Source organism: Loxodonta africana, chromosome 17, assembly GCF_030014295.1.
Source record: "Loxodonta africana isolate mLoxAfr1 chromosome 17, mLoxAfr1.hap2, whole genome shotgun sequence".
Taxonomy (NCBI): Eukaryota; Metazoa; Chordata; class Mammalia; order Proboscidea; family Elephantidae; genus Loxodonta; species Loxodonta africana.
In genome coordinates, this window is record NC_087358.1 from 781,696 (window position 1) to 853,784 (window position 72,089).

Genomic DNA, 72,089 nt, shown 5'->3' on the forward strand with positions numbered 1-72,089 from the left:
TCCTGGTGCAGGACACGAGGGAGCGTCCTGGTGCAGGACACGAGGGAGCGTCCTGGTGCAGGACACGAGGGAGCGTCCTGGTGCAGGACACGAGGGAGCGTCCTGGTGCAGGACACGAGGGAGCGTCCTGGTGCAGGACACGAGGGAGCGTCCTGGTGCAGGACACGAGGGAGCGTCCTGGTGCAGGACACGAGGGAGCGTCCTGGTGCAGGACACGAGCGAGCGTCCTGGTGCAGGACACGAGCGAGCGTCCTGGTGCAGGACACGAGCGAGCGTCCTGGTGCAGGACACGAGGGAGTGTATTGGTATAGAAAAGATCGAGCTGCAGTGGAGATTCAACAGCAGTCTGCACCTAAGAGGATTCAGGTGGCTGAGAGTCACATGTTGCTAGTGGAGATTAAAAATCTTTGTATATTGAAAGGAAACGCATTAGAAGGGGCACTGAGTTCTCTAGAAATTCCAAGTTTCAAATCTAATTTGAAAATGTTACACAAACTTCATAGAATGTAGGGTATTTCAGTGAAGTGAAAGGAAGTATGTGCCGTTGAGTTGATTCCAACCCATAGCAGCCCCACGTGACAGAGTAGAATTGCCGTATAAAATTTTCTCGGCTGTAGTTTTTACAGAAGCAGACTGCCAGTCCTTTTTTCATAGTACTGCCAGGTGGGTGTGAACCGCCAGCCTTTGGGTCAGCATCCGAGTGCTTTAACATTTGTGCCACCAGGGCTCCTTAGAAGGAAATAAGGCTGACGGGCTGTGCGGCCTATGCAGAGAAGTCTGAATTTTTATCCTGTTTAGAGTAGGGTGGGCATGTGGTGGGATTGGCTGTCTGTGACTGGAGCACCCCTGTCAACCTCCCAGGCCTCCCCAGGTTCCACAGCAGCAGGTCCTTGCAAACACTGACCCTGTTTTTGGTGAGTATGTGTTTGGAAGAATAAGGGGCTGGGGAGCGGTCACTCCAAGTTCAGAGTCAAGGAGTCATAAGCACCCAATGCCTGGTGTTCAGTGAGAGCTTGGTTTGAACAAGTCAGCTTCTCTGTGAATATTAAAAAAAAATAATTCACAGAAAAACTTAAAGCTTAGAAAGCAGATGGGATCAAATTGCCACCAAAACAAAAGTAGACCACCACAGCTTAAAAGAAATACCCCCCCAACACAAAACAATCAAAACTCACTGCCGTCACGTTGATTCTGACTCATAACAACCATATAGGACAGAATCGAGTCAAATAGGGTTTCCAGGGCTATAATCTTTACCAGGGCAAGCTGCCACATCTTTCTCCCACATGGCAGTTGGTAAGTTTGAACCTCCAACCTTGAGGTTAGCAGCTGGGGGCTTAACCGTTGCACCACCAGGGCTCCTTCTTAAATACAGGAAAATAAGTGCAGAGGTAGAACAATTCAACAATTCCAGGCTTGCTGTTAAGAGGTGCATGGATCATAGTGGGCCTGAAGGTGATCACCCAGGTAATGAGGAAACTGTCTGCAGAGCAGCTGGGCAGTGGGCTCACAGTCCCTTTCTCCAGGACTCTCTGGGCAGGAGCAGCAGGGCTTTGAATTTTAATCCCAGGGTAAAACCCAAGAACTGTTCTCTAAAGAAAACAAACTATGTGGAGCAAGGCTCCTGAGTAATTTCCAGACCTCTGTAGGAGCCCTGGGACCCTGGTTGTGCAGTGGTTAAGAGTTTGGCTCCTAACCAGAAGGTGGGCAATATTTGAATCCACCAGCCACTCCTTGGAAACCCTATGGGGAAGTTCTACTCTGTCCTATAGGGTCACTATGAGTCTGAATCGATTTGATGGCAACGGGTTTGCGTTTTTTTTTTTGAATAGGGTAGCTGGAGCTCTGGTGACTCAGTGGTTAAGAACTACAGCTGCAAACCAAAAGGTTTGCAGTTCAAACCCTCCAGCCACTCCTTAGAAACCTTATGGGACAGGTCAGCTCTGTCCCATAGGGTCACTATGAATTGGAATTGACTGGACGGCAATGGGTTTGGTTTGATTTTCTACAGTTGCTATGAGTTGGAATTGTTTCTACGGTAAGGAATTTGTTTTTTTCATTTATTGGGTGCTTCTAGGGAGGGGATTGAATTGGGGCAGAAAGATGGTAAAGAAAGACTAGCTTTTTTAAGAGAGAGGAAAATTAGAAGGTGTGCAGATACAAATGTAGAAGCTTTGCTTACTTTAAACACTTGCCTGGTTTCTTGCTGCTGGTTCTTTCCAGCAACCTTGGGAAACCAGGCTGAAGAGATCTTCCTACAGCACATTCTGCTCGGTAGAGTTGAGTCTTTGGCAAACTGCCTTATTACTCCTACAAGTATTTCCAATTCCTTCACCTACTTTTTTTTGGCTTGACTGCCTGGTCAACTCCCCAATCCATTTTCTCACGTGGACCTGTCTGTCATTGTTGGTTGCCATCTATGGCCTGGTATTTTCACTGTCTACTGGATGTTTCTATTAGTTCAAGCACCTCTGTTCTTTGGCATTTTCTGTAGGTTCTCTTTTGTTCGTTTTCCATAGAGAAGAAAATAGAATTTATTGGACCCCTGAGGCTTGAGGAGTTCCCAAGACTACTGCTCTGAGATACTCTTTAAACCTTGAAGTGAAGCTATCCCCTGAAGTTACCTTTTAACTAAATAGCAGGTTAGCTCAAAAAGTAAAGAATGTTACCCTTGAATACTGTGCTCTTTTAAAAAATAATCTACATGAGATAAAGTGGACAGCAGTTACTCTAAAGCACAGATGAGAAGGTTGGGGGCCTTTTATGGATTGAATTGTGTCCCCCCAAAATGTGTGTTAACTTGGCTAGGCCATGATTCCTGGTATTATGTGGTTGTCCTTCATTTTGTGATGTGATGTAGTTATCCTGTGTGTTGTAAATCCTAATCTGTATGATGTTAATGAGGCAGGGTTAGAGGCAGTTAATTTAATGAGGCAGGACTCAATCTGTAGAATTAGATCATATCTTGAGTCAATCTCTTTTGAGATATAAAAGAGAGAAGTGAGGAGAGGGGGACCTTATTACCACCAAGCAAGAAAAGCCAGGAGTGGAGTGCATTCTTTGGACCCGGGGTTCCTGCACTGAGAAGCTCCTAGACCAGGGGAAGACTGATGAAAAGAACCCTCCTACAGAGCTGAGAGAAAGCTAACCTACCCCTAGCACTGGCACCCTGCATTCAGACTTCTAGCCTCCTACTGTGAGACAATATATTTCTGTTTGTTAAAGCCATTCGCTTGTGGTATTTTATAGCAGTACTAGATAACAAAGATAAAGCGGTGAGACTTAGTTAATGGGAGTGAAACAAGTAACAGGAATGGTTAAGCTCCCAGCTGCTAACTGAAGGTCAGTGGTTTGAACCTGCCAGCCTCTCCATAGGAGAAAGCTGTGGTGATCTGTTCCCATAAAGATGACAGCCTAGGAAACCCTATGGGCAGTTCTACTCTATCACACGGGGTCACTATGAGTCGGAATCAACTCCATGGCAATGAGTTAAAACAGATGGATTCATTGTGAAGAATGCAGCCAATGTCACTGAACATTGTGTATAGAAATCGTTGAGTGGGAGCATGTTTGGTTGTGCACATTTTCACCAAAAAAAAAATAAAATGTTCTTTTTTTTTTTAATTTAAAGAGACTAAACCGCTAAGCTGTAGAGAAATAAATGGTAAAAAAGGAAATAATGTATACATCTCCTTATTGAATATGCTTGAAAATATCCCCGAATAGGAATAAAGAACCTTCTGGGCTTTAATACTAGAATCTGAATAGCATCTATACTTCATTCAGAAGACTCAATTGGCAGTGTTACTCAGGATTGAGGAACTTAGGTCTTTCTTTGGCTTCTGGAAGGAGCCCTGGTTGTATAATTGTTAAGTGCTCAGCTGCTAACCGCAAGGTCGGTGGTTTAAACTCACCAGCCACTCTGTGGGAGAAAGACCTGATGATTTTCGCTTGTAAAGATTACAGCCTAGAAAACCCTATGGAGCAGTTCTGCTCTGTCACATGGGTTGCCGTGAGTCAGAGTGGACTGGATGGCACCCAACAGCTACAGCTATTCTCTGGAGTATGTGCTTCACCAGAACGAGTTGGAATGGACTGGATGGCACCCAACACCTACAGCTATTCTCTGGAGTAGGTGCTTCACCAGAACGAGTTGGAATGGACTGGATGACACCCAACAGCTACAGCTATTCTCTGGAGTACGTGCTTCACCAGAATGAGTTGGAATGGACTGGATGGCACCCAACAGCTACAGCTATTCTCTGGAGTACGTGCTTCACCAGAACGAGTTGGAATGGACTGGATGGCACCCAACAGCTACAGCTATTCTCTGGAGTATGTGCTTCACCAGAACGAGTTGGAATGGACTGGATGACACCCAACAGCTACAGCTATTCTCTGGAGTATGTGCTTCACCAGAACGAGTTGGAATGGACTGGATGACACCCAACAGCTACAGCTATTCTCTGGAGTACGTGCTTCACCAGAACGAGTTAGAATGGACTGGATGGCACCCAACACCTACAGCTATCCTCTGGAGTATGTGCTTCACAAGAACGAGTTGGAATGGACTGGATGACACCCAACAGCTACAGCTATTCTCTGGAGTATGTGCTTCACCAGAACGAGTTGGAATGGACTGGATGGCACCCAACACCTACAGCTATTCTCTGGAGTATGTGCTTCACCAGAACGAGTTGGAATGGACTGGATGACACCCAACAGCTACAGCTATTCTCTGGAGTATGTGCTTCACCAGAACGAGTTGGAATGGACTGGATGACACCCAACAGCTACAGCTATTCTCTGTAGTATGTGCTGCACCAGAACGAGTTGGAATGGACTGGATGGCACCCAACACCTACAGCTATTCTCTGGAGTACGTGCTTCACCAAAATGAGTCGTAGAGTCACAGGTTTGGTTCTCTCAGCAGTGAGTGGATTTTCCCACAAGGTGGTCATTTGGGAAGCCAGGCCTTTAGAACCCTGTCTGCTCTTAATAGGACTAGAGACACTTGCAGGGAAACCACAGTAAAATGGCATGACCTTGGGACCCTTGGGTTCTGAGGCTGTGACGTGCATGGTTCCTGCTGCCGAGAAGCTCAGAATAGCAGTGTAGATGGTTGTTGTGCTGTTTGTAGCCTTTGATCCTTTTGTCCTTCTGTACACGAGATTTTCTCTCTGCCTGGTGTTACTTATGTGGTGGTTGTGTTTTTCTTCCTTCTCTTTCAGGTAAAAATAGACCTCTTATTAGTCGGAGATGTCACCATTGTGAACCTGGCTGACACTGTACAGAAATTATTTTCAAGTACAGCAGAAGTCACTGTCACCGTGAGTGATGTGAAGAAAGTGGCAGCGTTTCTGGATGAGTGCACATTCAACATGGTTTTTCTAAAGATGACATCTTTACCAATTACTGAGGAGCTGGAAGCTGTGAAGTTGATTAGGTAAACTTCAAGAGCTTTGACTCTACATCTTTAAAATAGATTTATTAATACCTAATTTTATAAAAACTCTTTAAAAGATAACACTATTTCTACTTTAATTTTTAAATGAGGAATATTTTTCATGGGCAGAATCAACATGTTTTTATCATCAGTTTGGCGTGTTACTGTAAGAATTACCATTTTAGCTTAAAAGTAATAGGGAGTACAGAAAGTAGTGTTTTTAGTGGTTTCCTGGGGTGGGGGTTTGGGGAGAGGGGAATTCACTGTCTAAATAGTAGGCATTTGTTATTTTTGGTGATGGGAAAGGTAACACTGAATGAGGGTGAAGTGTGCGCAGTATGACAAAGCTGAACGATGTCACTAAGAAGTAAACAAGCAAAAAGGATCTGTTGGTAATATATAATTTTGAAACAGTAGCGACAACAACTAAAAAATATATGCAGGTATATATGTATGTATGTAGGCACGTATGTGTGTAGGTATGTATATGTGAGTAAATATGTATACGTCTAGGTGTGTACATGCATATACATATATACATGTATGTGACTGCACATATATTCATATAGGTAATGAAGCACATAGGGGGCACAGTTATGAATACTTCTTAGGCATAACCAAACACCTTGTGGGATTTGTTTTCTGCGTTTAAAGGATTACGATCATAGTATCATGGGACATCTTGGTCAGTTGACATAATATAGTTCATTCAGTTTATGTTTTACATCCTAATTTGGTGAGTAGCATCTGGGGTCTTAAAAGCTTGTAAGGGGCCATCTAAGATACAACTATTGGTCTCTACTCATCCGGAGCAAGAGAGAAAGAAGGAAACAAAGACTCAGAGAAGAAACTACTTTACAGGACAGATAGTTTACATGTACCATGACCTCATCCCGAGACCAGAAGAACTAGATGGTGCCCGACTACCACTATCAACCATTCTAATCAGGGCCACAATAGATGGACCCAGATAGAATGGGAGAAAACTGTGGAACGGAACCTCAAATTTGAAAAAACAAATAAAAAAACAGACCCACTGGACTGGTTGAGACTGGAGGACTCCCTGAGACTATCACTCTGAGATACTCTTTAGGCCCTGAACCAAAACAACCTCCTGAGGTCACCATAAGAGATTAGCATATACAAAATAAAGGCTATTACCCGTGAGTATGGTGCTCCATTAAAAACCCATCTATATGAGACCAAAAGGTCACAATTACTCTAAGGCAAAGATGAGAAGATAAGGGGGCAGGGAAACTAGAGCACTAGAAATGGAACAATAAGAAAGCAATTAAAGAGAATGTTGACCCATTGTGAAAAATGTTAACTAATGTCACTGAATAATTTACGTAGAATTTGTCAAATGGGAAACTAATTTGCTGTGTAAACTCTTACTGAAAACACAATAAAATATTATTTTAAAAAAGAAGAACAAAATTTTATGTCTGTTGTCATTGTTAGGTACTGTTGAGTCGATTCTGACCCATAGCGACCCCATGTTACAGATTAGAACTGCCCCATAAGGCTTTTTATGCTGTAATCTTTTTTTTTTTTTTTGGTAGTATTTCTCTCTCTTTTTTTAATTGCGCTTTAAGTAGAAGTTTACAATTCAAGTCAGTTTTTCATGCAAAAACTTACACACACATTGTTACGTGACCCTAATTGTTCTCCCTACGATGTGACAGCACACACCTTTTCTCCACCCCATATTTCTCGTGTCCTTTCATCCAGCCCCTGTGCCCCTCTGCCTTCTCATCTCACCTCCGGACATGAGCTGCCCACATAGTCTCATGTGTCTACTTGCACTAAGAACCACACTCCTCACCGGTATCATTATATCTTATAGTGCAGTCTGATCTTTGTCTGAAGAATTGGCTTCGAGAATGGTTTTAGTTTTGGGCTAACAGAGAGTCTGGGGGCCATGACCCCAGAGGTCCCTCCAGTCTCAGTCCAGCCATTAAGTCTAGTCTTTTTTATTAGAATTTGAGGTCTTCATCCCACTTTTCTCCTGCTCCATCAGGGAGTCTCTGTTGTGTTCCCTGTCAGGGCAGTCATTGGTGGTAGTAGGGCACCATCTAGTTCTTCCGGTCTCGGGCTGCTGGAGTCTCTGGTTTACGTGGCCCTTTCTTTTCCTTGGGCTCATATTTTCCTTGTGTCTTTGGTGTTCTTCATTCTCCTTTGCTCTAGGTACATTGAGACCAATTGATGCATCTTAGATGGCCACTTGCTAACTTTTAAGACCCCAGATCTAGGTTATAATCTTTACGGGATCAGATCACCAAATCTTTTTCTCCATGGAATGGCTGGGTGGGTTTGAACCGTCAACCTTTTGGTTAGGAGCTGAGCACTTAGCCATTGTGCCACCAGTACACAGTTACTGAAACCTAGGAGGGTAAAGAGAAGGATTTCCAGTGTGATGCTCACTACTGGATCCTCCCCAGTGTGGCAGTCATTGCTCTGAATAGCCTAGCTTAAGATTTCCCAGCAGGAAAAAGAAGAGAGATGAAGATGCTAAGTGTTCAGATGTGGATGTGCTAGTTATTTTGTTGTAAAAGCATTTGTTTGAACAGAAAAAAGAAAAAAAAAAAACATGATTTGTGGAATACACCTGCATTTGTTTTTCTTGTCTCTTATGGGTGCTAGTCTCAGCGCCCAGTCCAGGCACATGGCAGGTATCCTCCACGTTGGCTGTAGGCATAAATGAGTACCCTGTGGATGAAGAATTAACACTGTGTGGATGGAGAATGAGTATCGTGTGGACGGAGAATGAGCACCACGGGAAGGAAGAATGAGTACCCTGTGGATCAAGAATGAGTACGGTGTGGATGAAGAATGAGTACCCTGTGGATGAAGAATTACCACCGCGGGGATGAAAAATGAACACCCTGTGGATGAAGAATGAACACCCTGTGGATGAAGAATGAACGCCGCGTGGATGGAGAATGAACGCCGCGTGGATGGAGAATGAACGCCGCGTGGATGGAGAATGAACGCCGCGTGGATGGAGAATGAACGCCGCGTGGATGGAGAATGAACGCCGCGTGGATGGAGAATGAACGCCGCGTGGATGGAGAATGAACGCCGCGTGGATGGAGAATGAACGCCGCGTGGATGGAGAATGAACGCCGCGTGGATGGAGAATGAACGCCGCGTGGATGGAGAATGAACGCCGCGTGGATGGAGAATGAACGCCGCGTGGATGGAGAATGAACGCCGCGTGGATGGAGAATGAACGCCGCGTGGATGGAGAATGAACGCCGCGTGGATGGAGAATGAACGCCGCGTGGATGGAGAATGAGTACTGTGTAGAAGAAAGAGCACTGTGTGGGTGAACAACGAACACCTTTCCTGACTTTAAACCAATCAGTACCCCCTTGTTCTGTAGGAACAACTGGCTCTTAATCTATGTAAAGGTTCCTCATGAGCGCAATTAAGTGTTCTGGAATTGCCATTCTTTGCAGTGTTATCCATAGTTTGTAATGATCCACACAGTCGAATGCTTTTGCATTGTCAATAAAACAGAGGTAAACATCCTTCTGGTGTTCTCTGCTTTCAGCCAGGATCCATCTGACATCAGCAATGATATCCCTGGTTCCACGTCCTCTTCTGAAACCGGCCTGAATTTCTGGCAGTTCCCTGTCGATATACTGCTGTAGCCATTTTTGAATGATCTTCAGCAAAATTTTGCTTGTGTGTGATATTAATGATATTGTTCTATAATTTCCATAGAAATGGAAATTAGGCATAAATATGGATCTCTTCAAGTCAGTTGGCCAGGAAGCTGTCTTCCATATTTCTTGGCATAGATGAGTGAGCACCTCCAGCGCTGCATCTGTTTGTTGAAACGTCTCAATTGATATTCCATGACTTCCTGGAGCCTTGTTTTTCTCCAATGCCTTCAGAGCAGCTTGGACTTCTTCCTTCAGTACCATAGGTTCCTGATCACATGCCACCTCTCGAAATGGTTGAATATCGACTAATTCTTTTTGGTATAATGATTCTGTGTGTTCCTTCCATCTTCTTTTAGTGCTTCCTGCATCATTTAATATTTTCCTCATGGAATCTTTCACTATTGCAACTCGAGGCTTGAATTTTTTCTTCAGTTCTTTCAGCTTGAGAAACGGCGAGTGTGTTCTTCCCTTTTGGTTTTCCATCTCCAGCTCTTTGCACACGTCATTATAATACTTTACTTTGTCTTCTCGAGAGGCCCTTTGAAATCTTCTGTTCAGTTCCTTTACTTCATCAATTCTTCCTTTTGCTTTAGCTGCTCGATGCTCAAGAGCAAGTTTCAGAGTCTCCTCTGACATCCACCTTGGTCTTTTCTTTCTTTCCTGTCTTTTCAGTGACCTCTTGCTTTCTTCATGGATGATGTCCTTGATATCATTCCACAACTCATCTGGTCTGCAGTCACTAGTGTTCAGTGCGTCAAATCTTTTCTTCAGATGGTCTCTAAATTCAGGTGGGATATACTCAAGGTCAAATTTAAGTCTCATGGACTTGCTCTGATTTTCTTCAGTTTCAGCTTGAACTTGCATATGAGCAATGGATGGTCCGTTTCAGAGTCAGCTCCTGGCCTTGTTCTGACTGATGATATTGAGCTTTTCCATCGTCTCTTTCCACAGATGTAGTTGATTTGATTCCTGTATGTTCCATCTGGTGAGGTCCATGTTGCTGTTTATGTTGGTGAAAGAAGGTATTTGCAATGAAGAAGTCGTTGGTCTTGCAAAATTCTATCATTCGATCTCCGAGATTGTTTCTGTCACCAAGGCCGTATTTTCCAACTACTGATCCTTCTTCTTTGTTTCCAACTTTTGCATTCCAATCGCCAGTAATTATCAATGCATCTTGATTGCATGTTCAATCAATTTCAGACTGCAGCAGCTGATAAAAATCTTCTATTCATCTTTGGCCCTAGTGGTTGGTGCATAAATTTGAATAATACTTGTATTAACTGGTTTTTCTTGTAGGCGTATGGATATTATCCTATCACTGACAGAATTGTACTTAAGGATAGATCATGAGTTTGTCATACATCAATTATTTAACCTGTTATGAAGGAAAGTTTTACTTTTCAACCTTTGTTTTCTCTTGGAGTTATAAGTCCTATAAAGACATTGCCCCATTTATAAGAAGTTTAAACCTTTATCTTTCCTAAAGCACTTTGTTTTTTGAATTTGACTAAAATTTAATGACTAAACCAAAATGAAGAGTCTCAGTTATCTTTTCTTCTGCGGTATCTGAGTTTTTTTCTCCTTAGAGGTCTTTGCTCCTGTTTTTGTAATATCTCAAAATCCAGATAGCTCTAGGAAAATATAAACTGTTTGCATTACCTATCTCTCTCTGGGCATTATATGGTCCCTCAGTGAATGAGGGGCTTACTGTCTTAGCCTGGGTTCTCTAGAGGAGCAAAACCAATGAAGCATGTATAAATATATACAGAGAAACTTACTTCAATGAAATGGGTCACGCAGTTGTGGGGACTGGCAAGTCCCAAATCCATGGGTCAGGCAGCAGGCAGGAGACCTGTGATGGCTCATGGGGTTGCAGGATCTGGTGAACCCAAAATCTTCAGGTCAGGAGGTAGGCTGGAGACTTCCGCAGGCTTATATCCCAGGAACCGAAGGTCAGGCGACTACAAGAGTGCGAGATCAAGAGAGAGAGAGCTCTGCCAGAATATCCATTTAAACACTAGAGGCAGGCCACACCCCCTTTTCAAGTGAGTGGATGATCATATTGTGGAAGGTGATTACATTATGTCATGGAGGAATAAGCAGTCCAGCATCTGCTAAACTACAGAGAATCACAGCCTAGCCAAGTTTACACATGACATTAACTATTACACTTTCTATAAACATGTCCATATTTTGTTCATTATTAGAGCACTTGATCACAAATCTATATATGTACATGCCACACAGATTTTTATCTGTGTAAGAATTAATGTACAAATCTGCTTCCATAAGATTTACAGCCCTGGAAACCCCATGAGGCAGTTCTAGTCTGTCCTATAGGGTCGTTATGAGCCAGAATCAACTCGGTGGCAATAGGTTTGTTTTTTTTAGCATTAGATGTAGTATTAGCCTTATTTTAGGATAAAATGAAAGCAGTCTCCTTAAAAAAAAAAATCCCTAAATTTATTCTTACAGAAGAACTATGCTGTAAGGTAGATGTTAATTGTTGAACAATTTTTATCATCTATGAAATTACTGGTATCTTAAAGACTGATATTCTCAAAGACTAACACGTCTCAATTATAGGCTAACATTCTTAATACCCACTGCCATCAAATTGATTCTGACTCACAGTGACCCAGCAGGTCAGAGTAGAACTGCCCCATGGGGTTTCTAAGGCAGTAACCTTTACAGCAGCAGACTGCCACAGCTTTCTGCTGAAGAGCGGCTTATGGGTTCAAACTGCTGACTTTCAGAAGACATGCAGTCAAGAAGGCAATGGGATGACATATATAAACCCTTGAAAGAAAAAAAACTGCCAACCATGAATAATATATCCTGTAAAACTTTTGTTCAGATATGATAGGAAAATTAGGACATTTCCAGATAAACAGAAATTAAGGGAATATGTAAAAACCAAACCTACAAGAATTATTAAAGGGAGTCCTTCAGGCTGAGAACAAATGACATCAGACCACAGCCTGAATCTAGGATGCAAGATTGTACCAGCCACATACCACCGTAGGAAATGAACTCTAAAGGACTATCTGAAACCAAAAGAATGGTGACAGGGAACCAGAGAGGTTAATCTGTAAATGAGAACAATGTCAGAACAATAAAATGGCAATAAACGATGCAGGTATAGATGTTTCTGATGGAGAGGAAGGCAAGGTGATACCAAGTAATAATAGACTGGTTCAAACCTAGGAAGATAAGCGTAAATTAGAAGCTAACCAAAAAGAAAGTTAACAAACCTACTGATCAAAATAAATAAGAAAAACATAAAGCCTCAATTAAAATAAAATCTACAGAAACAAAAGAAATCCACAAACAAAAGGAACTCAGCACAGGAAAGTAAGAGGAACAAAGGAAATGTTAGCGCCACAAAAAAAGCACTACAGATTGACATCAATAAACTCATAGCTAGCAATAATTATACTGAATATAAATGGCCTAAATGCACCCATAAAGAGACACAGAGTGACAGAATGGATTAAAAAAAATAGGATCCATCAATATGCTGTCTACAAGAGACACATCTTACAAACAAAGATGTGAACTTATTAAAAATCAAAGGATGGAAAAAAATATATAAAGCAAATAACTACCAAAGAAAAAAGCAAGTGGCAATACTAATCTCAGAATCGACTTTAAAACACAATCCACCATAAAAGGCAAAGAAGGGCACTATATAATAATTAAAGGGACAATCCATCATGAAGACTTAATCATAATAAACATCTGTGCACCCAATGAAGGGCTTCAAAATACATAAAACACATTCTACCAGCACTAAAAACGGAAATTGACAGTTCCACAATAGTAGTAGGGGACTTCAATGCACCACTCTCAATAAAGGATAGAACATCTAGAAAGAAACTCAACAAAGATACAGAAGAGCTAAAGAGCACAATCAGCCAACTTGACCTCATAGACATAAATAGAACATTCCACCCAACAGCTGCAAAGTACGCATTCTTTTCCAATGCACATGGAACGTTCTCCAGAATAGGCCACATCCTAGGTCACAGAGCAACCCTCAACAAAATCCAAAGCACTGAGATAATACAGAGTATCTTTTCTGACCCACAAGGCCATCAAAGTAGAAATTGACAACAGGAAGAGTAAGGAAAAAAAAAAAAATCAATTACGTGGAAACTGAATAATACCCTGGTTAAAAAACACTGGATAATCAAAGAAATCAGAGGTGGAATTAAAAATTCTAGAATCAAACAAGAATGGAAACACATCATACCAAAACCTTTTGGGACACAGCAAAGGCAGTCCTCAGAGGCCAATTTATATTGATAAATGCACACATACAAGAAGAAGAAAGAGCCAAAATCAGAGAACTGTCCCTACAACTTGAACAAATAGAAACTGAGCAACAAAAGAACCCATCAGGCACCAGAAGGAAACAAATAATAAAAATTAGAGCTGAACTAAATGAATTACAGAACAGAAAAACAATTGAAAGAATTAACAAAGCCAAAAGCTGGTTCTTTGAAAAAATTAACAAAATTGATAAACCATTGGCCAGACTGACTAAAGAAATACAGGAAAGGAAACAAATAACCCAAATAAGAAACGAGATGGGCCACATCACAACAGACCCAACTGAAATTAAAAGAATCATATCAGATTACTATGAAAAATTGTACTCTAACAAATTTGCAAACCTAGAAGAAATGGATGAATTCTTGGAAAAACACTACCTACCTAAACTAACACAATCAGAAGTAGAACAACTAAATAGACCCATAACAAAAAAAGAGATTGAAACGGTAATCAAAAAACTCCCAGCAAAAAAAAGCCCTGGCCCGGATGGCTTCACTGCAGAGTTCTACCAAACTTTCAGAGAAGAGTTAACACCACTACTACTTAAGGTATTACAAAGCATAGAAAATGACGGAATACTGCCTACCTCATTCTATGAAGCCACCATCTCCCTGATACCAAAACCAGGTAAAGACATCACAAAAAAAGAAAATTACAGACCTATATCCCTCATGAATGTAGATGCAAAAATTCTCAACAAAATTCTAGCGAATAGAATTCAACAACATATCAAAAAAATAATTCACCACGACCAAGTGAGATTTATACCCGGTATGCGAGGCTGGTTTAATATTAGAAAAACCATTAATGTAATCTACCATATGAATAAAAAGACAAAAACCACATGCTCTTACCAATTGATGCAGAAAAGGCATTTGACAAAGTCCAACATCCATTCATGATAAAAACTCTCAGCAAAATAGGAATTGAAGGAAAATTCCTGAACATAATAAAGGGCATCTATACAAAGCCGACAGCCAACATAATTCTAAATGGAGAGAGCCTGAAAGCATTTCCCTTGAGAACGGGAACCAAACAAGGATGCCCTTTATCACCGCTCTTATTCAACATTGTGTTAGAGGTCCTAGCCAGAGCAATTAGGCTAGACAAAGAAATAAAGGGCATCTGGATTGGCAAGGAGGAAGTAAAATTATCTCTATTTGCAGATGACATGATCTTATACACAGAAAACCCTAAGGAATCCTCCAGAAAACTACTGAAACTAATAAAAGAGTTCAGTAGAGTTTCAGGATACCAGATAAACATACAAAAATCACTTGGATTCCTCTACATCAACAAAAAGAACATTGAAGAGGAAATCACCAAATCAATACCATTCACAGTAACCCCCAAGAAGATAAAATACTTAGGAATAAATCTTACCAAAGATGTAAAAGACCTATATAAAGAAAACTACAAAGTACTAGTGCAAGAAATTAAAAAGGACCTACTTAAGTGGAAAAACATACCTTGCTCATGGATAGGAAGACTTAACATAGTAAAAATGTCTATTCTACCAAAAGCCGTCTATACATACAATGCACTTCCAACTCAAATTCCAATGTCATTTTTTAATGTGATAGAGAAGCAAATCACCAACTTCATATGGAATGGAAAGAAGCCTTGTATAAGTAAAGCATCACTGAAAAAGAAGAAGAAAATGGGAGGCCTCACTCTACCTGATTTTAGAACCTATTATACAGCCACAGTAGTCAAAACAGCCTGGTACTGGTACAACAACAGGCACATAGACCAGTGGAACAGAATTGAGAACCCAGATATAAATCCATCCACATATGAGCAGCTGATATTTGACAAAGGTCCAGTGTCAGTTAATTGGGGAAAAGATAGTCTTTTTAACAAATGGTGCTGGCATAACTGGATATCCATTTGCAAAAAAAATGAAACAGGACCCATACCTCACACCATGCACAAAAACTAACTCCAAGTGGATCAAAGACCTAAACATAAAGACTAAAACGATAAAGATCATGGAAGAAAAAATAGGGACAATGTTAGGAGCCCTAATACAAGGCATAAACAGAATACAAAACATTAATCTATATGAATCTGTTAAAACTCAACCACAAAAAGACAAACAACCCAATCAAGAAGTGGGCAAAGGATATGAACACGTACTTCACTAAAGAAGATATTTAGGCAGCTAACAGATACATGGGAAGATGCTCTCGATCATTAGCCATTAGAGAAATGCAAATTAAAACTACAATGAGATTCCATCTCACTCCAGCAAGGCTGGCATTAATCCAAAAAACACAAAATAATAAATGTTGGAGAGGCTGCGGAGAGATTGGAACTCTTACACACTGCTGGTGGGAATGTAAAATGGTACAACCACTTTGGAAATCTATCTGGCATTTTCTTAAAAAGTTAGAAATAGAACTACCATACAACCCAGAAATCCCACTCCTCGGAATATACCCTAGAGAAATAAGAGCCTTCACACGAACAGATATATGCACACCCATGTTTATTGCAGCTCTGTTTACAATAGCAAAAAGCTGGAAGCAACCAAGATGTCCATCAACGGATGAATGGGTAAATAAATTGTGCTATATTCACACAATGGAATACTGCGCATCGATAAAGAACAGTGACGAATCTGTGAAACATTTCATAACATGGAGGAACCTGGAAGGCATTATGCTGAGCGAAATGAGTCAGAGGCAAAAGGACAAATATTGTATAAGACCACTATTATAAGATCTTGAGAAATAGTATAAACTGAGAAGAACACATACTTTTGTGGTTATGAGGGGGGCAGGGAGGGAGGGTGGGAGAGGGTTATATACTGATTAGTTAGTAGATAAGAACTACTTTAGGTGAAGGGAAGGACAATACTCAATACATGGAAGGTCAGCTCAACTGGACTGGACCAAAAGCAAAGAAGTTTCTGGGATAAAATGAATGCTTCAAAGGTCAGTGGAGCAAGGGCAGGGGTTTGGGGACCATGGTTTAAGGGGACTCCTAAGTCAATTGGCATAATAAACTCTATTATGAAAACATTCTGCATCCCACTTTGAAGTGTGGCGTCTGGGGTCTTAAATGCTAACAAGCAGCCATCTAAAATGCATCAATTGGTCTCAACCCACCTGGATCAAAGGAGAATGAAGAACACCAAGGTCACACGACAACTATGAGCCCAAGAGACAGAAAGGGCCGCATGAACCAGAGACTTACATCATCCTGAGACCAGAAGAACTAGATGGTGCCCGGCCACAACCGATGACTGCCCTGACAGGGAACACAACAGAGAACCCCTGAGGGAGCAGGAGATCAGTGGGATGCAGACCCGAAATTCTCATAAAAAGACCATACTTAATGGTCTGACTGAGACTAGAGGAATCCTGGCGGTCATGGTCCCCAAACCTTCTGTTGATCCAGAGCAGGAACCATTCCCGAAGACAACTCATCAGACATGGAAGGGACTGGACAATGGGTAGGAGAGAGATACTGATGAAGAGTGAGCTATTTGTATCAGGTGGCCACTTGAGACTGTGTTGGCATCTCCTGTCTGGAGGGGGATAGGAGGGTAGAGAGGGTTAGAAACTGGCAAAACTGTCACGAAAGGAGAGACTGGAAGGGCTGACTCATTAGTGGGAGAGTAAGTGGAAGTGAGGAGTAAGGTGTATATAAGCTTATATGTTTACAGGCTGACTTGATTTGTAAACGTTCACTTAAAGCTCAATAAAAATTATTAAAAAAAAAAAAGAAAGGGAGAAAATCAAAACATTAGCTACACAACTTGAACAAATAGAGGACAGCAAAAGAAGCCCAGAGCCACCGGAAGAAGGGAAATAATAAAGATGAGAAAAAAAAAAAGAGCAGAAATAAATGAAGTAGAATTGGCAAAACCAAAAGTTGCTGCTTTGACAGGATCAACAAAATCGACAAACCACGGGCCAAACTGATAGAAGAAAAACAGGAGAAGATGCAGATAACCCAAATAAGAAATGAAATGAGGGACATTACAGCAGACCCAACTGAAATAAAAAGGATCATAACAGAGTATTACGAAAAACTATACCCCAACAGATTTGAAAACCTAGAGGAAATGAACGAATTTCTAGAAACACACTACCTGCCCAGACTAACACAAAATGATGTTGAAAATCTGAATAGACATGCAACAAAAGAAGAGATTGAAAAGTAATAAAAAAAGCTCCCAAAAAACCACCGACCTTTTGGTTAGTAGCCAAGCTCTTCACCACTGTGCCACCAGGGCTCCTTAACCAAGAAAACAAAAACCAAAGCCATTGCTGTCAATGAATTCAGACTCATAGTGACCCTATAGGACAGGGTAGAACTGCCCCACTGGGTTTCCAAGGTGGTGATCTTTGTGGACATCCTTAAAACTGGACCAATAAGCCACATCATGATAAACAGAGATTGAAGATTGAATTTGTAAAGGATTTCATTTTACTTGGATCCACAATCAACACCCATAGAAGCAGCAGTCAAGAAATCAAAAGATACATTGCATTGGGCAAATCTGCTGCAAAGGACCTCTTTAAAGTGTTGAAAAACAAAGATGTCACCTTGAAAACTAAGGTGCACCTGACCCAAGCCATGGTGTTTTCATTCGCATCATATGTATGGGAAAGCAGAACAATGAATAAGGAAAACTGAAGAAGAATTGACACCTTTGAATTGTGTTGGCAGAGAATATTGAATATACCATGGACTGCAAAAAGAACAAACAAATGTGTCTTAGAAGTACAGCCAGAATGCTCCTTAGAGGCAAGGATGGTGAGACTGCGTCTTACATACTTTGGACATGTCAGGAGGGATCAGTCCCTAGAGAAGGACATCATGCTTGGTGAAGTACAGGGTCAGCAGAAAAGAGGAAAACCCTCAATGAGATGGATTGGCACAGCGGCTGCAACAATGGCCTCAAGCATAACAAATATTGTAAGGATGGCACAGGACCAGGCAGTGTTTCGTTCTGTTGTGCATAGGCTCGCTATGAGTCAGAACCAGCTAGACGGCACCTAACAACAACAACAACAACAACCTTCGTGGAAGCAGATTGCCACATCTTTCTCCTGTGGAGCAGCTAGTGGGTTCGAACCTCTGACCTTTTGGTTAGCAGCTGAGTGCTCAACCGCTGTGCCACTAGGGCTCCAAACATTCCTAATAGTATTACCTAATTTGATTTCATTTTATGAATCCTTTGGGAATATATTTTTATGAAGCTAAATAAAACTCAGATACCCATGTGGTAAAATATTTCAGGGTAGTTTTAGGAGTCATATGCTTGGCTCCAGAATATAGAGATATTTCATTCTTAAGTCAGTTTTCAAATTTGAGCCACCCTCAAAAGGCAGGTAGGTGGTAATTCACACACATTCTAACATGTAATCATCCGAAGGCAGGCACAGAAACTTGTATTATGTTGGAATCTGAAATGCCTTTCAAACTCATCAGCAGTCTTTGGATCCTCTCTGAATTTTGGGTTTTCTTTTCCGAAACGTGGCTCTGCAGTTCGTAAGAGGCAGTGATTTGCGGGAGCTCTTTTTTTCCACAGGGCACTACAGCATCAGGGAGGGAATGAGAATGTGGTCGTATCTGCTCATTTGTGGCTTTAAGTTGTCTGTGATCAGTTAACGTATTGCTTCATTAAGAAAACCCAATCTAGAGGCCAAATGGTCAACCATTTCTCGAAAGCAAAGATAAAAGGGCAAGGGGACAGGGAAGCCAGAGTACTAGAAATGAAACATCTAGAATGGAGTGAATGAGAATGTTGACAGATTTTTAAAAAGGTAACCAATGTCCCTGAACAATTTGTGTAGTAATTGTTAAGTGGGAACCTAATTTGCTGTGTAAACTTTCACCAAAAACACAATAAAATATTTTAAAAAAGAAACACCAATCTTGTGAGTCATAGGGATCTAACAAGTTGTCCTTTTATGTCCTTAATTCCAAAATCCTTGACTGGACCGTATAACTCAGTAAATCTAATTTGCATCACCTAGTCTAAATAAAAAATCTAAATAATTTTACTAAAAAATTTTAAATTGCTGGTGAATATGAATAGAAAGAAACTGAGGAAAATTCTGTTGTTGTTTTTGGGTGCTGTCAAGTCAATTCCAATTCATAGTGACACCAGGTGACAGAGTAGAAATGCCCCTTAGGGTTTTCTAGGCTGTAATCTTTACGGCTACAGCAGTACATTGAAAGGGAACTGCCAGAAATTCAAGCCTGATCCAGAAGAAGACATGGAACCAGGGATATCATTGCTATGTCAGATGGATCCTGGCTGAAAGCAGAGAATACAGGAAAGATGCTCACCTGTGTTTTATTGACTATGCAAAGGCATTCGACTGTGTGGATCATAACAAATTATGGGTAACGTTGCAACAAATGGGAATTTCAGAACACTTAATTGTGCTCATGAGCAGCCTGTGCATAGATCAAGAGGCTGCCATTTGAACAGAACAAGGGAATACTACATGGTTTAAATTCAGGAAAGGTGTGCGTCAGGGTTGTATCCTTTCACCATACCTGTTCAATTTGTATGCTGAACAAATAATCTGAGAAGCTGGACTATATGAAGAAAAACAGGGCATCAGGATTGCGTTATGCCGATCACACAACCTTGGTTGCTGAACTGCAGAAGACTTGAAGCACTTACTAATGAAAATCAAAGACCACAACCTTCAGTATGGATTACACCTCAACATAAAACAAAAATCCTGACAACTGGACAAATAAGCAACATCATGATAAACGGAGAAAACATTGAAGTTGTCAGGGATGTCATTTTACTTGGATTCACAATCAACACCCATGGAAGCAGCAGTCAAGAAATCAGAGTACCATCGCACTGGGCAAATCTGCTGCAAAAAAAAAACTCTTTAAAGTGTTAAAAAGCAAAGATGTCACCTTGAAGACTAAGGTGTGACTGACCCAAGCCATGGTGTTTTCAATTGCCTCATACGCATGTCAGAGCTGGACAATGAATAACAAAAGATCAAAGAAGAATTGATGCCTTTGAATTATGATGCTGGCAAAGAATATTGAATGTACCATGGACTGCCAGAAGAATGAACAAATTTTTATTGTGCTTTAACTGAAAGTTACAAATCAAGCCAGTCTCTTGTACAAAACTTCATATACACCTTGCTATATACTCCTAGTTTCTCTCCCCGTAATGAGACAGCACACTCCTTCTTTCGACCTTCTATTTTTGTGTCCATTCAGCCAGCTTCTGATGCCCCCTCCTTCTCCTCTCCCCTCCAGACAGGAGCTGCCCACATAGTCTCATGTGTCTGCCTGACCCAAGAAGCTCATTCCTCACCAGTATCATTTTCTATCCTATAGTCCAGTCCAATCCCTGCCTGAAGAGTTGGCTTTGGGAATGGTTCCTGTCTTGGGCTAACAGAAGGTCTGGGGACTCTGACCTCCGGGGTCCTTCTAGTCTCAGTTAGACCATTAAGTCTGGTCTTTTTATGAGAATTTGAGGTCTGCATCCCACAGCTTTCCTGCTCCCTCAGGGGTTCTCTGTTGTGTTCCATGTCAGGGCAGTCATTGGTTGTAGCAGGGAACCATCTAGTTCTTCTGGTCTCAGGCTGGTGTAGTCTCTGGTTTATGTAGCCCTTTCTGTTTCCTAGGCTCATAATTACCTAGTGTCTTTGGTGTTCTTTATTCTCCTTTGTTCCAGGTAGGTTGAGAACAATTGAAGCATCTTATATGGCCGCAAGCATTTAAGACCCTAGACGCCACTCTCCAAAGTGGGATGCAGAATGTATTCTTAATAGATTTTATTATGCCAGTTGACCTAGATGTCCCCTGAAACCATGGTCCTCAGATCCCCACCCCTGCTACACTGGGCTTCGAAGCCTTCAGTTTATTCAGGAAACTGCTTTTGGTTTAGTCCAGTTGTGCTGACCGCTCCTGTATTATGTGTTGTTTTTCCCTTCACCTACTATCTAATTAGTGAATACCCTTCTCTCTCCCTCCCTCCCCAAGCTCATAGCCATCAAAAAGTATTTTCTTCTTTGTTTAAACTATTTTTTGTGTTCTTTTAATAGTGGTCTCATACAATATTTGTCCCTTTGCAGCTGACTAATTTTAGTCGGCATAATGCCTTCCAGGTTCCTCCACGTTATGAAGTGTTTCACAGATTCCTCACTGTTGTTTATCGATGCATAGTATTCCATTGTGTGAATATACCATAATTTATTTATCCATTCATCCATCGATGGGCACCTTGGTTGCTTCCATCTTTTTGCTATTGTAAACTGTGCTGCCGTGAACATGGGTGTGCATATATCTGTTCGTATAAAGGCTCTTAATTCTCTAGGATATATTCCAAGGAGTGGGATTGCTGGATCGTATGGTAGTTCTATTTCTAGCTTTTTAAGCAGGCACCAAATTGATTTCCAAAGTGGTTGTACCATTTTACATTCCCACCAGCAGTGTATAAGTGTCTCAGTCTCTCCACAACCTCTCCAACATTGATTATTTTGTGTTTTTTGGATTAATGCCAGCCTTGTTGGAGTGAGATGGAATCTCGTTGTAGTTTTGATTTGCATTTCTCTAATGGCTAGTGATCGTGAGCATTTCGTCATATATCTTTTAGCTACCTGAATGTCATCTTAAGTGAAGTGCCTGTTCATATCCTTTGCCCAATTTTTAATTGGGCTGTCTTTTTGTTGTTGAGGTTTTGCAGTATCATGTAGATTTTAGATATCACACGCTGATTGGAAATGTCATAGCTAAAAAATTTTCCCAGTGTGTAGGTAATCTTTTTACTCTCTTGGTGAAGTCTTTGGATGAGCATAGGTATTTGATTTTTAGGAGCTCTCAGTTATCTACTTTCACTTCTGCAATGTTAGTAATGTTTTGCGTACTGTTTATGCCATTTGTTAGGGCTCCTAGCATTGTCCCTATTTTTTCTTTCATGATGTTTATCATTTAAGATTTAGGTCTTGGATCCATTTTGAGTTAGTTTTTGTGCATGGCGTGAGGTATGGTTCTTGTTTCATTTTTTTGCAGATGGATATCCAGTTGTGCCAGCACCATTTGTTAAAAAGACTGTCTTTTCCCTGTTTAACTGATTTGGGGCCTTTGTCAAGTATCAGCTGCTGATACGTGGATGGATTTATGTCTGGATTCTCCGTTCTGTTCCACTGGTCCATGTGTCTGTTGTTGTACCAGTACTAGGCTGTTTTGACTACTGTGGTGGTATAATAGGTTCTAAAATCAGGTAGAGTGAGCTCGCCCACTTTGTTGTTCTTTTTCAGTAATGCTTTACTTATCCGGGGCCTCTTTGCCTTCCTTATGAAGTTGGTGATTTGTTTCTCCATCTCGTTTAAAAATGCCTTTGGAGTTTGGATCAGAATTGCATTGTATCTGTAGATCGATTTGGTAGGATAGACATTTTTACAATGTTAAGTCTTCCTATCCATGAGCAAGGTATTTTTTCCACTTACGTAATTCTCTTTTGGTTTCTTGCAGTAGTGTCTTGTAGTTTTCATTGTATAGGCCTTTTACGTCTATGGTAAGATTTATTCCTAAGTATTTTATCTTCTTGAGGGCTACTGTAAATGGTATTGGTTTGGCAATTTCCTCTTCAATGTTCTTTTTGTTGGTATAGAGGAATCCAGCTGATTTTTGTATGTTTATCTTGTATCCTGATATTCTACTGAACTCTTTTATTAGTTTCAGGAGTTTTCTTGAGGATTCTTTAGGGTTTTCTGTGTATAAGATAATGTCGTCTGCAAATAGAGATACCTTTACTTCTTCCTTACCGATCTGGATGCCCTTTATTTCTTTATCTAGCCAAATTGCTCTGGCTAGGACCTCCAGCACAATGTTGAGTAAGAGTGGTGATAAAGGGCATCCTTGTCTGGTTCCCGGTCTCAAGGGGAATGCTGTCAAACTCTCTCCATTTAGGGTGATGTTGACTCTTGGCTTTGTATAAATGCCCTTTATTATGTTGAGGACTTTTCTTTCTATTCCCATCTTGCTGAGAGTTTTTATCATGAATGAGTGTTGGACTTTGTCAAATGCCTTTTCTGCATCAGTTGATAAGATCATGTGGTTCTTGTCTTTTGTTTTATTTATATGATGGTTTATGTTAAGTGTTTTCTAATGTTGAACCGTCCCTGCATACCTAGTATGAATCCCACTTGGTCATGGTGAATTATTTTCTTGATATGTTGTTGAATTCTATTGGCTGGAATTTTGTTGAGGATTTTTGCATCTAAGTTCATGAGGGAAATAAACCACAAAACCAAACCCAGTGCCGTCAAGTTGATTCCGACTCATAGCGACCCTATAGGACAGAGTAAAACTGCCACATAGAGTTTCCAAGGGGCGCCTGGTGTATTTGAACTGCAGACCCTTTGGTTAGCACCCATAGCACTTAACCACTATACCACCAGGGTTTTCCATGAGGGATATATGTTTGTAATTTTCTTTTTTTGTGGTTTCTTTACCTTGTTTTGGTATATGCTGGCTTCATAGAATGAGTTTGGGAGTAGTCCATCCTTTTGTATGCTCTGAAACACCTTTAGTAGTAGTGGTGTTAACTCTTCTCTGATAGTTTGATAGATACCCTGCAGTGAAGCTGTCCAGGCCAGGGCTTTTTTTTTTTTTTTTTTTTTTTCCGTTGGGAGTTTTTAAATTACCTTTTCAGTCTCTTCTTTTGTTATGGGTTTATTTAGTTTTTCTACCTCAGTTTGTGTTAGTTTAGGTAGGTATTGTGTTTCTAGAAATTCGTCCATTTCTTCTAGGTTTTCAAATTTGAGTATAATTTTTCGTAGTAATGTGATACGATTCCTTTAATTTCAGTTGGGTTTGTTGTGATATTGCCCATCTCATTTCTTATTCGGGTTATTTGCTTCCTCTCCTGTTTTCCTTTTGTCAGTTTGGCTAGTGGTTTATCAATTTTGTTGATGTTTTCAAAGAACCAGCTTTTGGTCTTGTTAATGTTAACTCTTTGAATTGTTCTGTTGTCTATTTAATTCTGCTCTAATTTTTATTACTTGCTTTCTTCTGGTGCTGAGGGTTTCTTTTGTTGCTCTTTTTCTATTTGTTCAAGTTGTAGGGATAATTCTTTGATTTTGGCCCTTTCTTCTTTTTGGATGTGTGTATGTATTGATATAAATTGACCTCTGAGCACTACTTTCGCTGTATCCCAAAGGTTCGATGGGAAGTGTTTTCATTCTCATTGGATTCTTTGAATTTCTTTATTCCATCCTTGATGTCTTCCATAGCCCCGTCGTTTTTGAGTAGGGTATTGTTCATTTTCCAGGTGTTTGATTTCTTTTCCCTGCTTTTTCTGTTACTGATTTCTACTTTTTTGGCCTTTTGGTCAGCGAAGATGCTTTGTAATATTTCAATGTTTTGGATTCTGCTAAGGCTTGCTTTATGACCCAATATGTGGTCTAGTCCAGAGAATGTTCCGTGTGCACTAGGAAAGAAAGCATAGTTGGCTGCTGTTGGGTGGAGTGTCCTGTTATGTCTATGAGGTCGAGTTGGTTGATTGTAGCATTTAGAACTTCCATGTCTTTATTGAGCTTCTTACCGGATGTCCTTTCCTTCATCAAATGTGGTGTGTTGAAGTCTCCTACTGTAATTGTGGAGCTGTCTATCTCCTTTTCAGTTCTGTTAGAGTTTGTTTTGTGTATATTGCAGGCCTGTCATTGGGTGCATAAATATTTAATATGGTTATATCTTCCTGGTATATTGCCCCTTTAATCATTAGTGTCCTTCCTTATCCTTTGTCGTAGATTTAACTTTAAAGTCTATTTTGTCAGAAATTAATATTGCCACTCCTGCTGTTTTTTGATTGTTGTTTGCTTCATATGTTTTTTCCATCCTTTGAGTTTTAGTTTGCTTGTGTGTCTTAGTCTAAGATGTGCCTCTTGTAGGCAGCATATAGACAGATCATGTTTTTTTATCCGTTCTCCCACTCTCAGTCTCTTTATTGGTGCATTTAGTCCAATTTACATTCAGCATAATTATGGATAGGTATGAGTTTAGTGCTGTCATTTTGATGTCTTTTTTTTGTGTGCTGTTGACAGTTTCTTTTTCCCACTTAATTTTTTGTGCTGAGTAGTTTATCGTTATATATCGTCTTTTCCTCTTTTTCGGTGTTGTTGATTTTCTGCTAAGTCTCTGTTTTTTTCTTGTATTTTATTTTGATGAGTAGGATTGTTAGACTCCTTTGTGGTTACCTTAATATTTACCCCTATTTTTCTAAGTTTAAACCTAACTTTTATTTCTTTATATCACTTTGTTTTCTTCTCTGTGTGAAAGATCTATGGCTACATTTCTTAGTCCCTCTTTATTGTTTTAACGTTGTCTTCTTTTACATGATGACATCACTGTTTCCCTGTTTTGAGCATTTTTTGTCTTGATTTATTTTTGTGGTTTCCCTATCTGGGTTGACATGTGGTTGGTCTGTCCTGTGTTCTAGTCTAGGGGTTGGAATCTGGTATTATTGACTTTCTAACCAGAGAACTCCCTTTAGTATTTCTTGTAGTTTTGGTTTGGTTTTTATGAACTCCCTAAACTTCTGTTTATCTGGAAATATCCTAATTTCGCTTTCATATTTGATTGACAGTTTTACTGGATATGATTGTTGGCTGGCAATTTTTTTTCTTCAGTGCTTTGTGTCAGTCATCCCATTGCCTTCTTGCCTGCATGGTTTCTGCCGAGTAGTCCAAGCTTAATCTTATTGACTCTCCTTTGTAGGTGACTTTTCATTTATCCGTAGCTGCTCTTAAAATTCTCTCTTTATCTTTGGTTTTGGCACATTTGATTGTATGTCTTGGTAACTTTCTTTTGAGATCTTCCTTATGTGGAGATTGATGAGCATCTTGGATAGATATTTTCTTATCTTTCATGATATCAGCGAAGTTTTCTGCCAACAAATCTTCAATAATTTTCTCTGTATTTTCTGTTTTCCCTCCGTGTTGTGGTACTCCAGTCACTTGTAGGTTATTTCTCTTGATAGAGTCCCACATTATTCTTAGGGTTTCTTCATTTTTAAAAATTCTTTTGTCTGATCTTTCTTCGAATATATTAGTGCCAAGTGTTTTATCTTCGATCTCACTACTTCTGCATTCCGCTTCTTCAATTCTGCTCCTCTGACTTTCTATTGAGTTGCCTAATTCTGTAATTTTATTGTTAATCTTCTAAATTTTTGATTGCTGTCTCTCCATGAATTCTTGCAACTTATTAAATTTTTTATTAAGTTCTTCAATAACCTTTTTGATATCTGCAACTGCTTTATCTGTGTGTTCCTTGGTTTGTTCTGTGTTTTGCCTGATCTCCTTCCTAATCTCGTTCCTTATGTCTTGAAGAGTTCTGTGTATTATTCTTTTGTATCCTGCACCTGGTAATTCCAGGAAGGTACCTTCATCCAGACGATGTCTCGATTCTTTGTTTTGAGCACTTGTTGAAGCGATCATGGTCTGCTTCTTTATGTGATTTGATATTGACTGTTGCCTCCGAGCCATCTATAAGTTATTATATTAGTTTATTTTATGTTTGCTTACTATATCCTAATTTCTTGCTTTGTTTCATTTTGCTATGCCCAAATAGGCTGCTCGAGTGAGCTGGCTTGATTATTTTCACCTTTGAAGCTCTTAACATCCTGTCACCAGATGGCTAGAGCTGTTATCAGGTATAAGAGCCTAGGAGTCCATTCACTTTTCTTGTAAGGATTCAGCTCAGGTGTCCAGGTAGTTGGTCATCAAGTGTGTGGTATAGGCTTTGTCCTACAGTCTTAGAGGCAGCGGTGATTGGTGTAGGTACAGGTATTTGGCTACAGCTTGGCGGGGGGTCATGCTCTGAACAAGGCAGGGGGCTGACAACCGTCCCTCGAGTGTGTGTGAGGAGAGCACGTCCCCATTTCCCAGAGTGCACAGGTGCGTGGGTTCTGTGCCTGACCCTGAGCACCCAATGCTTTTGATTGTAAGGACTGGGAGATACCACTTGTCCTTGGATCCCTGTTGTGGGTGGCTGGGTGACATGAGTGGAGCCACCAGTCCTTAGGCCCCTGATGTAGGTAGGTGAAGACCCTGTTTAATAGGCAAAGTGGTGTCAAACATCAGACACCCACCTCTCCACTGCAAAGCTGAAACACTTGCAGCCTGCCAATAAGGGCCTGTACTCCTGAAATTGGGCCACATAGGTCCATGTGAGGGGGAAAGGTATTCAAAGTCCATGGACCGTTTTGCAGGGACTGGAGCGACTTCTGTCCTGAGCCCCCCCAGCTTAGTGGAGCAGGCAGACTATCTTTTCCCCCAGTTGTGAATTTATTCCTTCTCCAAGGCCTGGAGAATGGCTCAGTGCACTCAGCAGTACCTATCTCAGGCCCAGCAAAATCGACATCCACTAAAGCTGGCTTGGGGGCAGGGGGCATGGTAAAATATATGCAAGTACTTAGCTTTTGTCAAGAGCGTCATTCTTCTCTGGTTCTGGAGGTGTTAGTAGGCTGGGCGGCTGGCTTTCTCTCCCTGAGAAAACTGTGTCCACAACGCTACTGCCAGCTCTGCTGCAGTTACTCCAGGGAATGGTGCCTGAGGGTTCCTGATGATTCAGTTCCGGCAACTCCTCTCTGCTTTTGAACCACCTCTCATTCTCCCTGCTGCTCAGTCCATTTTCTAACTTTGCCTTTGATATTCAGGGCTCCTAGCTTGTCATAAATATAATCGTTTCACTGAGTTTTTTGGGTCTTTGTTGTAAGAGGGATCACCGGAAGCATCTGACTACTCTGCCATCTTGGCCCCACCTCCCCTTTGACATTCTTGAGGCTCAAAAGAAATTGGGATTAGAAATTTACCAGGGCTTTCTTTTTTCCCTAGGGACTTGTAAGTTCCTCATTGCCCTCTTAGGTGATAGCTTAAGGAGTCCTGGTGGCACAATGGTTAAGTGCTCCACGTGAACGCATCAAGTGTCTCTGCGGGAGAAAGACCTGGTGATCTATTCCCGTAGAGATTACAGCCATGAAAACCCTATGAGGCAGTCCTCCTCCATCGGATGGGGTTGCTGTGAGTGGAATCAACTTGATGTCAGCTAACAAGAACAACGTGATTATAATCACTTCCCATTCCCACCACTCCCTATCCCACCAGTCTACTAACCTGCCCTTCTTTCCTCCTAGTGTGTCAGTCACATCGCGTGCAGCCCCCAGCTCTGCCCACATTGATAGTTCTTCACCCTGAGCCCTAACCTGCCCTTCTTTCCTCCTGGTGTGTCAGTCAGATCGTTTGCACCCTCCCACTCTTTCCTCCTGGTATGTCAGATCGTGTGCACCTCCCTCCTCTGCCCACGTTGATAGTTCTGCACCCTGAGCTCTCATTTCCTCAGCGAAGCCACACATTCTTTCCTTTCTTATCTCCCAGCCCAAATACCTCAGAATTGATAGAACAGAACCAAGCTTGTCTTGGGTGAATATCAGTGCAATAGTATTCTGCTCATTGGAAGTGTTTAACTTTGCAAACCTTCTGAATTATCTTTTAAAGAAAGTTCTTAGGTATGTCTACTTTTCTCTGCCATCATCTCTTGCCCAGAAAACTGCAGATCCACCCTGGCACCTCCATCTCCCTTCAGTTCATTCTTTTCATCACAGACAGAGTAGTCTTTCTAAATTGTAAAGATAATCGTGCTATTCCCAAGCTCAATACTTTCCCATTGCCAATTTTAATTAAGTTGCAAATCTTTAATTTGGCTGTAAGTCCTCCACCACCACTCATCTGTCAGTTTGTTGTGCTGTGGTGGCTTGCGTGTTGCTGTGGTGCCGGAAGCTATGCCACTGGTATTTCAAATAACAGCAGGGTCACTGTTTTAGTCATCTAGTACTGCTGTAACAGAAATACCACAAGTGATGGCTTTAGTAAACAGTTCTCTCACAGTTTAGTAGCACCAAATCCAGGGCGCCAGCTCCAAGGGAAGGCTTTCTGTCTCTGTCGGCTCTGCGGGAAGGTCTTTGTTATCAATCTTCCTCTGGGTCTAGGAGCTTCTCAGCACGGGGACCCCAGGTCCAAAGGATGCATTCCATTCCTGGCTCTCCTGCTTGCTGGTAACAGGGTCCCTCTCCTCTCTGCTCGCTTCTCTCTTTTATATCTCAAAAGAGATTGAGTCCAGATACAACCTAATCCTGTAGATTGTGTCCTGTGTCATTAACATAACTGCCTCTAATCCTGCCTTGTTAACATCTTAGAGTAGGATTTACAACACATAGAAAAATTACATCAGATTACAAAATGGAGGACAATCTCAATACTGGGAATCACGGGCTAGCCAGGGTTGAAACATATTTTGGGGGAAACTATTCAATGCATGACATTCCACCCTTTGCTGCCCCCCCAATTCATGTTATTGCCACAGTATGTAAAACACTTTCACCCCATCATATCATCCTAAAAGTCTTAAATCAACTCCAAGTTGAAATTCCATGCTGGGGTAAAATTCCTCTTCATCTATGAAATCTAGGATATAAGTTATCTGTTTCCAAAGTACAGTAGTGGAACATGCATGAGGTAAATATTTCCAAATGGGAGAAATTGGAGGGAAGAAAGGAATAACAGGCACTAGGCAAGTAAAAAACCCAGCAGAACACATTACATTAGCTCTCAAGGCTTGAAAATAATCCACTGTTCTCTGAGACCATCTAGGCAGTGGCTCTGCCCCCCAGACTCTGGGTGTTAGCCATACTCTCTGGTTTCTGGGTGGAGGCCCCTTGGCTCTTGGCTTCAGCTCTGCCTTCCAGGCCCACAGGGATGGCAACTCTGCTCCCTTGGCTTTAGGCACCCCCATTCTTCTAGTCCATCTGAATGGCAACCCCATCCCTTCAGCCTCGGTAGGCCCCATTCTTCTGCCCTTTGAGCATGGCAACCCCATCCCCTCAGATTTGGGCAGAGGATCTAGCCCCATCCTGCTGGCACTTGTTAAAGGCAGGCCAACACTCAGAAACTGAGTTGAAGATCTCATTTATGAAACCTAGGAGACGGTGGCCCTACTCTTTGAAACCCCAGAGGCCATGGCTCCACCCTTTGAGACTCCAGAGGCCATGGTCCTACTCTTTGAGACTGAGGCAGCACTTCTTCCTGTGCTCCTTGTCTCCTCAACTTCTGCTTCCTGGTTCCTCAGCCTCTTGGCTCCTCAAGCCCTTGGGCCAGCCCAGCCTCTGCCCTGGTCAGCAAGTGTTACACGGCTCTTTAGGTCTACCAGTGAGTGCCTGGAGGTACCCTACTCCACCAGTAAACCTTGGCTGGAAGGCACTCAGCTCTCTTGCTCTGTAGGTTGGCAAGCCTAGCTCCACCAGTAAGTGCCCAGAGGCACCCCACCCCACCAGGAAGCTTCCTGCCTGAAGGCCCTCAGCGCTCTTGCTACATGGGTCAGCTCCCATGTTGTCTCGTGCCAGGTTCTGCTGCTGCTGTTTCTCTGCTGCTGCTCCTGCTTACTGCATGGTCTCCAGCATTACAGCTGTCCTTACTTCTCTCAGAGCCCTCACCAGAATTGTGTCTGATGCCCGTAATTCCAACAACAGTGTCTTCAAGGCGATCTAGGTTTCTACTATTAGGCACCTTAGAACTCTTCCAGCTTCTACTCATTACTCAATTCCAAAATCTCTTCCATATGGTAGGTATCTGTTAGAGCAGCACCCCACAGCCAGTCCCAAATTCTGTCTTAGTCGTCTAGTGCTGCTATAACAAAAATACCACAATTGGATGGCTTTAACAATTAATTTATTCTGTCACAGTGTAGTAAGCTAGAAGTCCAAATTCAGTGTGCCAGCTCCTGGGGAAGGCTTTCCTTCTCTATCAGCTCTGGGGGAAGATCCTTGTCATTAATCTTTCCCTGGGTTTAGGAACTTGTCAGCACAGGAACCCCGAGTCCAAAGGACATGCTCTGCTCCTGGTTCTTTTTGTTTGGTGGTAATGAGGTCCCTCTTCTCTGTGCTTGCTTCTGTCTTTTATATCTCAAAAGAGATTGACTCAAGATACAACTAATTCTGGAGATTGAGTCCTGCCTCATTAACATAACTATCTCTAATTCTGCCTCATCAACATCACAGAGGTCAGGATTCACAACACATAGGAAAATTACATCAGATCACAAAACGGAGGATAACCACACAATACTGGGAATCACAGCCTAGCCACGTTGACACATGTTTTGGGGGGGACACTATTCAATCCATGACAGTTACCAGTGGTGGCCAAATTTTAGCTGAGTTTCCAGACTAAGACAGACTAGGAAGCAGGGCCTGGCGATATGCTTCTGAAAATCAGCCAGCGAAAACCTTATGGATCACACTAGAATACTGCCTGATACGGTGCTGGGAGATGAGTTCCCTAGGCTGGAAGGCACTCGGAATGCACAGCGTACTGTGTGTTCACCACAATGCTGGAGCATGCCAGCCACTGAGAAGATGGTGCAAGACTGGGTTACGTTTCATCCTGTTACACACAGGGTCTCCGTGCGTTGGAGCCCATTCAACAGCAACAGCAACAACAACAAAAGCCTGCTGGACGCGGACTCCAGTTCTCCCTGCCTCTGGCCTCCTTGAGCCACTCTGGGTTAAGCCATCGTGGACCTCCACTTACTCAAACTCATCTTCTTCTCTGCCATCCCAGGGCCTGGGCATATGCCATTCCTTTTTTCCAGAATGAGCTCTGCCATGTCTGCCTCCACCACCCACCTTTCCTTTCACCTGGCTGTCTTCTAGCAGGCCACAAAGGCATTTCTCTTGGACATCATCCCTGAGGCTCCAGTTCAGGGTGGTGCCCAGGGATGTTCTCCTGTTGGACCTTGGCTTTCCTTCACAGCTCTGGGCACATTTCATCCGTTTGCTGAATCATCGTGCAGCCTGGTGGTGAATCAGTTAAATGCCGAGCTGCTAACCTAAAGGTTGGAAGTTCTAACCCAGTAGCTCCACAGGAGAAAAACCTGGTGATCTGCTTCTGTAAAGATTACAGCCTAGAAAACCCTATGGGGCCATTCAGCTCTGTCACAAGGCATCTTACTTATCTAGTGCTGCTGTAGCAGAAATACAACAAGTGGAGAAATACAACAAGTGGATGGCTTTAACAAAGAGAAATTTATTCTTTCACAGTCTAGGAGGCTGAAGTCCGAAATCAGGGCATCAGCTCCAGGGTAGGCTTTCTCTCTCTGTCAGTTCTGCAGGAAGGTACTTGTCATCAGTCTTCCCTGGGTCTAGGAGCTTCTCAGTGCAGGGACCCCGTGTCCAAAGGACGTGCTTTGCTCCCAGCACTACTTTCTTGGTGATATGAGGTACCCCTGTCTCTCTGCTAGCTTCTCTCTTTTATATCTCAAAAGAGATTGACTCAAGATACAGCTTAATCCTGTAGATTGAGTCCTACTTGAGTAACCTAACTGTCTCTTATCCTGCCTCGTTAACATCATACAAGTAGGATTTACAATGCATAAGAAAATCACTCAGATGATAAAATGGTGGACAGTCACCCAATTCTGGGAATCATGGCCTGTCCAAGTTGACACACATTTTTGGGAGACACAATTCAATCCATAACATATGGCCTTACTATGAGTTGGCATCGGCTTGACAGTGCCTGACAACAACAGTAATTATCTCCAGTAATTTGTGAATTGTCTGGCTTCCCCCAAGAAGCTTTTAACTCCAGAAAGGTCTTATCTGTTCACCGTAGTATTCCCGAGCCTGGTACAGAACCTGGAACATAAATTACAGAGGTTATTCCAGGTCTTATTTTAATGGATAAATAACAACCATATATAACCACATACTAAGTCGATGATGGAGCCCTGGTGGCACAGTGGTTAAAGTACTCAACTGAAGCCAAAAGGCCGGTGTTTGAACCTACCAGCTGCCTGGTGGGAGAAGGACGGTCTATTTCTCTGTGAAGATTACAGCCTCAGAAACCCTGTGGGGCAGGTCTGCTCTGTCACATGGATTCACTGAGTCGGAATTGACTGGAGGGCAACGGGTTTGGTTTTGTTGGTTTAAAATAATGATACTTCAGGTATTTAAGAATGTTTTTCTTAGGCAGTTTTAACCATTCTCTTTAAAATCTGATTCATACTAATATTCTACTTGGAAAACAGTTTCCTTTTAGCCAATACCAAATCTCAGTGTTCCTCAATTCTGATTTATTGAACTCTTGAGTTTAGTAAACCGTACTACCATTAAAACAATTATTATTATGGAAAACTTCAAACATGTGAAAGTAGAGAGAATCATAAGATGAGTTTCCTTGTACCCATAATTGAGCAGTTTCAACAGTTATCAGCACAGAACCAATTTTATTTCATGTATACCCTCTCCACACACCTTCCCCCACCAACTCCTGCCCACCGATGGATTATATTAAAGCAAATCTGGGGATTCATATCATTTTATCCATAAATACTTTAATAAGTACATCTCTAAGATAAGGACTTTTTATTCAAAAAATAACAAAACTACCTGAAAATTAATAATAATTCCTTAATATTGTCAGATAACCAGTGTTCAAATATCTCTGCTTGCCATTTTTTTTTTAAACTGTTAGTTTATACAAATCAGGACTCAACTCTCCCTTCCTGCTATCTTTTTTTTTCTTATTTTTTGTCAAAACAAATAAAAATTATTTTATGTGGTAAATACATATATGTAACAAAATATTTGCCAATTCAGCAACTTTTTTCAGGTAGATTTCAGCGACATTGGTTGTGTCCAACGTGTGGTGGAGCCACCGTCGTGTCCATTTATTTTCACAAATATTTGTTGTTGTGAGTTGCCACGGGGTGGATTCTGACACACGGAAACCCAGGTGCAGAGCAGAACTGTGCTCCAAAGGGACAAAACCCAGCCATTTTTCTTACAGAATCTCTCACATTCTGGCTTTTGCTGATTGCATGCCCACAGTCATCTTTAAATGGCCCTCCATTCCCTGAACTTCACAGAAACTGGTGATTAGGTTCAGAGTCTTGATCAGATTTAAAATCATTTTTTAAAGCTACGTTTACTAAGTTTCCATATTAACACCACAATTTTAAATTCTAGAGGAATAAAGAAAATCACTGTAGTTTAGTTCCTAATAAGCTAAAATACTGAATCCCAATTTTTAGATGGTGATTTTGCCTCATTTTAACATTTTTTTTTTCTCTCAGATTTGCCAAGAAGAAAAACATACATTTGCTGTTTGTTTTTCTAATTCCTGAAAATTTTGAAGGTAGGTATCTGCTGGATATGTTATTTGTTTTTTTGTCTAAATACAAATTATAAGATCAATATCTAATACAAAGATTCTTAGATTGTATTTCAGGGCATGGAGCTGATATTATTTTAACTGAACCACTGACAATGGAAAAAATGAGTATTCTGGTAAATTACTGGAAAGCGTATTTCTCAAAAACTGGTGAGTGAAAAATACATTTCCAAAGGTTTGAAAAATTTTGATTAAAATGCTGTTAGAACTGTATACGTTTTAAATTGGTTTATTGTCAGAATTTCAGTTTATGCCTTTTATGTGCTAAGGATTCGCTGTGTGCTCTGGACTGTGAAGAGCATGTAGCATTTGTTGACTGTGGTCTGAGGAGCACACGTGTACGTTAAATAGAGGGGTGCGTTGTTAAATGTGTAGAAAAGTGATATCTTCAGAGGTTTAAACTGTGTTGAGTTAGGGACAAATGCAGTAGGTGGGAGGCACAGACTTTTTGGGGATGAGATTGTTACTTTTTGGGTAACCTAGCTACCATCATTTCTGTCCTTGAAATGGAATTCGTCTTGCTGTGTTGTTGTATAATTGTCTAAAAGCCGGAGCCACTTGGTAGAAATGGAACCAAGCAGCCATTGAAAAGCCTGTGCTCACAGCATTCCAGCCCCACTGTACATGGGGTTGTCCAAGTTGGGGGCTGACTCGATGGCAGCTGACAACAGCAGGACTTTCCTGCTTTGCAGATCACTGGCACATACATTATTTCCATTCTTTAAGTTAGCAGGTTGTCTGTCCTTTCTGTTTGGGAGTTTTAGATGCAGACTTTGTGTCAGCACTTTGGGTAGACCTCAGGTTTCTAAACTCTTGACCTAATTTGCCTATGTGTAAGGATCCCTGGTAGCGCAGTGGTTAAGCACTTGGCTGCTAACAGAAAGGTTGGCAGTTTGAACCCACCGGCCGCTCCTTGGAGGAAGAGGTGGCAGTCTGCTCCTGTAAAGATTACAGCCTTGGAAACACTGTGGGGCGGTTCTCTTCTGTCCTTAGAGGGCTGCGATGAGTCGGGATTGACTCGATGGCAACGGGTTATCACCAGCATCTAAACACTTAAACTTAAACTAGGTTAGCTTTGGTTTGACTTAACAGGAAGGGCTCCGGGTGCTGAAGCTAAGTTCCACCAGAATCACTGTTGGGTAAAGATGGTGGTCTTTCCAGGCCTGGGATACTGACTGGGAAGTCGGAAAATTTAGCTGTTTCCATCAAACAGTCCTGAAGAATGCTTTGGGGAGTTCCCGTGTAATCTTGGCTGTGGATGACACAGCATTCAGAGTTCCCGTGTAATCTTGGCCGTGGATGACACAGCATTCAGAGTTCCCGTGTAATCTTGGCCGTGGATGACACAGCATTCAGAGTTCCTGTGTAATCTTGGCTGTGGATGACACAGCATTCAGCAAACTCGTCCTTTCTGTAGGTTCTTTGTTAGTGTTCAGGGAGAATTAGCAGGTCTGGCTGTAACACCCCAGGCCCTGCGGTGTGAGCATTCTTCCTGGAAATAGCTAGCCACAGTGACCAGCGTCTCTTTGCAATGTCATCTTTGGTTCTTGGTGGAAATGGAGCAGCTGCTCAGGACCACCTGTCCAGCATGCTTTCTGCTGGCCATAACCACATTTTCCTCCAGCTGTCTCATCTTTGCTCTGAGGATGAGCAGCTGAGGGAAAAAAAAAAACAACTTTCAGATGCCATATTTTGACAAGGCAGCTGCCTGTGGAAGACTCATGCACATTTACTGCCTCTGACATTTACTTTAATATAAACCAAACCCACAGCCGTCGAGTCCATTCCGACTCTTAACAACCCTGTAAGGCAGACTAGAACTGCTCCATAGGGTTTCCAAGGCTGTAATCTTTAGAGAAGCAGACTGCCACATCTTTCTCCTGCAGACCCGCTGGTGGGTTTGAACTGCCGATACTTCAGTTAGCAGCCGAGTGTTAACCACTGCACCATCGGGGCTCTTACCTATAAATAAAAAAAAAAAAAAAAAATTAAGGGATTGATAAATAAAACTTGGTTGAATATTTTTTTAGGCACACCTGTTGCTAAGTTATTAGAATGTGGTTAAAAGAGAGAATGTCCTGGGGGGAAAATGGTATAGTATTTTTTTTTTTTTTGCTTTGTGGTTACATACTTCACAGACTAAAATTTGTAAATTGCTTTCTGTTTTAAAAGCACTGCTTTGTAGAGTCTGTCGCGTAGAAGGGATAACTGGTTTATTGATTGGGGCTTGTGTGTTTGATTGGGACCATCCTCATCAGCAATTTTAAGTTAAAATTCACCTTTTTTGAAACTTTCAGTTAAGAGTGAAAATGTGAAGAGGCCAGAAGAACCTGGATCACCCCCGCACAGGTCTTACAGTGAACAACTGGGACATTTTTCTACTGATCTAGTCGCTTGGTTAGTTTTTGTACTTTTTTATAATAGCAATTTTTACAGTGGACTTTTCATGTAAAAAACAATCTGCAGAACTCTGTAATTGTGGAATACTAGCTTAGGGCCTGGGGGTGACGCAACAGAAAGGAGACCAGTATTCGGAAGAGGGGTGGGGCCTTTTCTGGATTTCAGAATCTGGACCTGGGATCAGCGGGTGTGCATTACAGAAGGAGGCACTTCATAGCAGCCATAGTTGACCACAGAAGGAGAGGCTGCGGAAAGGTAGAAGTTCCCCATCACTGGATGTGTGAAGACAGCGTCTGGGTTATCACTCATCAAGTGAAATAAGAGCAGAGGTACTCAAATGTTTTTAAACAGTGAAATCCTTTCTTCAAACAAAAAGTTTACATGTTGTTGCATGCCATTGAGTTGGTTACAACTCACAGCGACTCCATGTGACAGGGTAAAACTTCCCCATGGGGTTTTCTAAGTTGTAATCTTTATGGGAATAGATTGCCAGGTCTTTATCCCACAGAGTCATTGGGTGGGTTCAAACCGCCGACCTTTTGGTTAGCAGCCGAGAGCTTAACCGCTCTGCCACCAGGGCTCCTTCAACTCATGAAAACTACTCTTAAAAAAGACTTAGTTTTTCATTCACATACATCATGTAACCTTTAGAATAACCTTATGAGTAAAAAAAAAAATACATAGGACAAATTTTAATGTGCCTTTAGGAGCCCTGGTGGCGCAATGGTTAAGCTAACTAAAAAGTGGCAGTTTGAACCTACCCGGCAGCTCCACAGGAAAAAGACCCGGAGATCTGCTTCCATAAAGATTACAGCCTAAGAAACACTATGGGGCAGTTCTGTTCTGTCACATGGGGTTGCTATGAGTTGGAATCCACTGGATGGCACCTGACAACAAACAACGTAGGGTTGCAATGAGTCAGAACCTACTTGATGGCAACCAACAACAGTCTGTGTCTGTTTGCCTGTCTCTTTATCGCTCATAGACTTAGAACTAGCATTCAGACCTGCACTGGATAGGCAGTGGAACTGGGGAGTCAGACCCTCCCAATGCTAAGACCGTATGCTTATACAAATTGATTTTTAGTGGATTTCTTCCCTTCACATGAAGCTGATTTCACGGAGGTTCTAAATAGAGCATAGGGCTACAAAAAACGGACACAACTACTGAGAACACGAGCGCTGGTGATGGTGAGAATTTTGCGTCACTTCTGGAACTTGTAGAATGTGGCCAGCTACCCTTGGTAGAAATGTGACCATCTACTATTTTGAACAAGCAAGAGACTTGGCAGCCATCAAGTGTGGCTAAGCCAAAGGTGAACTCACGTAGGTGGAACGGAAATTTCAACGGCTTTCTGGTGTCCTTCTCTAACGTTTTAACCTCAGAGAGATTTACTGTGTTCAACTTAGCCTGGGACACGAGGCTCGGAGAGATTTTAGAAAATGTTACATTTTTCTTTTTAACTTATTTATTTATTTATTTTTATTATTGTACTTTAGATGAAGGTTTACAGAACTAGCTTCTTATTAAACAGTTAGTACTCATATTGTTTTTTGACATTGGTTACCAACCCCAGGACATGTCAATACTCTCCCTTCTCAACCTTGGGTTCCCTATTACCAGCTTTCCTGTCCCTCCCCTGCCTTCTAGTCCTTGCCCCTGGCCTGGTGTGCCCCTTTATTCTCATTTTGTGTTATGGGCCTGTCTAGTCCTTGGCTGAAGGGTGAACCTCAGGAGTGACTTCAATTACTGAGCTAAAAGGGTATCCAGGAGCCATACTCTTGGGGTTTCTCCAGTCTCTGTCAGGCCAGTAAGCCTGGTCTTTTTTTTTTTCAGTTAGAATTTTGTTCTACATTTTTCTCCAGCTCTCTGGGACCCTCTACTGTGATCCCTGTCAGAGCAGTCATAGTGGTGGTAGCCAAGAATTATCTAGTTTTGCTGGACTCAGTCTGGCGAAGGCTGTGGTACTTGTGGCCCACTAGTCCTCTGGACTAATATTTCCCTTGTGTCTTTAGTTTTCTTCATTCTCTCTTGCTCCCGATGGGGCGAGACCAGTGGAGTATCTTAGGTGGCTGCTTGCAAGCTTTTAAGACTACTCACCAAAGTAGAATGTAGAACATTTTCCTTATGAACTATGTTACGCCAGTTGAGCTGGATGTTCCCTGAGACCATGGTCCCCGCAGCCCTTACCCCAGCAGTTCCGTCCCTCAGGCAGTTCAGGTGTGTCTGTGGAGCTTCCATGACCTTGCCTTGTCAGGCAGTTCAGGTGTGTCTGTGGAGCTTCCATGACCTTGTACAAGTTGTGCTGGCTTCGCGAGTATTGCGCACTGTCTTACCCTTCACCAAAGTTACCACTTACCTCTTTTCTGTTAAGTGTTTTTCCATCCCCACCTCCACCCCTCCTTTGTAACCAATGAAGATTGCTTCTTTCTGTGTGTAGACCTTTTCATGGGTTTTGTAGTGGTGCTCTCACACAACGTCTCACACAATGTCTCACACAACGTTGGTCCTTGTGTGGCTGACTTATTTCACTCAGCGTAAAGAAAGTGTCGTGTTTTTCTTATATTGCTTGGCAACTGCTATTTGATCACTACTTATCTTGGATTTTTCTTTGTCTTTCCTTAGAATCCTACAACTATAAATAATCCCAAATAGTCAAATCAAATCATGTTTCTTGGTATAATAGAATAAAGATTAGTTTTCAGGTTTATTAGGGAAAGAATTTTTTTTTTTTAATCCATCAAAATGCCTGGAGAGGTTCTACAAAAAGGCAGGAAATGTCCATTAATTAACAAAACGTAAAAGGTCAGTGACCTGTCCTTTGCTGACCAAGGTGGAATAGGATGTATGTGTTGTTGTGTTAGGTGTTGTTGAGTCGATTCTGACTCCAGGCGACCCCGTGTGACAGAGTAGAACTGCCCCGTAGGGTTTTCTAGGATGTAATCTTCATGGGATCAGGTTGCCAGGTCTTTTCTCCTGTAGAGCCACTGGGCATGTTCAGACTGCCAGCCGTTTGTTTAGCAGCCTCGTGCTTAATGGTTGTATAACTCGGGCCCCTTGTGGGTGTACGTAGGCCCTCTAACTCCTTGTGCTTTTTTTCCTTCAGAAGGATAGATAAGGCCATATGATCTGGGTTAGTCGTAGTCAGTGTGGTCAGAATGTTTTAATCCTAAGTGTCTGTTAGGAGCTCTGTTGGTGCAGTGGTTAAGGTGCTTGGCTGCTAACTGAAAGGTCAGTGGCTCAAACCCACCAGCCATTCCATGGAAGAAAAGACCTGGCGATCTGCTTCCAAAAAGATTACAGCCTTGGAAATCCTGTGGGCAGTTCTGCTTTGTCCTGTGGGGTCACTGTGCCTTGGAAATCCTATGGGGCAGTTCTGCTTTGTCCTCTGGGTTCGTTATGAGTTGGATTCGACTTGATGGCAGTGGGTTAAGTGTCTGTTATTCTTTATTAGGCTATTTTAAAATCTTGGTCAGTCATTGAATTTATGATGATATTGGTAATAAATTCTTTTGAAATTTTGAGATAAAACATTCTGAACCAAATATACAAGGTAAAGGGCTTCAGTATTTACTGCATACTGGTATATATAGCAAGAGACTTCCAGAAGCATCCTTTGGGTCATGTCTGGGTGCTTACTGTTTAATTGCCGATGGTTCTCCTTCTTAACGCGTGGTGTGATTTTCTCTTGTTTCTAGCTCCAACTCTCCACATGACACTGAGCTTGAATTAAAGTCTCCATTGTCTGATCTCAAGAAAAACCAGAAAAGTTCTCGTCTTCATTCAAACAAGGAAAAGCTGAGGAGGTGATTCTTTTTTTTTTTTTTAAATAATACGTTACTGTGTTTTTGGCGAAGATTTACACAGCAGTTTAGGCTCCCATTCAACAATTTCTGCGCAAGTTGTTAAGTGAGATTGGTTACATTCTTCACGTTGGGTCAACATTCTCATTATTTCCATTCCGGTTGTGCTGTTTCCGTTAATCTAGTTTCCCTGCGCTGCCACACACCCCCGCCCCCGTCATCTTTGTTTTAAAGTAATTGTTGACCGTTTGGTGTCATAGAGGTGATTTTTTAAAGTGGCACAATACTCAGGGTGATATTCATTATTTTTTGAGCCCATTTGTTATTTAGCTACAAGGTCACCTCAGGGATTAGTTTTGGTTCAAGGTTTGAAGAGTATCTCAAGGGTTAGTCTTGGGGAGTCCTCCAGTCTCAACCAGTCCAGTGATAGAGAGGTGAATTTTCATACAGCTATTTTTAGCATTATTCCTTTGGTTAGGGAGAAATTACTTTCGTAATTTTTTTGTGCTGTTGATAAAATCCTATGTAAAAGTAGTAGAACTGGCGACTAAATAGGTGCCGCTCACTCATTCATTCGTTTAGTCATTCTACGTATGTTTGTGATGCCCCCACTGTGCCAAATATGGCCAGAGACCGAGGTGAAAATCTCAGGGTAGTGCTCAGACAGCCTTCTGAATAGGTTGTTAAATGACAACTATGTTTTCATAAATGATATGAGAGAGAAGAACACAAAAAAGATACCAGGAAGGCTATCGAAGAGGGAAGGCAGGGAAGGCATTCTGGAGAAGGTGAAAACTAAATTGACCTTTAACCAAAACGTTAGTATTAATTTGGAAAAGGCATCATAAAAAGGGCATTTCATATGGAGGAGTTGTTGTTAGGTTTTTATTAGGTGTCATTGAGTCAGTTCCAACTCATAGCAACCCTGTGTACAACAGAACGAAACATTGCCTGGTCCTGTACTATCCTCACAATTGCTGTTATGCTTAAGCCCGTTGTACAGCCGCTGTGTCAGTCTATTTTGTTGAGGGTTTTCTTCTTTTTCACTGCCTCTCTACTTTACCAAGTATGATGTCCTTCTCCAGAGACTGGTCCCTCCTCATAACACGTCCAAAGTACGTGAGATGAAGTCTTGCTATCCTTGCTTCTAAGGAGCACTTTGGCTGTATTTCTTTCAAGACAGACTTGTTCATTCTTCTGGCAGTCCATGATATTCAGCATTCTTCATCAACATCATAATTTAAAGGCATCAATTATTCTTCAGTCTTGCTTATTCATTGTCCAGGTTTCACAGACATATGAGGTAATTGAAAATACCGTGGCTTGACCTGGGCCCATCTTAGTCCTTAAAGTGATGGCTTTGCTTTTTAACAGTTTAAAGAGGTCTTTTGCAGCAGATTTGCCCAAAGCAGTATGTCCTTTGATTTCTTAACTGCTGCTTCAATGGGCGTTCATTGCCTATCCAAGTAAAATGAAATCCTTGACAACTTCAGTATTTTCTCTCTTATCATGATGTTGCTTATTGGTCCAGTTGTGAGGATTTTTTATTTATGTTGAGGTGCAATCCATACTGAAGGCTGTGGTCTTTAATCTTCATCAATAAGTGCTTCAAGTCCTCTTCACTTTCAGCAAGCAAAGTTGTGTCATTTGCATATCGCAGGTTGTTAATGAGTCTTCCTCTAATCCTGACGCCCCATTCTTCTTCATATAGCCCAGCTTCTCGAATTACTTGGTTAGCATACAGATTGAATAAGTATGGCGAAAGGATGCAACCCTGATGCACACCTTTCCTGACTTTAAACCATGCACTGTCCCCTTGTTCTGTTCAAACAACTGCCTCTTTGACTACGTACAGTTTCCTCATGAGCACAATTTAAGTGTTCTGGAATTCCCATTCTTTGCAGTGTTATCCATAGTTTGTTATGATCCACACAGTCGAGTGCCTTTGCACAGTCAATAAAACACAGGTAAACATCCTTCTGGTATTCTCCGCTTTCAGCCAGGATCCACCTGACATCAGCCATGATATCCCTTGTTCCATGTCCTCTTCTGAATCTGGCTTGAATTTCTGGCAGTTCCCTGTCAATGTAGCGCCACAACCACTTTTGAATTCTCTTCAGCAAAATTTTAACTTCCGTATGATGTTAATAATATTGTTTGATAATTTCTGCGTTTGATTTGATCACCTTTCTTTGGAAAGGGTACAAATATGAATCTTTTCCAGTTGGTTGGCCAGATAGCTATCTTCTGAATTTCTCGGCACAGGTGAGTGAGTACTTCCAGTGCTGCATCTGCTTGTGGAAACATCTCAACTAGTATTCCATCAAATTCCGGAGTCTTGTTTTCCACCAGTGCTTTCAGCGCAGCTTGGACCTCTTCCTTCAGTACGGTCGGTTCCTGATGATATGGTACCTCCCGAGATGGTTAAACATCGACTAATTCCTTTTGGTACAGTGACTCTGTGTATTCCTTCCATCTTCTTTTGATGCTTTCTGCATTATTTAATATTTTCCCCATAGAATCCTTCAATATCACAACTTGAGGCTTGAATTTTTTCTTCAGTTCCCTCAGCTTGGGAAATGCCGAGCATGTTCTTCCCTTTCAGTTGTCTATCTCCAGCTCTTTGCACGTGTTATTATAATACTTTACTTTGACTTTTTGAGCCGCCCTTTGAAATCATCATCTCTTTTACTTCATCATTTTTTACTTTTGCTTTAGCTGCTTGACGTTCGAGAGCAAGTTTCAGAGTCTCCTCTGACATCCATTTGGTTTTTCTTTGCTGTCTTTTTAACTACTTCTTGCTTTCTTCTTGGATGATGTTCTTGATGTCATTCCACAGCTCGTCTGGTTTTTGGTCATTAGTGTTCAGTGAGTCAAATCTCTTCTCGAAATGGTCTGTAAATTTTGGCTCTTGTGGACTTGTTCTAATTTTCTTCAGTTTCAACCTGAACTACTTGCATATGAGCAATTGATGGTCTGTTCCACAGTCGGCCCATTACCTTGTTCTGACTGGTGATATTGAGCTTTTCCATTGTCTCTTCCCACAGATGTAGTCGACTGGATGCCTGTGTATTGCATCTGGTGAGGTCCTTGTGTATAGTTGGCCGTTTATGTTGTTGAAGAAAGGTGTTTGCAATGAATAAGTCATTGGTTTTTGCAAAATTCTATCATGCAATCTCTGGCATCATTTCTTTCACCAAGGCCGTATTTTCCAACTACTGTTCCTTCTTCTTTGTTTCTGACTTTTGAATTCCAATCACCAGTAATTATCAATGCATCCTGATTTCATGTTCGATCAATTTCAGACTGCAGAAGCTGGTAAAAACCTTCAGTTACTCCATCTTTGACCTTAGTGGTTGGTGCGTAAATTCAATAATAGTCGTATGAACTCGTTTTCCTTGTAGGTTTATGAATATTATCCTGTCACTGATAGTGGTGTACTTCAGGATAGATCTTGAAATGGTCTTTTTGATGATGAATGGGATGCCATTGCTTTTCAATTTGTCATTCCCAGCACAGTAGACCCTGTGATTGTTCAGCTCACTCATGCCTAGGATATCTATGTTTATGTGTTCCATTTTGCTTTTGGCCACTTCCAGTTTTTCTAGATTCATACTTCATAATTCCACATTCTGATTATTAACGAATGTTTGCAGCTGTTCTTCTCACTTTGAGTAGTGCCAAGTCAGCAAATGAAGGTCCTGAAAGCTTGACTCCACCCACATCAGTAAGATTGACTCTACTTTGAGGAGGCAGCTCCTCCCTGGTTGTATTTTGAATTCCTTCCAGTCTGAGGGGCTCATCTTCTGGCACTATATGAGACAGTGTTCCCTGCTGTTCATAGAGTTTTCACTGGCCAATTTTTTCAGAAGTAGACTGCAAGTCCTTCATCCTAGTCTGTTTTAGTCTGGAAGCTCAGCTGAAACCTGTCCACTGTGAGTGACCCTGCTGGTATTTGGAATACCAGTGGCATAGCTTCCAGCATCATAGCAACACACAAGCCACCACAGTTCAACAAACTGACAAATGTGTGGGGAGAATTACCATATTACCCAAAAATCCCCCTCCTAGGTATATACCTAAAAGAATTGAAAGCAGGGACTCAAATAGATACATATATACCAGTGTTCATTATTCCATTATTCACAATAACCAAAAGGTAGAAACAACCCGAGTAGCCATCAGAAGATGAACTTGATAAACAAAATTGCAGGATACATAGAATAGAATGTTATGCAGCCATAAAAAAAAAAGAACGGAGCTCTGATACATACTGTGAACCTTAAGGACTTCATGCTAATGGAAATAAGCCAGAAAGAGATCAAATATTGTATGATTCCACTTATGTGACATTTGTAGAAGAATCACATTCATAGAGACAGACTGGAGGTGACCAGGGGCGAGGAGGAGAGGAGAATGGAGGGTCACTGCTCAGTGGGTGTAGAGTTTCTGTTTCGGGGGATTCAGATGTTTTAGAAACAGGGAATGGTGGTGGTTGCCCAACGCTGTGAATGTAGTTAATGGCACTGAATTGTACTCCTTAAGATAATTAAAATGGCAAGAAGAAATACAACCAAAATGTTCCTCAGAAGCGAGGATAGCAAGACTTTGAATTACTTACTTTGGATACGTCATCAGGAAAGACCAATCACTAGAAAAGGACATCGTGTTTGGTAAAGCAGAGGGTCAGCAAAAACACGGGAGACGCTCAGTGAGATGGATCGGCACAACAGCCACCACAATGGACTGGAACGTGTCAACAACCATGAAGATGGCACAGGACCAGACAACGTTTATTTCTGTTATACGCAAGGTCGCCATGATCTCAAGCCAATTTGATGGCGGCGAACACCAACATTTTACCACAAAAAAATTTAAAAAGAAACGCATAGAGGTGTACCCTTAAGATTTCTGCATATTTTAACGTAAATTTTTCTGAAAATAATAAATTATTTCTAATGATACGTTTAGAAATGTAGAGTACTGAAGTTGGTAACTTATTTTGAAATGCTTCAGTGTCATAAAACACACTGATGTATAGACAGTGGCTATGCAGTATACACATATGGTAAACCAAGTACCGAGAAACCAAAAACCAAACCCACTGCTGTGGAGTCAATTCCTACTCATAGTGACCCTACAGGACAGAGTAGAGTTTCCCCATAGGGTTTCCAAGGCTGTAATCTTTACAGAAGCAGACTGCTGCGTCTTTCTCCCGTGTAATGGATGGTGGGTTCAAACCACCGACCTTTCTGTTAGCTGACAAGGGTTTTAACCACTGTACTACCAGGCCTCCTTTTAAAGCAAGTACACTAAATGTTAATTGTAGAATCTGGATAGTAGGTGTATGGGTGTTCATGGTGCAATTCTTTCAACTTGTTTGAACACTGCATTTTTCATTATAAAAGGGACAAATAAAGTAGAATGAATAAAGTAAAACAAAGACAAATAAAAATATTTGGAAAATATAGAAATAAAAGGAAGAAATAATATCCATAGTTCAGCCACCCAGAAATAACTTTTGCTTGATGTTTTTGCTTTTATTCTTTTTCTGTTTTTTATTTTTGCTTTGTTTTATGGCTGTAATCATATTGTACATTCTGTCTTGTATCCTGTTTTCTCCCAATAAACTTTATAACATATCAATTCCACTGCCAGATATTATTTTACTGAGCGAATATACCATAGCTGATTAAACATTCTCCTATATTGTGTATTTAGGTTGTTTTTCATGTTTTACCAGTATAACGCTATGATAGATTTCTTTGCGGAAAAATGTTTATTCTGTGTTTTGACTAAGTCCTTAGGTTCGATCCCCACAGGTGGAAGCACCAAAGGGTGTGAAACAGTCCAAATCCCTTCAGACCTGTTGTCAAATTGCCAACTCTTCCATCTCTTTCTTTCTAGAATAGTCTCTGAGACACCTCCATCGTTGTTATTGTTAGGTGCCGTCAAGTTGGCTCCGACTCATAGCAACCCGATATACAGCAGAACTAAACACTGCCTGGTCTCGTGCCATTCTCACAATCGTTGTTATACTTGAGCCAATTGATACAGCCACTGTGTCAATCCATCTCATTGAGGGTCTTCCTCTTTTTCACTGACCTTCTACTTTACCAAGCATGATGTCCTCCTCCAGGGACTGGCCCCTCCTGATAACGTGTCCAAAGTACTTGAGATGAAATCTCATCATCCTTGCTTCTAAGGAGCATTCCGGCTGCACTTCTTCCAAGACAGATTTGTTCATTCTTCTGGAAGTCCATGATATATTCAATATTCTTCGCCAGTACCATAATTCAAAGGCATCAGTTCTTCTTTGGTCTTCCTTATTCATTGTCCAGCTTTAGCATGCATATGAGGCAATTAAAAACCCCATGGCCACAACAGAGAACCCCCCTGAGGGAGCTGGAGAGCAGTGGGATACAGACCTCAAGTTCTCGTAAAAAGACCAGACTAAATGGTCTGACTGAGACTAGAAGGACCCCAGGGGTCATAGTCCCCAGACCTTCTGTTAGCCCGAGACAGGAACCATTCCCAAAGGCAACTCTTCTGACAGGGATTAGACTGGACTATGGGATAGGAAATGATACTGGTGAAGAGTGACCTTCTTAGGTCGAGTAGACACATGAGCCTATGTAGGCAGCTCCTATGTGGAGGCAGATGAGAGGGCAGAGGGGAGGGGGTCAGAAGCTGGGCTAATGGACACGAATATAGAGGGTGGAGAAAAGCAGTGTGCTGTCTCATTAGGGGGAGAGTAACTAGGAGTATATAAGAAAGTGTATATAAATTTTTGTATGAGAGACTGACTTGATTTGTAAACTTTCACTTAGCGCACAATAAAAAAAAAAAACCATGACTTGGTTCAGGCAACCTTAGTCTTCAAGGTGACATCTTTGCTTTTCAACACTTTAAAAAGGCCTTTTGCAGCAGATTTGCCCAATGCAATACGTCATTTGATTTCTTGACTGTTGCTTCCATGGGTGGTGTTGATTGTGGATCCAAGTAAGATGAAATACTCAATAACTTCATTTTTTTCCCCGTTTTATCATGGTGTTGTGTATTGGTCCAGTTGTGAGGACTTTTGTTTTCTTTATGTTGAGGTGTAATCCATACTGAAGTAGTCTTTGATCTTCATCAGTGAGTGCTTCAAGTCGTCTTCACTTTAAGCAAGCAAGGTTGTGTTATCTGCATAGCGCAGGTTGTTAGTGAGTCTTCCTCCAATCCTGATGCCCCATTCTTCATAGAGTCCAGCTTCTCAGAGTATTTGCTCAGCATACAAATTGAATAAATATGGTGAAATGATACAGTCCTGACACACACCTTTCCTGACTTTAAGACCACTCAGTAACCCCTTGTTCTTTTTGAATGACTGCCTCTTGGTCTATGTATGGGTTCCTCATGAGCAGTATTAAGTGTTCTGGAATTCCCATTCTTCACAATGTGATCCATAATTTCTTATGATCCACACAGCCGAATGCCTTTGCATAGTCAATAAAACACAGGTAAACATCTTTTTGATACTCTCTGCTTTCAGGCAGGATCCATCTGACATCAGCAGTGATATCCCTGGTTCCACGTCCTCTTCTGATTTCCCGGCAATTCCTTGTTGATGTACTGCTAGAACTACTTTTGAATGATTTTTAACAAAATTTTACTTGCGTGCAACATTAATGACATTGTTCAATAATTTCTGCATTCTGTTGAATCACCTTTCTTTGGAATGGACAGGAATTTGGATCGCTTCCAGATATCTCCATAGAAACCCCCAAAACCAAAAAGCCGAATCAATTGCCCTGATCAGTGTCGACTCATGGTGACCCTGTGTGTGTCAGAATAGAACTGCGTTCCATTGGGTTTTCTGAGGCTGGTGTTTTAGAAGCAGATTGCCAGGGCTTTCTTCTAAGATGCCTGTGGGTGGTTTTGAGCTACCAACCTTCCTGTTAGTAGCTGAGTATTTAGCCTTTAGCGTTACCCAGGGACTGCAGGGCTCCTCAAAACCCAATTAAAATGCCACTGATCTCGAATATTGGAGCTATTCACTGGCCATGTATCAAGCTAGAATTTTTATCGAAGTTTTTGTCATTTTGAGGTTCAGAACTTGCTTAAGGTCATAGCTAGACGTTGGCAGGGCCACCACTCAACCCTGTGTATATCAGGGCCGCGCTCAGCACAAATCAGGCAGGTGGTATTAGTTATTAGAGGAATACGTGGCTGAGTAAATTTGCCAAAGGCTTAGATCACTTTAGATTTGTGTTTCCTGTGTGTCTCTTCAGACTGTGAAAGCCGTACATGAGTCTCTTTCTGACACTAGCCTGGGTGTTGTGCTCATTTGCACGCCTGGTTTATATGTCTGCTTACACCAACCTCCTGTGAACAGAGCAGCCCCCTGAGTTCCCTTTGGCTCAGGTCAGAGTCACGTGGGAACTCCACGTGTGAACCCCACAGTGCTAAGTGGTCTGTTGTTGGAAATGCTGCCCGATCCCTGCATTGATCCACAGTACAGGGATATGAACGTCCCCAGCGCTCTTTGCCTGCTAGCCGGCTGGTGTGAATCTCAAAAAGATTTGTGTGTAGCGTGTGACCTGTCCTCTGCCAGCAGTGTGGTATCCAGGCTCCCATTGGCTGTGGTGTCTGTGTCTCCCGGCATCCAAGCATCCTGTACCCTTTAGGACGCAGGCTACCGTTGGCACACATCTTGCACCTGGCAGCAGTTCCTGGGCAGCAGAGTGAGCGCCCAGGAAGTCTATGCCGTGACTGGAGTTTGCTGGCTGGTGGGGACCAGGCCTTTCCTGAAATGGACTGGGTAGGGAGGGGGCGCAGTTCCTTCATAAACACACCCAGGTAGAAAGTCGTTTGTCCTGTCTGCCAGCAAGAAAATGAGACTGATTATTCCTTATCTTTTATAATTCTCTGTTCAGAGAACGGATCAAAGATTGCTGTGAGCAGCTGCGTACTCTCTTGCCATACAGAAAGGGGAGAAAGAATGACGTGGCTTCCATCCTTGAGGCAACGGTTGATTACGTGAAGGACATCCGGGAGAAGATCCCTCCAGCTGTTATGGCTCAGGTATTTGACTCCCAAATCCTTGAATTTTATCCTCATGGACACTGCTTTAATGCTGCAATTTTATTTATTTTCTTTTTAACAATTGGGAATGTATGTTGTGTGTACACGTGAAAAATATATATCTGTTGTTGTTGGGTGCCATCGAGTAGATTTTCCACTCATAGTCAATCCATATGACAGAGTAGAACTGCCTCACAGGATTTTCTAGATTATAATCTTTGCACTAGCAGATCGTCAGGTCTTCCTCCTTTGGAGCTGCTAGGTGGGTTCCCACCACTGACCTTTCAGCTAGCAGCCAAGTGCTTAACTGTTGTGCCACCAGGCTCGTTTATATGTCTGTAGCTAAATCTACCCATGTCCACCACCCACCCGTCAGTCTGTTGTACTCTGCTGGCTTGTGTGTTGCTATGATGCTGGGAGCTGCGCCACCAGTATTTCAGATACCAGCAGGGTCACTCATGGTGGACAGATTTCAGCAGAGCTTCCAGACCAAGACAGACTAGGAAGGAAGGCCTGGCGGTTTACTTCTGAAAATTAGCCAACTAAAACGCCACGGAGCACAACAGAATATTGTCCAATGTAGCGCTAGAAGACAAACCCCTAGGCTGGAGGGCACTCAGAACAGATCCACAGTGGTAGCAACAGTGGACTCAAACACACCAGTGACGGGAAGATGGCGCAGAGCTGGGCGATATTTAGTAGTTGTATGTGGGGTGCCACGAGCTGGAGCCGACTTGACAGCAGCTCACATCAGCAATCCATCTCTGTTTTTTTAGATTACAGAAGAGCTTCAGAACAATAGGAGATTTTCTAAGAAGCAACAAGAGCCCAGCCCTCCATCCCTGACAGGCACAGTGGTGGCACACAGGTATGATCCAAGCTGTTGAATGTGAAGTCAGCTCGTGACTCTCCACTGATACTCGTTGTAGACGCATAGACAGGCCCCAGACCCTTCCAGAATGAAAATGCGGATACTTACCAAGGTTCCATGAACTTGTCCCATGGCTGGTGTGCCTCATTTAATTGCAGTGATGAGCAGTGTGATGTTTTCATCGTGCGACCCACCCTGACCACCCCTCTGGTTTTCTCTGAGGATCTCGGAATGGGGCTTGGTGGGCAGTGACTACAGAGCCCTGCGGCCATCGAGTGGGCATAGGAGAATCTCTACCTCCCCGTGTCACAGGAGGTCATGGGCCGTGGAGCAGCCAGCCCCCACATCCGTGGGAGCTCATGTTAGTATGTAATACGCTGTGCCACATGACTGCTCACTTGCATAAATTTATCAGAATGTGTAGACTGAGACAAACTATAAAGGAAAAGCAAACCACTCCTCACGTCCTGCAGCATCATGGGACCTGCTCAACTGCTTGTTCTCGTATTTAAATGAGACATAGTTCAGACTCTTCCAGTGTTTTTCAGACCTTTACTGAGAAGGAGCCCTGGTGGCGCAATGGTCTAAGTGCTCGGCTGCTAACTGAAAGGTTGGTGGTTCGAACCTACCCAGCAGCTCCACAAGAGAAAGCCCTGACGATCTCCTCCCATAGAGATTGCAGCCTAGAACACCCTGGGGGGCAGTTGTACTCTGTCACATGGGGTCACTATGAGTTGGAAATGGATTTGGTTTTTGGTTTGTGGTCCTCAGTCTTTCGTTGTCCTGCATGCCCTCTTTTCCCTGGATGGCTGGCGGCGGGAATCTTGTCGTCATTTATAAAGCTTTCTTCATTTCTGTTTTCATAGAGGTTTTGAATCCTACCTCTGTAAGAAAGGAGCCCTGGTGGTACAATGGTTAAGTGCTTGGCTGTTAACCAAAGGATCAGATGTTCAAATCCACTCCATTGCTCCATGGTAGAAAGACCTGGCAATCTGCTCCCATAAAGATTACAGCCTAGAAAACCCTAGGGGGCAGTTCAACTCTGTCATATGGGGTCGCTGTGAGTTGGAAGCAACTCAGTGGCATACAACAACAACAGAAGAGCAGTTGAACTTGACAGTGTTCATGTTGTCTTCCTTGAGAAATGCATAATTTTTTTCTGTCCTTTCAAGGGAAAACAGTGTGCTGGTGGATACTTGCTCACCTGTGACAAAGGTCAGACTTCTGGCTGGTGAGGGTGCAAGCGAATTCTCTGTGCCTGCTGTGGGGTGCTCCGGGGACAGCAGTGAGACAGGTGAGTTCTGCCCACCCTGGTGTCAGGGTCTTAACACGTGGGTCTGCGTCGGCTCTGCACTCCCCTGGGGGCCTGTGTGTTCACTGCGCAAACCCAGCATTGAACGTAGCTCTAGGACTCCACTGTGGGTTCTCCTTACGTCATCTGCCAAATCCAGCACTGAACGTAGTCCCGGAACTCCACCGTGGGTTCTCCTTACGTCATCTGCCAAATCCAGCACTGAACGTAGTCCCGGAACTCCACCGTGAGTTCTCCTTACGTCATCTGCCAAATCCAGCACTGAACGTAGTCCCGGAACTCCACCGTGAGTTCTCCTTACGTCATCTGCCAAATCCAGCACTGAACGTAGTCCCGGAACTCCACCGTGAGTTCTCCTTACGTCATCTGCCAAATCCAGCACTGAACGTAGCTCTAGGACTCCACCATGAGTTCTCCTTACGTCATCTGCCAAACCCAGCACTGAACGTAGTCCCGGAACTCCACCATGAGTTCTCCTTACGTCATCTGCCAAACCCAGCACTGAACGTAGTCCCGGAACTCCACCATGAGTTCTCCTTACGTCATCTGCCAAACCCAGCACTGAACGTAGTCCTGGAACTCCACCATGAGTTCTCCTTACGTCATCTGCCAAATCCAGCACTGAACGTAGTCCCGGAACTCCACCATGAGTTCTCCTTACGTCATCTGCCAAATCCAGCACTGAACGTAGTCCCGGAACTCCACCATGAGTTCTCCTTACGTCATCTGCCAAACCCAGCACTGAACGTAGCTCTAGGACTCCACTGTGGGTTCTCCTTACGTCATCTGCCAAACCCAGCATTGAACGTACCTCTAGGACTCCACTGTGAGTTCTCTTTACATCACCTGCCAAACCCAGCACTGAACATAGCTCTAGGACTCCACCGTGAGTTCTCCTTACATCGTCTGTGCCACGTATACAGGTGACTGTCATCGAAATAGTGTTGTCCCGGGAATCAGGCTGATGGTTGCTCATAATCACCAGGACGCTTGTCTTCCTGACAGATAACAGGCACGCTGGTGACTTCATTATCTGAATAGAATCTGAAGGGCAGGGGGTATTCATAGTGGTTCAGCACTGACTGTGTCCTGGGCATTTAGTATTAATGTATTTGCCTCCATCATGTCTGCTGAAGTGTCACCTTCTTAGGAGTTCTTTTCTGGACACATGCCACCATAAACAATGCAAGGGGCTCCTTATCCACTTTCTGCTCTAATTTTCCAATTATTCTCTGTACTTAATCACCTTCTAATATTTTTTAATTTGTGTGTTTTGTTTATCTCCTGTCTTGTCCAACTGCAACATGAGCTCCAGGAAGACAGGGGCATTTTACTGTTTTGTTCATTGGTGTATTTCTAGTGCCTATAGCAGTGACTGGCAAACAGCAGGTGCTCAAGACATGTTCATTGTCTGAATAAATGAACGGACTAAAGGTGTCTTGTGAGGATCTGAGTATTATCAAGGAGGAACAGACTGTGTCGATGCATATTGAAAAGTGAAATGCTTTTCATAGGACATCAGTGACTGGACTGGCTCCTCTGTCTGTCGCCTATCTACCATCTTTCTGTCAGCTATCTACCATCTGTCTGTGTGTCCGTCCATCCACCTACCTGTATCTGTCTGTCTTCCATCTGTGTGTGTATCATCTATCTATCAACTATCTGTCATCTGTCTATCTACCTATCATCCATCTATCTGTCTGTATCTGTCTACTATCTATCTATCATCTGTATCTAGGGGATGTTTGTTGCCTCCAAACTTTGGGTACAATCCTAATTACACAGGGACCAGTTATCCACCAACCTCCACGACATAGAGGAAAGTAGACAGAAACACCCAGCATTTCAGAGTAGCGGCAGAAGATGGAACAGAGGCAGGGGGAGTGAGGAGGAGCTGTGATCCCAATGACGGTGATTCGGGGGTGACACTGAAGGCAGAGTGGGGCAGGCACAGGATTCAAGGGCACTCAGTGGAAGTTAGCCAGAGAGACAATACACATAAAGTATCAGTGACAGACAGTCAGAAACGACACCTGTTGTCTTAGTCGTCTAGTGCTGTTATAATAGAAGCACCACAAGTGGGTGGCTTTAACGAAGAGAAGTTCATTTCTTCATAGTAAAGTAGGCTAAAAGTCCAAATTCAGAGCGTCAGCGCCAGGGGAAGGCTTTCTCTCTCATCAGTCTTCTCCCTGACTGGGAGCTTCTCTGCACAGGGACCCCGGATCCAAAGGACGCGCTCTGTACCCAGCACTGTTCTTTTGGCATTATGAGGTCCCTGTGTCTCTCTGCTTGCTTCTCTTTTATATCCCAAAAGAAATCTGCTCAAGACACAGTCCAGTCCCACAGATTGAGTCCTGCCTCGTCAACACTACTGCTGCCCATACCCTGCTGTTAACATCACAGAGGCAGGATTTACAACAGGAAAATCACATCAGATGACAAAATGGTGGACAGTCACACCATACCAGGAATCATGGCCCAGCCAAGCTGATACACACTTTTTGGGGGACACAATTCAATCCACGAAACCTGTCTAGGGCCCCTTAGTGTGTGGGCCAGCAGCCCCCCACGTGGCCTTCCCTGAAGATGGACAGCAAGTGGTGTTCGTAGCGACGACTGTGGGTTGTCAGTTCAAGCTAAGGTACACCCACTGAGTATTCAACGTGAGAAGCCAAAGGGATTGTTTACCATATTTTAGAAAAATTTATTTTCCAGTAGTTAGAACGTTTTAATGTTTTGCATTATGATCTTGAGGAAGATGTGTGTTGTGAACAAATATCTTACCCACCCCATGAGGCACTTGGAAGGAGCTCTGGCTGGAGACCCTGGTGGTGTAGCGATTAAGAGCTACAGCTGCTAATCAAAAGTTCGAAGTTCACATCCCCCAGGCGCTTCTTGGAAATCCGATGGGGCAGTTCTCCTCTGTCCTGTAGGGTTGCTGTGAGTCAGAATCAACTCGATGTCAATGGGTTTTTTTTTTCTGGTTGCACAGTGGTTAAGCACTCAGCTGCTAACCAAAATGTCAGAGATTTGAACCCACCAGCGGCTCCTCAAGAAAAAGATGTGACAGTCTGCTTCTGCAAAGATTACAGCCTTGGAAACCCTGTGGGGCAGTTCTACTCCGTTCTAGAGGGTTGCTATGAGTCAGAATTGACTCGACAGCAAAGGGGTTTTAGTGAGAGGCATTTTTAGTTTCATTGTGGTAAGTAAACATGTAACAAAACATTTGCCATTTTACATTTTCCACATGTACGACTCAGCAACATTAATTGCGTTCATCATGTGCAACCAGGCACTTTTATTATATTCACTATACAAGGCTAGGTGTGCCCATGTACTTGTAGAAGTGAGAAAATGGAAAAAGTACCTATACAGCCAGAGTAGAAACAGAGCTACCAGCTTGTGACTTTCAAGATTCCTGAAGCTGCTCCTCCTTGAGTAGCCAGTGAGGTTGGAGCTCCTAACTGCGTGTCTTGAGCCAAATGCTAGATGACAGGATGTCCTGGCCTCTCTCCTTAGCCCCCTCCTGTCTGGTCCCATGCCCACTGACGTCCTCAGATGGGCTACACCCTTCCACGTCAGCACCTTCGCAGATGCTCTTCCCTGTGCTGGGAAGCCCCTTCCCCGTGCTGGGAAGCCCCTTCCCCCACCCTCTGCCCAGCTAACCCCCCCGTCTGTATCCACCTCTTAGTTCTCAGCTTACACATTCCTGCCTCTGAGTTGGGATCCCAAGGACAAGTGGGATAGAGTTCTTGTCCTTATAGAACTCACAAACCAGTAGGAGAGATGGTCACAGACACAAAAGATGACTCACATGGTATTTTAAGAGCTTCAGTGGAGACAAATGAGCATGTTGTGAGGATGGAGTGGAACCCAGAGGGTAAACGAGGTTGTGAGGGCTGGTGTCTAATCAAAGAAGAAAGAGGCCAAAATGGTTCGGATAATCAAATAAGCGTCACTGTGTTTTATCAGTCAATTTAGACTTTTCTCCTGACATGGGGGAGAATGGAGGAGAGTAGGAAAGCAAGGAGCCCTGAGCCATGATTTTAAAAACCCGTGGCTGTCGAGTCGATTGCAACTCCTAGCAACCCCGTAGGACAGGCTGTGACACCAATGTGCTTACCTAGCTCAGTGTTTAGACTTCATCAAGCCACCATTACTATTTTTTTATATAAATATCCATATATACTTGCTTAAATTGTTTTTCAGAAATAGTCTACATATATTTAAAGTAGATACAAAATTACATTATTTTACTTTCATTCTCACTAACGGCCAGAAAAACTAAACTGATATTCACCGTATTACTTGAGATCACATTGTTGGTATTACATGTGTATACCTGTTGCCATCAGGTCAATTCTGACTCAAAGCGACCCTGTAGAACAGAGTAGAACTGCCTCATAGAGTTTCCAAGGAGCGCCTGGTGGATTTTAACTGCTGACCTTTAGGTTAGAAGCCGCAGCTCTGTACTGCTGTGCCACCAGGGTTTCCGTGTGTGTACTGATGCATGTTTTTTTTTTTTTTCCTGGATTCTAATTAAAAAAAAAAAAAAAATTTTTTTTTCTTCTAATTACTGTGTGGAGTCTCTGGGTGGTGCAAACAGTTAACTCACTTGGCTGCTAACCCAACAGTTGGAGGTTTGAGTTTACCCAAAGGCACCTCCAGAGAAAGGCCTGGTGATCTATGCTTGAAAAGTCAGCCACTGACACCCAGATGGAGCATAGTTCTACCCTGACAGACATGGGGTCACAGGAGTCAGCGATGACTGGAAGACAACTGATTTAATTACTGCGTAATATAGACACATCATTATAGACACTTCATTGATGGAAAATAGACCAGACTTTATTTGTAGTTGACTTCTTCCCAACATTCTTCCCTGCTTCCTAGGAGTGGTTACAATTTTGATTATGATGAAAGTAAAAAAAGAAAAGAAAAACATATCAGAAGTCACAGAGATCTGCTGCTCCTTTAAAATACCTTTTTCTGTCGTTGCCCACCCTGTTGTTTACGGTCTTATTAGTTAAAAAATAAGAGCTATTCTAATGCTGTAGTTCTCTCCATCTATTTAAAATACTTTATTCTATTTTTCAATTGTTTAAATACATACAGCAAAAGATATACCAGTTCAACAACTTCTATACACACAATTCCATGACATTGAATACATTCTTTGAGTTGTGCCACATTCTCACCCTCTCTTCTGAGTTGTTCCTCCTCACTGACATAAACTCACTGCTACCTGACCTTCTGTCTAACCTTTCGAGCCATTGTGGTCGATTTGATCCCACATAGATAGTTCTTAAAAGAGCACAATGCTCAAGGGAGGCATTTTTTACTCATTAAACTGTTGTTTGGTTCAGCCCACTGCGTTGGCCCGGAATCAAACCTAGGTCAACTACTTGGAAGGCAGTTATGCTCACCACTATACCACCAACGCCTGTAGGGTCACTGTGAGTTGGAATCAACTCGATGACAATGGGTTTGGTTTGGTTTTGGTATTGTTTGGTTTAAAGAAGTCTTCATTAAAGGAATTTGTAAAAACCAAACCAAAATCACAAGAAATATTAAAGGGAATCCTTTGGTTAGAGCACCAACAATATTATAAAACAACCCAAGACTAGAACACAGGACAGAACAACCAGATATCAGCCCAGATAGGGAAGTCCTAAAAATAAGTCCAAGCTAAAAGACTGCAAATAGGGAAACAAAGATGTCAAATATGTAAACGATAACGTTAAAAAGAAGGGGATAAATAGTGTAGTCACAGAACTTCCATTTGGAGAGGAAGTAAAGGAAATATCAAGAAATAAAGGATCAGTTTAAACTTAGAAAAATAAAAGTAAATTTTCAAGTAACCACAAAGAAAACTAACAAATCTACCCATCAAAATAAAAAAGAAGAAAAACGTAGAGGCTCAGCAAACAGAAAATCAACAATAATATAAAAGACGAAAACAAAGTACATAAAGAAAAACTACTCAGAAAGCACAGAATATTAAGTAGAACAAAGAAACTGTCAACACCACACGCACAAAAAAAATTTAAAAAATGACAGCAGTAAACTCATCAATAATTACACTGAATGTGAATGGACTAAATGCACCAGTAAATAGTGGCAGAATGGATTAAAAAACATTATCTGTCTATATGCGGCCTACAGGAGATACACCTTAGATGTAAAGACACAAACTAAAACTCAAAGGTTGGAAAAAACATATAACAAGCAAACGATAACCAAAACAGAGCAGGAGTGGTAATATTAATCTCTGACAAAATAGACTTTAAAGCAAAATCCACCACAAAGGATAAGGAAGGACGCTATATGATTAAAGGGTCAATACATCAGGAGAACATAACCATAATAAATATATATGTGCACCAAGACAGGGCTCCAAAATACGTAAAACAAACTCAACAGCATTGAAAAGAGAAATAGACAGCTCCACAATAGCAGTAGGAGGCTTCTACACACCACTTTCGATGAAGGACAGAACATCCAGAAAGAAAACCAATGAAGATAACAGAAGATCGAAATGCCACAATCAACCAACTTGATGTCATAGACATACACAGAACAGTCCACCCAACAGCAGCCAAGTATACGTTCTTTTCTAGTGCACGTGGAACATTCTCCAGAACAGACCACATTTTAGGCCACGAAGCAAGCCTTAACAGAATCCAAAACATCAAAAGACTACAAAGCATCTTTACTCACCATAAAACCATAAAAGTAGAAATCAATAACAGAAACAGCAGGAAAAAAAAACAAATACATGGGAACTGAACAACTTGCTCAAAAACTACTAGGTTGTAGAAGGAATCAAGGATAGAATAAAGAAATTCATAGAATCAAATGAGAAGGAAAACACATCTTACCAGAACATTTGGGACACATCAAAAGCAGTGCTTAGAGGTCAATTTATAGCAATAAATCTGAAAAGAAGAGAGGGCCAAAATCAAAACATTAACCCTACAACTTGAACAAACAGTAAGCGAACAGCAAAAGAAGCCCTCGGGCCCCAGAAGTAAGGAAATAATAAAGGTTAAAGCAGAAACAAATGAAATAGAGAACAGAGAAACAATTGAAAGTCAACAAGACCAAAAGCTGATTCTTTGAAAAGATCAACAAAATCAATAAACCATTGGCCAAACCGACAAAAGAAACACAGGAGAGGAAGCAAATAACCCAAATAGGAAATGAGATGGATGATATTGCAACAGACTCAACTGAAATAAAAAGGATCATAACAGAATACTATGAAAAATTGTACTCCAACAAATTTAAAAACGTAGAGAAAATGGACAGATTTCTAGAAACACACTACCAACCTAAACTAACACAAACCCAGGTAGAAAAACTAAATAAACCAATAACAAAAGAAGAGATTGAAGAGTTAAAAAAAAAGCTCTAAACAACAACAACAAAAAAAACCCTGATGTTTTCACTGGAGAATTGTACCAAACTTTCAGAGAAGAGTTAACGCCAGCCCCACCAAAGGTATTTCAGGGCATATAAAAGAAGAAATACTCCTGAACCCATTCTATGAAGCCAGCATAACCCTGATACCAAAGCCAGGTAAAGACACCACAAAAAAGAAAATTACAGGCCAGTATCCCTCATAAACATAGTTGCAAAAATCCTCAGCAAGATTCTAGCCAGTAGAATTCAACAGCATATCAAAAAAAAATAATAATTGATCATGACCAAGTGGGATTCATACCAGGTATGTAGGGATGGTTCAGCATTAAAAAATCCATCAATGTAATCCATCACATACATAAAAGATAAGAACCACAGGATCTTATCAATTGATGCAAAAAAAGGCATTTGGTGAACTCCAACATTTACTCGTGATAAAAAACTCTCAGCAAAATAGGGAAATTCCTCGACATAATAAAGGGCATTTATACAAAGCCAACAGCCAACATCATCCTAAATGGAGAGAGTCTGACAGCATTCCCCTTGAGACTGGGAACCAGACAAGGCTGCCTTTTGTCATCGCTCTTATTTAACATTGTGCCAGAGGTCCTAGCCAGAGCAATAAGGCAAGAAGAAATAAAGGGCATCTAAACTGATAAGGAAGAAGTAAAAATATCCCTGTTTGCAGATGATATGATCTTATATACAGAAAACCGCAAAGAGTCCACAAGAAAACTACTTAAAACTAATAGAAGATTTCAGCAAAGTATCAGGATACAAGATAAACATACAAAAATCAGTTGGATTCTCCACACCAACAAAGAGAACTTCAAAAAGGAAATCACCAAATCAATACCATTTACAATAGCCACCAAGAAGATAAAGTACTTAGGAATAAACCTAACTAGAATCTTCAAGACCTATACAGAGAAAACTACAATACACTACTGTAAGAAACCAAAAGAGACCTACATAAGTGGAAAATCATGCCTTGCTGATGGATAGGAAGACTCAACATTGTGAAAATGTCTATTCTACCCAAAGTGATCTAGAGATACAGTGCAATTCTGATTCAACCTCCTGTGGCATTCTTTAATGAGATGGAGAAACAAAAGGGAAGAGGCCCCGGATAAGTAAAGTATTACTGAAAAAGAAGAACAAAGTGGGAGGCCTCACACTACCTGATTTTACAACCTATTATACAGCCACAGTAGTCAAAACAGCCTGGTACTGGTACAACGATAGATACATAGACCAGTGGAACAGAATTGAGAACCCAGACATAAATCCATCCACATATCAGCAGCCGATATTTGACAAAGCCTCAAAGTCTGTTAAATGGGGAAAAGACTGTCTCTTTAACAAATGGTGATGGCATAACTGGATATACATCTGTAAAAAAATGAAACAAGACTCATACCTCAAACCATGTACAAAAACTAACTCAAAATGGATAAAAGGCCTAAATATAAAATCTAAAATGATAAAGATCTTGGAAGAAAAAATAGGGATGATAGGAGCCCTAATAATACATGGCAAAAACAGTTTACAGTCCATAACTAAAAAAAAAAAAATTAACCAGCAACGCACAAATACCAGAAGAGAAACTAGGTAACTGGGAGCTCCAAAAATCAAACACTTATGCTCATCCAAAGACTTCACCCAAAGAGTAAAAAGATAACCTACAGACTGGGAAAAAAATTTTGGCTACGACATAAGGTCTAATCTCTAAAATCTGCAAGGTACAGCAACACCTCAACAACAAAAAGATGAATAACCCATTAAAAAATGGGCAAAGAATATGAACAGGCACTTCACTAAAGAAGACATTCAGGTGGCTAACAGATACGTGAGGAAATGCTCATGATCATTAGTCATTAGAGAAATGCGAATCAAAACTACAATGAGACACCATCTCACTCCAACAAGGCTGGCACTAATCCAAAAAACACAAAATAATAAATGTTGGAGAGGTTATGGAGAGACTGGAACACTTATACACTGCTGGTGGGAATGTAAAATGGTACAACTACTTTGGAAATGATTTGGCGCTTCCTTAAAAAGCTAGAAATAGAACTACCATATGATCCAGCAATCCCGTTCTAGGACTACATCCTGGGGAAATAAGAGCCATCATACAAATAGACATATGCACATATGTACATCTAAATCAACTGGTAAAACACAGTTTCTTAAGAAAATGTTCTGCATCCCACTAGGGTGAGTGGCGTCTGGGGTCTTAAAAGCTTTAGAGCAGCCATCTAAGATGCATCTATTGGTCCCAACCCACTTAGAGCAAAGGAGAATGAAGAGCACCAAAGACACAAGGAGGCTATTAGCCTAGGAGACTAAAGGTCCTCATAAACCAGAGAGTCCACCAGTCTGAGACCAGAAGAACTAGATGGTGCCTGGCTACCACCAATGAGTACCCTGACAGGAAACACAACAGAGAGTCCCAGACAAAATGGGAGAAACGTGTGGAGCAGAACTCAAATTCATGTAAAAAGACCAAACTTAATGGTCTGACAGAGGCTGGAGGAACCCGCAAAACCATGGCCCCCAGACACACTGTTAACCCAGAGCTGAAACCATTCCTGAAGCCTACTCTTCAAAGATTAGACTATAAAACAAAAAATAATACACGGGAGGAGTGCGCTTCTTAGTTTAATCAGATATAGGAGACTAAGTGGGCAGCTTCTGTCCAGAGGCAGGATGAGAAGGCAGGAAGGGGCAGGAAGGGACAGGAACTGGTTGAATGGACTCGGAACCCAGGGTGGAAAGGGGAAGTGTGCTGTCACATTGTGGGGATTGCAACTAATGTCACAAAACAATGTTATATAAATTTTTATATGAGAAATTAACTTGGGCTGTAAACTTTAAACACAGTTAAAAAAAAAAAAGTAAAAACTCAAGCAGTCCAATTAAAAAATGGATAAAAGATGTCAGGGATTGAATTATGTCCCCCCAAAAATGTGTATTGGTTAGGCCACAATTCCCAGTATTACGTGGTTGTCCTCCATTTTCTGATTTTATGTTGAGAGGATTAGAGTGGGATAGTAACACCACCGTTACTCACATCCAGTGTGAAGTGTAAAGGGAGTTTCCCTGGGGTGGGCCTGCACCACCTTTTATCTCTCAAGAGATAAAAAGAAAGGGAAGCAAGCAGAGAGTTGGGGACCTCATAGCACAGAGAAAGCAGTGCCAGGAGCAGAGCGTGTCCTTTGGACCATGGGAAGATTGAGGACAAGGACCTTCTTCCAGAGCCCACAGAGGGAGGGACTTCCTGTGGAGCTGATGCCTTGAACTTGGACTTGTAGCCTACTTTTCTGTGAGGAAGTAAATTGCGCTTTGTTAAAGCCATCCACTTGTGGTATTTCTATTATGGCAGCACTAGATGACTAAGATAGATGTGAATAGACGTTTCACAGGAAAAGATATACAGATGGGAAAAAGCACATGAAAGATACTCAATATCATTAGTCATTTGGGAAATGCAAATTAAAATCAAATGAGCTATCACTACTCACCTATTAGAATAAAAAAAATTAGAATAGCTACAATAAAAAATAGCGATAATGTCATACGAGAATATTTGATATTGGTGGGAATATAAAATGGTACAGCTACTCTGGGAAATAGTTTGGCAGTTTTTTACAAAACTGACAAAAAAAAAAAGGCTTCAGGGGATATTTTTGCTTTAGGCTTTAAAGAATATCTCAGGGCAGTAGTTTTTGGGATTCATCCAGTCTCGTTGGCTCCAGAAAATCTGCATTCTATGAGAATTTGAAAATCAGTTCCACATTTCACCCCCTTTTGATCAGGATTCGCCTGTAGAATCTTTGATCACAGCATGCAGCAATGGTAGCTGGGCACCATTCAGTTCTTCTGGTCTCATGGCAGAGCCAACTACCCATGCATTTCATGAACACAAGTTTACATGGTGTGTATGGCGTGACGTATCAGCACTAAAAAGCTCACCTCATTTTGCTCTCAGCATCGGAGTATAGGAGTAGTACCAGTTTGTAAGGTGAGGAAATGAAGCAATGCAATTTATTTCAAATTCAGTAGCTGAAAGCTACAGAATTGTAGATGCTCACAGACAATTTGTTTTCTTTCTCATTAAAGGTCATGTGGGCTCCCCTTCAGACCATGTAGCGCTCTCTCTCAATTCCTTCCACGCTGCTCTGCCAGTCAGATGCTGCTCTGAAGCTGCCCCTTCTCCTGAGGCCACTGCAGTTACAAGTCAGAACATCTCTGTTCATTTTCCATCAGTTGTGCCCAGAGTCTCCAAGTTTCTCCCTCAGCACTGCAGTTCTGTGTTGGGCCAGACCTGTTCCTTGTGTCCCGACTGTCTGGTAAGTCTTCCTGGGTCCGTGGGCCAGATCGGATGCTCTCACTCCTGCTGGCCAGGACCCTGGCTTGCGTGTTGTTAATACTCTGGTCAGAAGCCTCTCAGACTGGGACCTGAGAGCTGTGGTGGATCCTAAGCTCCTCCTCTCTGGTGAGTTGAAACCAGGTGGAGTTAACCCAGGCTTTGCTGCTGTGCAGGACTGGGGTCTAGATATCCAGAATCCATGGGTCCGGGTGTGGCTCGGCTAGTCTGACCTTAATCCGTTTGACCTTGAGGAGCAGATGGAGTCTGATGTTTGAGGAGCCTTGATTGCTCCTCTGCCCGTCTGTTCCACTCAGAGCCCCTGCCATACTGCACCCCACTCCACCATCCTCACCCACCCGGCCCCACAGCTGGCAGCTGCTTTGTTTCTGCTCCTTTTTACTGCTCAACCCTGTGCTTTTGCCACCAGGCAGGCTGATTTCAGACACCGATGTCCTCCTGACCTACAGACTCACGGAGCACCCATTGTGTTCTGGCGATGTGCTCAGAGCAGGGCTGTGGGATGGACGGACAGACATGGTCTCTGCCCTGGGCAAGCTGCAGCGCTGTGGGGTGCAGACATAGAAGCAGACAGTTGCAGTTGCGTGATGGCGTGGACTGCGATGACGTAGAGGGTGCGATGGAGCACGTGGGAAGGTCCCGTACTCCAGACTTGGGTTGGGTGCCCTCCAGTCCGATCCTGACTGTAGTTACCCTGCGTGACAGAGCAGAACGGCCTTCCAGGGTTGCCGAGGCTGTCATCTTTACAGGGGTGGATCCACAGGTCTTTCTCCCACAGAGCCGCTGGTGGGTTCAAACTGCCGACCTTTCGCACAGCAGCTGAGCACTTAATGACTGTGCTACCAGGGCTCCTTTGGGAAAGGTTAGGGATGGCTTATCTCTGGAAGAAGAACCACCTAAGCCGAGATCTGAAGGATAGGAATTAGCCAGGCAGAGGGGTTAGGAGCTGGGGTGAGAAGGGAAGAGTGTTCCAGGCGGATGGGTCGGCACGTGGCAACAGTGGTGCCCTTATGTTCTGGAGGGAGTGTCCCCATCTTGGGGAAAGCTCAAACCAGACTGGCCTGCTTATGGTGGACTTCCGATGACCTGAGCAGAGCTGCTAGTACTTAAGAAAAAAAAAAAAACACTTGAAAAATAGCTAACATGTTTTGAGTACAGTATTGGGCCAGATACTCTTAACTGCTTAATGTGGGAGATCTAATGAGTCCCTGAAACCGTCCTTTGAGGAGATACTGCTATTACCACCATATGATGTCTGTAAAAAAGACTGTGACCTTCCCACAAAACGTTCGTGAGAAAAAACTTTCAAAGAAGAATTACAAGGCAATTAAAAAGTAAGAAGTGTCTATAGACATAAGGAGCCCTAGTGGTGTAACGGTTAAGCACATGGCTGCTAATCCAAAGGTTGGCGGTTCGAACCCACTCAGGGGCTGCGAGGGAGAAAGACCTGGCGATCTGTTCCTGTAAAGGTTACAGCCTGGAGAACCCCCTGGGGCAGTTCTCATCTGTCACATGGGGTCGCTGTGAGTCAGAATCAACTGACGGCACCAGCAACAAAGACAGACATGATGATGTTGGCGATGGCCATAAGGAGTCCAGCAGGAAGACCAGGGAGAGTGAAAGAAAATATGGCAACGTTATTGTTATTTTTGCTATTGACCAATACCTACATTGCGTGATTTTTTGTTGGAGAATTCTTGTAAGGAAAGAATTACTTATAAGGATAAATAGTACGTATTTTAAAATCTGTAGGTTTACTCACCTGCAGATTTCACATGGTTTTGCAGGCCAGCACATAAATACAGTAGCTTTGAGACATTTGTGACATTTTGAGAAAGAAGGAGTCGGGGTTCTGTTAACGTGGTTTCTCCCCCTTTGCAGCAGCAGTTTCAGGCATAATAACGTGCGTTTGAAGTTCACACTCTAGACCACCTACTGGGCGCTGATGACAATACAGGAAGACTGGAACAAAGGATGATCTTGGAAGCTACATCAGAGACCCGATATCAAAAGAGTGTGCACTGTACAGCTTCTGGTAAATGAGCTGAAAATTCCTGCAGACAGAAAGGCAAAGAAAACGCTGGCCGTCTGCTTTTACTTCTCCCTCACCTGACGGGTCTCCTTCAACCAGAGCTCCAAGGACAAATGGCCTAGGTGATCTAGACTCTACTGTACTCAAAAAAAAAAAAAAAAATTTCACGATTTATGGAGAAAGTGCACCGTAAAGAAGATCTATGTAGACTTGCTAATGTGGTAAGATTGAGAAGGTACCCTAGTACCCGGTGTCACCGAGCACACACGCTGAATGTGATTCATGTACTCAGTGTCACAGTTAATTACTGTCACTTGTTTCTAGGTGGTGGTTTTTCTAGATTTGACATTTTAGAGAGTTACCTTCTTTATTCACCATCCAAACCAGTGTATCCAGAAATAGACCAAAAGTGGCATTTACCTCTTCACCGGACCACTAACACATTAATGTGTGAGTTTTTCCATTTTACAATCCCTTGAGTAAAATGAGAGCCAATAGGGCATTTTTTTTTTTCCTTTTTGGGTCTTCAGTTACAGACTAGCGGGTCTCTGCTCTTTGTTTTTCTTCTCTTCTTCCCTATGGGTACTAGAAAGACTATTGAAAATAAGGGAGAAAATGTCCGTTTTATATTGCACTGAACGTTCTTACGTGTAGCATAAGTTTTACTGTTAAAGGAATATCCAGTTTGGACTCTGAAGACTGTAACCCATTTTTGTTTCCGTTGGCGAATATGTATTCTTCTTTTAATAGTACTATGTAGGAAATTTAATTTTACTGGATTTTTATTTGAGAAGCTTTAAGTTAGGCACAGCCTAAATGTTGTGTAACTTTTCTTTGGGGATGCCACAAGGATGGTCTGTGTGGATGTTTGATGTACTTTATAAAGGAACCAGAAGTTTCCAACCAAGGTTCTCTGCTCGTTATTACAAATGCGTGCCTGTCTCCTCTACTGTTACCTTTAGGAGTAATTACTTTGACCTATAAGACAGCCCATTGAGGTATTTTGGGCACTGAGCTGAGACTTCGAGGACTAGTAGGCATGGCCGAAGCCAAAAGTTAGAGATTTGGGGGCTAGTTAGGGGGATGGGTTTTCAAAGGGAACCACGTCTGCAAAGGTACTGAGAAAAAACTGACAGAACACGCTTAGAGACTGAAAGTAATTCCATGTGGCTGTGCATAGAGTTCGGAGCCCTGGTGGCGAAGTGGTTAAGAGCTTGGCTGCTAACCAAAAGGTCAGCAGTTCAAATTCACCAGCTGCTCCTTGGAAACCCTATGGGGCAGTCCTACTCAGTCCTATAGGGTTGCTATGAGCCGGAATCAACTCCACGGCAGTGGGTTTGGGTTTCTTATGGATGCATAGAGTTCAGGTGTAGGATAGGGGTGAATGGAGCAAGGGGAGGGGCAAAGGCAGAAACAGGCCAGGTGAGATGGCCTCGTTGGAACCTTCTGTGGCTCCTCACATCAGGATCCGGACATAATCAGATTTGCATTGCAGAATCAGCGCTGTAGCTTTACTGAACTAAAGGCAGAATGAAGTAAAAGATGCTAAAATCAGCTGGGGAGGAGGCGGCCATTCCAGTAATTCAGGTAAGAGGTGGCCCCAAATTAGTTATTGGCAATGAGAATTAAGAGAGTTAGACAGCCCTGGTGGAGCCGTGGTTAAGAGCTCAGCTGCTAACCAAAAGGTTGGCAGTTTGAATCCACCAGCTGCTCCTTGGAAACCCTATGGGACAGTTCTGCTTAGTCCTAAAGGGTCCCTATGAGTTGGTATTGACTCGACGGCAGTGGGTTTAGGTTTTTTTTTGGTTAGACAGATTTGATAAATGTTGTTACATGTTGGTGCCATCTAATTAATTTTCAACTCATGGCAACCTGGTGTGACAGGGTAGAACTGCCCCATAGGGTTTCTGTGGCTGTAATCTTTACGGGAGGCAGCCTTTCAGTTAGCAGCTGAGCACTCAACCATTGCACCACTAGGGCTCCTTCAGTAAATATGAAGGGAGCAGAATTAGCAAAGCTTGGTAGTTGACCCGATACAGGGTGTGAGGAAGGTGAAAAACTAAGGATGACACCCAGGTATCTCGTTTTGGTAGCTGGATGGACAGGATTGAGGCTCATTGAGGGAACACAAGGAACAGAGAATTTAGGGGGATGGCGCTGGAGGTGACAATTATACAGGGGTACATGTTACATTTGAGGTATTTGTGGGATGTACTTGTGGAGATAGCCAAAATACGTTCAGATATGGGCAGCACAGATCGGGGATCCAAGTGAGGGTTGACATGGTTGGGGAGTCCTTAGCACTATGGTGTATCCGAATGGCTGTGTTGGCAAAGAATATTGAGAATACCATGGACTTCCAAAAATGAACACAACTGCCTTGGAAGAAATGAAGCCAGAATACTCCTTAGAAGGAGGGATGGCAAGACTTTGTCTCACGTACTGTGGGTATGTTATCAGGAGGGACCAGTCCCTGGAGAAGGACATCATGCTTGGTCAGTGAGAAAGAGGAAGACCCTCAAGGAGATGGGTTGATACAGTGGTGGCTGTAACAATGGGTTCAAACACACCAACAATCACAACGATGGAGCAGCAGCAGGCAAGGTTTCGTTCTGTTGTATGTACAGTCTCCGTGAGTCAGAGCTGACTCGACTGTCCCTGACAACAGCACTGTGGTCTATTCGTATGGGGTCAGAGTGACAACAGCAACTCTAAAGGTTAGATAGGAAGCTTAGGGCGCAGTGAGTTTAAGTTAGAGGGGAAGGAACAACTCAGAGAAGAAGGGTGAGAACGGTTGTGCGACCAAAGATTGTAATCATTGTCACAGGATTGTACATGTAGAAACTGTTGAATTTATTTTTCCTTTGTATATTCTCAACAACAAAAATAAAATGAATTATTATTAAAAAAATAATAACAAAATAACAAAACCAGCCCTGTGGGGTGGGTGGAATCCTGAAAAGATGGATTCAGACGTTAAGTGGAGGAGCTCGTCCTGGAAACCTGTGAGGAGCTTCTTGCCCTGCAATTCCAGCTGCTGTTGTTCATTGTGAGAGGCCACGGGGCCAGGCTCCTGATTCCACGTGCCGTTGCGGGTTATCAGCAGGACAAGGTACGTACTTGAAACTCTAAAGCAGAGGGAGTGAGCTGCCCATTGTTTTAGCACCTTCAGTTCATTTCCCCTTAAGTGACTGAAGGGGCCCTGAGGCCCAGTGAAGGGCTCGGCTGCTAAAGAGAAGGTTGTGGTTTAAACTCACCAGCCACTCTCAGGGAGAAAGTTGTGGCAGTCAGCTTCCATGAAGATTAAAACCCAAACCAAACCTGTTGCTGTTGAGTTGATGTCAACTCACAGTGACCCTCTAGGACAGAGCAGACTGTCACATCTTTCTCCCAGGGAGCGGCTGGTGGGTTCAAACTGCCAACCTTTCAGTTAGCAGCTGAGTGCTTAACCACTGAGCCACAAGGGCTCCTTGCATAAAGATGACAGCCTTGGAACACCTCTATTCTGTCGGGTCACGGAGTAGGAATCGACTCGATGGCAAAGGGTAAATGGTCAGTTCGCTGAGGCTGGAGCGCTGGTTCTAAAATGCAAAGCTGGTTATCTTGACGTCCTGAAGAGCCATGAAGGCTTCAAGTGGTCTTACCTGGCCAGGAAATTTCTGAATTGGGAAAAATCAAATGTCTCTGAATTTTCTAGTTTCTGAAAAATTCAAAACATAGGCAACACTGGAACTTCTTCTAGGATGGCCAGGTGACAGTGGGCCGCCCGGGCTGAGCAGGGCCTGCACTATGTGGGGCAGTTGCGGGTCCTTGTCTCTCCTTCCCCACCTGCCTCATTCACATCAGCCACTTGTCTGGTTCTGCAGGTGTTCCAGCATAACTCCTGTGTGGACAGGTGTTTCCTGTACTGGGGATAGCTTGGGGTGTGGGAGGCTTGTATAAAAATGCAGATTCTTAGGCCAGACTCCACAAGGTCAGACTTGGCAAGCCTGGCTGGACCAGTCCTGGGAATCTGCACTTTAATAAATGCAGCCAGGTGTGTCTGCAGGTTATCCTACTTAAAAACACTGGTGTATAAATGGATGCCGATACCCACGGGGCACACAGAGACTGAATAGAAGCACACCGAACCATATGTCAGTGATTTCCAGACCTGGCCTACATCATCAAATTGGTTCCGACTCGTAGCGGCCCCATATGACAGAGTAGAACTGCCTGTAGGGTTTCTGTGCCGTCATGTTTGTGGGAGCAGATGGCCAGGTCTTTCTCCCCTGGAGTTGCTGGGTGGGTCTGAACCACCAGCCCTTCGGTTAGCAGCCAAGTGCTTGATTATTGTGCCACCAGGGCTCCTTATTTTTGGTGTCGTTAGGTGCCATCAAGTCAGTTCCAACTTACAGCAATCCTGTGTACAACCGAATGAAGCGCTGCCTGGTTCTGCACCATCCGCACAGTTGTTGCTGTCCCTGAGCCCATTGTTGCAGCCACTGTGTCAGTCCCTCTCGTCAAGTGTCTTTCTCTATTTTGCTGACCCTCTACTTTACCAAGCGTGACGTCTTTCTCCAGTTATTAGAACCATACATTTCAGATTCTTATCTCAGAGATAGGTTCCCTGGTGGTGCAATCGTTAAGCACTCGCTTGCTAACCCAAAGCTTGGTGATTTGAACCTACCCAGTGGCTCCAAAGGAGAAAGACCTGGAGATCTGCTCCTGTAAATATCACAGCCTAGAAAGCTCTATGTGGCAGGTCTGCTCTGTCACGTGGAGTCGCTGTGAGTCGAAATCAGCTCGATGGCACCCAACAACATCATCCCAGAGATTCTGGCTCTGTAGTTGTCGCTTGGGGCCCTGTAGTCTGCACAGGAGGATTCCGATGGGCAGCCAGGGTTGGGAGCACTGTCACGTTTAGAACATGTTGACAAGTGCGTTCTGAGGGCTGAAGACAGGGAGGAAAGCCAAGGCTCCTGACCATCCAAATCCGACAGTGGGGATGGAGAGGACAATGTTGCCACACTGATCCACAGGGAAGGGTTGTGCTGAGGAGGCAGGCTTCAGAAGTGGTGTTGGTAAGTCTTGGAGTTGAATTGCGTCTCCCCAAAACATGTGAAGTCCTAACCCCTGTACCTGTGACTGCGACCTTGTTTGGAATGAGGTCTTTGCAGATGTGGTCAGTTTGGACTGGAGCGTGCCCTCACAAGCCAAGACACACCTGGGGCCACCAGAAGCTAGCAGTGGTGAGGGAGAGTTTCCTTTAGAGCCTTAGGGGAGCCAGGCCCTGCCGACACCCTGAATTCAGACTCCCAGCCTCCAGAACTGTGAGACAACAAGTTGCTATTGTTTTTAACTACCCAGTTTGTGGTACTTTGTTACAGCAGCCTGGGAAACTAATACACAAGTAGAAAAACAACGGGGCGAAAACACACCATGCCCAAAGTGTGGCTGCCGATGTTGGCTGTCGTCAAGCTGAGCTCCAGCTCATGACCCCATGTGCTTAGTGAAGGAAACCCTGCTCAGTCCTATGCCGTCCCCATGATCTGTTGGCGATTGGAGTGTTGTGATCCATAGGGTTTTCGTTGGCTGATTTTCAGAAGTCGATCTCCAGGCCTTTCTTCCTAGTCCCTCTTAGTCTGGAAGCTCTGCTGAACCCCGTTCAGCATCACAGCAACAGGCAAGCCTCCACAGACAGACAGGTGGCTGCACGGGAGGTGCATTGATTGGGAATCAAACCCAGGCCTCCTGTGTGGAAGGTGAGAACCACCACTACCCCCATGCCCAGAGCATAGTTGTGGGGATATTAAGAGAGAGTGGACCAAGGTAGTTCTGAATCCTGTGGGTTTTTCACTCTTTAATGTTATATGAACGATATTTTCAGGCATGTTAGACTACCATGATATGAGAGAACCCAGAGACCTAGAGAGGAAGCCAGGGCTGCCTGTGTGAAGGATGGTGCTTTTCAGTTTTTATGAAATCTTTCATGTTTCGTAAAATTAAAGAATGCCACTTGTGCAAAGTAAGGTATGTTGGAAAAGATGTCATTTCCCAGCATACGTGACATTGCTGTGTCATAACAATCTTGACGACAGGATGGAATCCTCCAGC

At 42.6% G+C, this 72,089-nt stretch overlaps 1 protein-coding gene across 1 annotated transcript; it reads left to right on the plus strand.

Moving 5' to 3' along the window:
* Window positions 1-5,147: 5,147 nt before the first annotated feature.
* Window positions 5,148-50,934, plus strand: SOHLH2 (spermatogenesis and oogenesis specific basic helix-loop-helix 2; the record flags this gene model as incomplete). Its single annotated transcript, XM_023547223.2, has 7 exons — window positions 5,148-5,446; window positions 34,594-34,655; window positions 34,737-34,841; window positions 36,989-37,088; window positions 40,790-40,897; window positions 49,813-49,960; window positions 50,737-50,934. Coding segments are annotated over 7 exons (933 nt in total), but the record flags the coding sequence as incomplete, so codon positions are not given.
* Window positions 50,935-72,089: the final 21,155 nt, after the last annotated feature.